General features: G+C 44.3%; 1 protein-coding gene across 1 annotated transcript; it reads right to left on the bottom strand.

Moving 5' to 3' along the window:
• Window positions 1–27,328: 27,328 nt before the first annotated feature.
• On the bottom strand, window positions 27,329–71,073 carry SNCA (synuclein alpha). The gene is made up of 5 exons (XM_081207482.1): window positions 70,909–71,073; window positions 54,372–54,413; window positions 52,959–53,104; window positions 29,975–30,064; window positions 27,329–27,968 (listed from the first exon to the last, which is right to left on the bottom strand). Exons 1-5 carry the CDS (start codon window positions 71,027–71,029, stop codon window positions 27,936–27,938), a joined length of 432 nt encoding a protein of 143 aa, XP_081063608.1. The 5' UTR covers window positions 71,030–71,073; the 3' UTR covers window positions 27,329–27,935.
• Window positions 71,074–72,089: the final 1,016 nt, after the last annotated feature.

Below are 72,089 nucleotides of genomic sequence, written 5' to 3'. Positions count from 1 at the left end.
GATAAAAAACAAATAAAATAAAACCTACATACAGCAAAAGTTTTTTGTGTTGTCTAGGCTCCTCTGATGTAAAGTAATGGGCCCTGCCTGCTAGCCTGCTCCCTAAAATATCACTGGTTTGCTCATTTCTCTATATAGGGTGATAGGGACACGGGTGGCGCTGTGGGTTAAACCACAGAGCCTAGGACTTGCTGATCAGAAGGCCGGCAGTTTGAATCCCCGCAATGGGGTGAGCTCCTGTTGCTCGGTCCCTGCTCCTGCCAACCTAGGAGTTCGAAAGCACATCAAAGTGAAAGTAGATAAATAGGTACTGCTCTGGCAGGAAGGTAAGCGGCATTTGCATGCACTGCTCTGGTTTGCCAGAAGCGGCTTAGTCATGCTGGCCACATGACCTGGAAGCTGTACTCTGGCTCCCTTGGCCAATAAAGCGAGATGAGCGCCACAACCCCAGAGTCGGTCACGACTGGACCTAATGATCAGGGATCCCTTTACCTTTACCTTTTTTATATAGGGTGATATATAGGGTGCCTACATTCTGCATGTGCAAATGGCTTTAGAAACCTATTCGGTCAATAAATTACCATATAGCATATATTCAATACAAAATTTCATCAAAATTAGCCTGAGTGTTTGATACGAACAGCAACAGTGAGCTGGAATAGTGATCAAAAGCAATACCAGGCACAGGATGAGACTTGCATCCAGGCTGAGCCCTGCCCTGCCCTCACCCTGAAGTTTGCCTATTGCCCATTCTGGTCTTGCCTCACCTCAGAGCAGGACACCCACACTTCACTATGCTTGTTATATAAAAAAAGAAAACTAGACATTTCACATGGAAGCATGCATTTTAATGTATTGTCTAGTTTGGCCTGGAGTGTATGCTCAACGGAGATCTACAGCTAATTTCTGCCACCACACTTGCTTGCAAACAGATGTGGTCCCCACATCCACACACATTATGCATCGTCTGCTGCAAGAGAATGTAGACAGGATGTGTATATATCAATTATATATAAAGAGGAATGATATATACTTTATTATGTTACTATTTCCGCTTTAAAGAGTAGTGCACAATGGGATCTATTCAAAAGCAAACAGGAGCTCTACCAGAAACAACAGCAGGTGCAAACAGGAGCTCTACCAGAAACAACAGCAGGAAACAACAGAGGCTCTCAAAGCAGCATTAAGCACTAAAAGTAAGAACAGATAAAGCAGCAAAAACAGAAAAAAGAGCAAATCCAACAGCACCTTGTTGTTGTTGTTGTTGTTTAGTCGTTTAGTCATGTCTGACTCTTTGTGACCCCATGAACCAGAGCACGCCAGGCACTTCTGTCTTCCACTGCCTCCCGCAGTTTGGTCAAACTCATGTTGGTAGCTTCGAGAACACTATCCAACCATCTTGTCCTCTGTCGTCCCCTTCTCCTTGTGCCCTCCATCTTTCCCAACATCAGGGTCTTTTCCAGAGAGTCTTCTCTTCTCATGAGGTGGCCCAAGTATTGGAGCCTCAGCTTCACGATCTTTCCTTCCAGTGAGCACTCACGGCTGATTTCCTTAAGAATGGATAGGTTTGATCTTCTTGCAGTCCATGGGACTCTCAAGAGTCTCCTCCAGCACCATAATTCAAAAGCATCAATTCTTCGGCGATCAGCCTTCTCCAACAGCACTTAAAACAACCAAATAGCAGAAAGTACCCATAAAAGAAAGAAAAAAAGCTGCAGAAGATCCATCAGACAAAGCCTGAGATAAAACAACTTATCCCACTTGCCTCAGATGAGAACAAAGTTAAATATAGTGTTTTGCAAAATAACAAAGGGGTCATCCAGTCACCTAAAAATCCTGGTGACATTGAACATGTTTTTCATCTACAACATTGCTGTTTGGGTAAAGAGCAGCCTCACAGTTGGTTGTGTCCTCATTTAGCTTTAATTCGCACACATGATATAACAACTGGCCTTTTTGCTAAAGCTTGCTTTTGTGTCCAGATCTCCTTAGCTTCTTCCCTTGTGAACTGCAACCTTGCAGTGCTAAAACTCCCAAGCCCCTCTCTGTTCTCCACCCAGGCAAACAAAAGTATTATCAAATTTCAATGATGCATCCCAGCTGGGCACAAACATTCCAGGGGGATGTGATGCCAGGCAGCTGAGGGGTGGGGAAAGAGGGTGAAGCTAGGAAGCTGGTGGGGCATGGGAAGAGTCTCAAGGGCCAGACAGAGAGGTCTGGAGGACTGCATTTATCACCTAGACTTGAGGTTCCCCCCCTCTGCTCTGAATGATGGCCCCGTTCCTAGAAGGTTGGCATTCACAAGGTCACAAGGAAAGAAGCAGAAAGGAGCCATCAGTGGCTTTATCTTCATATGATAGTACAGTGGCTCATAGGAGAGCTTCCTCATCCTTGTATCTTCTGGCCTTTCACTGATAAATACACTGATTTATGAACATGACATAATTATAGTTGACTGGTCCATCTTGTTCATGGCCATTGGTAGTTAGAAATATTCTTCCCCGCCACACCTGGTTTAGAAATCCAATGGGTGTAGAAATAGAGTCACTTGGTTTTTTCTTATCTGTTGGCACACCATTATGTTATGATTCATGAGCACGATTCTCAGGTTAGATTGAGTTTTAGCTCCGAGGCACATTTATGTTAAACAAATGCTTTCTGGTACCCTTGTGGAAAAGATGAACCCCATCAGTTGAAAGGGAAGCTGGTTCTTTTAAATGACTGATGCTTTCATCTCAGCTGACACAAGGCCAAATTAGAAGTGATGTTAAATATGGGTTTGCATTCAACAAGCAGTCCCCCCCCCAAAAAAATCTGCATCTGCTGCAGTTCTGAGGAAAATCTTTTCTTTGAAGCTGTTTTCTGTACTGAGGGGAAATCCTACACATTGAGAGGGATTTCCTCTCAAGGCAAACTGCACTTTCAAAGGAAGGTTTTTCATCAGAACCTCAAAACAAGGGAGGGGAGGGTTAAGCACCCCTTTACCCTGGCCTTTGACCCCTGAGATGTGTGCTTGGGGGGGGGTCAACCCTATGCCCGTGGTCGTAATCTGTTTAATCTGTTTTCTGTGAGACAACTAGATGACCCTATAATTAAATGATTTTAAGCTCCAGGTATCAGAGGCCTAACCATAGAGAAGTCTCTCTGGTGGTGTAAGCTGTGACAGTGCACCACCAAGAGTGTTGAGAATCGATGGAGTCATCTTAGGCACAACCTAAGAGCTGGAAAACAATTTTTCGGTTTTCTGAAAGCAGATTATGTGGTTCTTCATCAAGCATAGATTTACCAAGGTAAATGTTGTCTTGTCAAAAAAATAATAGATTTGAATTCTTCACACCCCAAAACGTATTTTTGACACCTCACAGAAGAAATCTAGAAAAAATAAAAATTCACCCCCTGAAGTGGCACACCCTGCAGATCCACTTTCCTTTGTTTTTCCCGTAATGGCCCATCACTCATGTGATCACCTCAGCACGGGAAGCTAGCCTGGCTTATGTTTTAACACTTACTCGATCCAGTGGTTAAAAGAAGCTCAGTAAACAGCCTACTTTCCCCCACCGCAAACTCATTAAACTATCTTTCGGGGGTTTTATCAAGCTCCCCTCACACCAGGAGGCTTGCAAGCATGTACAAGCTCACAAGCCCTCTTCAGGCTTTTGCAAGATCAGTGGTGGAGCAATGGTGCCTGGATGGAGGAGAATTTCAGTTTGCTTCTTCATTCAAACTCACTTTGTTCGTGCTTCCTGAAACAAAAAGTGAACCCAAACACACCTGTCTTTTAACACATCTCCAAATATTGATGCCAGTGTGGTGTAGTGGTTAAGAGTGGTAGACTTGTAATCTGGTGAACCGGGTTCACGTCCCCGCTCCTCCACATGCAGCTGCTGGGTGACCTTGGGCCAGTCACACTTCTCTGAAGTCTCTCAGCCCCACTCACATCACAGAGTGTTTGTTGTGGGGGAGGAAGGGAAAGGAGAATGTTAGCTGCTTTGAGACTCCTTCGGGTAGTGATAAAGCGGGATATCAAATCCAAACTACTACTACTACTACTACTACTACTACTACTACACTTCTTCTTCTTCTTCTTCTTCTTCTTCTTCTTCTTCTTCTTCTTCTTCTTCTTCTTCTTCTTCTTCTTCTTCTTCTTCTTTTCTGCTACCAAAAAGAGTGTGCCAAAAATGCATATGCTTGTGAAACTAACATACAAAACTACAGTGGTACTTCGGTTTTCGAATGTCTCCATTGACAAACATTTCAGAACCCGAACGCCAAAAAACCCGGAATTAAATGTTTCCCTTTTCAAATGTGCCTTGGAAGTTGAATGGCTTCCACTGCGTGTTTTTCAATTTTCTCAATTGCATTTGCAGCCAGTCCTTTGCACCTCAGTTTTCGAACGTTTTGGAAGTCGAACGGTCTTCTAGAATGGATTACATTCGAGAACCAAGGTACCACTGTACAGTGGAACCTTGGTTTTCGAACGTAATCTGTTCCGGAAGACCGTTCGACTTCTGAAACGTTTGAAAATTGAGGATCAACAGTCGGTTCGGCAAAATCCATTGACAAAATGGAAAAACATGTAGAAGAAGCAGTTTGACTTCTGAGGCGCATTTGAAAATGGAAGCAATTACTTCCGGGTTTTTGGCGTTCAGGTTCTGAATCGTTCAGCTTCCAAGATGTTTGAAAACTGAGGTTCCATTGTATATTATTTTAGGGGAAATTGCTAATAAAGATGCATACTTTAGACAAAACTGTATACAGTTTAGGGGAAATGCACACCAAAGCACTTACAAAATTCCATGCAAACTCCCCCCCCCTTTAATTAAATGTGAATTGAAGTGAAAATTAGGTGAACTGAAGTTTCAGTTGGTAAAATGAGATATGAAAAAAAGCAGAAATCCATGTATTTATCTATCTCTAGTATGGAGAGACTGGAAGCAGGACTGGTGTACATATCCCTGATCCTTTGTCTACAGATATTTGCCCTTATGTTCCCAGGCTGAATGTCTCTTGACAGTGTCAAAGTAACTCTGTCTCCTTAAGTCTGCCTTCACCCTCTAAACATGACCTCAGATGACTGGCTGAGTTGGTAACAGCAGTAGATAGGTGAGAAACAATGAAAGGAGAGAAAAGAGAGGCCATGTCCTTAAACAAGAATGAATGGTTCAGCGTGGACAAGGGAGCAATTGGACAGGGCTTATTGCAGAGATATAAAACAGAAGCCAAGGCTATTGATCTTTTTTTTAGGGGGAAGGCGGAAAATCTGTCCCACCATCTTAGGACTTCTCTGCCCCCTGTTGTTAAATAGCCTTCACACATGCAGTCAATTAGATCATGTAGCCAGGATGTCTACACCAATATTAGTCGCATTTGGAGGACAGATGGAGCTTTGCCGGAGACATTTGCTGTCACACATATCAAGCTACATTGGAACCACATTCCAAATTCCCCCGAGCTGGATTCTGTTAGTATTTACTCAGGCTGAAAGCCTCCTTTGGCATAACATTCTGTGCTGACATTTTGTCCTTCCTTTCCAAAGTGAGCTTAGGAAGACATGGGTCTGGAAACATGGGGCCAGATTCAATTAAACACTTGCGCTAGTGGGAACCAGCACAATGATTGCCCACACCTGCTAGTGCAACGGGGCTTTCTTTCCTCTCCTCTCCCCCCCACACCAAATTGACTCTGGGGGGTTGGGAGAACCCCTAGAACAGCATGTGGGGGATATGGTTCTGTCTCGCAAGGAGAAAGGTTTGCGCCAACAGAATGATCCCACTGGCTCCCGGTGGAGTACAGGGTCAGGTTTAAGGTGCTGGTTTTGACCTTTAAAGCCCTATGCAGCCTAGGACCCACGTACCTACAGGACCGGCTCTCCTGAGATATGCTCCACGGAGGACCTTAAGGTCCACAAATGACAACATTTTGGAGGTCCCAGGTCACAAGGTGGTTAGATTGGTCTCAACCAGGGCCAGGGCCTTTTCAGTACTGGCCCCGACTTGGTGGAACGCTCTGTCACAAGGGACTAGGGCCCCACGTTACTTGACATCTTTCCGCAGGGCCTGTTTAAATGGGGACATCCAGTTTTTGGCTGCTGTGGTCTCAGCACAGCACATAAAATCGTGTGAGATTGCAGAGCCCAAGAACGCACGAGATCATGACCTCATGCAAGAGCACAGAGCCCCAAAAGGCATGTATTTTGGCTCTGTGCTCCCATGCAGGTCAAGTAACTCGTGCAGAAGCATGGACAGGAAGATGCATGTCCCAGTTTGTTGGGACTTAATGTGTTGGAGGGTATGCATCACACAATGCTGAATTCCATCCATGATTCTGAAAAGGGTTATCAAAATAGTTGATCCAGGATGCACCCAGGTCCAGGGCCTTATGATTGCCTTTAGTCCTCTTCAGGCATTCAGGGCAACTACACATGGACCATAAATCCAAATGAAATAGATCCAGAGGGATAAAGACCTAGCTTCTCTCAGAACTATACATGTCTGTAAGGGTGCTGAGATATAAGAAAGAACAAGATGATATATGGACTTCTCCAGCTGGCGTGAAAAGTCTTTAAATTACACTATGGCTCTTGTGTACCTGAACACACTGTTGATTGATGATAAGGAAGAATCTGCTGGGTACCAAATATTTATGAAAAAGGGTTTGTTTAATAGCAGTATGTCAGGCAATTAATCCTGAGATCATTGAGATCAATTCACCTCTGGAGTTTTGTGGGCTTTGGTGCTACAGCTTTTATATTAAATTGTTCTTCTGCCAGATAAAAACAAGCGTTTGAAAACGGCTGAGATAATATTTTTTGGGGGGAAACTTGTAATAAAGTTTTCCACAATACAGCAACAGAAATACAAACATCAGACGCAATGCAGACATTCAGATATGTCAGTTAATTGATAAGAACAGGTGTTAATCCTGTGTGTATTTTTACAAAATAAAGATGGAACCAAACTTTCTTTGCCCACTGGAATCTTTCTTTCTACCTCTAATAAAATTATGAAAGATCTATCATCTCTATCTATCTATCTATCTATCTATCTATCTATCATCTATCTATCTATAATTTTTATTGGTTTTACATAATGTAACACATTTTAACTTTAACCATTTCAAACATTAAAATAAAATGTTCATTCAGACCTTCGGACCTCCTTCCCTCCCTCCATGGGTTCTGTATTTAAAATAAAGTATTCTGCATCTTTTACCCTTATCCATCTATTATATACCCATAGTTACCATAGTTGATTCCACAATACAAGTTTCATTATATCCTGCCAACGATTTTAACTGTTTACAGTGGTCTTTTCAATATATTGAAAATTTACTCCAGTCTTTTAGGAATACTTGATCTTCCTGGTTTCTGATCTTCCCCGTCAGGCTCGCCATCTCTGCATACTCCATCAGTTTAGTCTGCCATTCTTTTCTGGTCGGTACAAATTCCCTTTAATCTATGCCAAAATTTTATGCATCATAAATATGTCCCATGTATCAAACCATTTTGCTATAGATGAGGCTTTGATAGAATCCAACTTCTTGAGTCCCAAATCTGAGACGCATGTCTTCCTTCCTGTGCTCCCACACAAGTCAAGTGACCCTCGCGAGATCACAGACCCCCAAAGATGCATTTTTTCCCCAGGGTCACGCTTGCATGGCATCCCAAAAACTCACATTTTGGGGCACCACACGGGATCTTCGGCGTGAGATCTCAGTGCAAAATTGTGTGAGATCACGGCACCTGAAATGGCTGTTGTGTGTGTGAGAAAACAGGGTGTCCTGTTGTTGTTATTGTTGTTTTTCTGGGACACTTGTGGGGTACGAGATTCTCATTTTAAGACCAGAAGCATTTCGGCAGCTGGATACTAGGGGAAGATTCAAATCACTCTGAAAAGGGGAGATATAAATTCTCATGGTTGGTGTGACAGAGCTGAGCTGGGGAGCAGATGAGTACTATCAGTTCAGTAACATTCAGAGGGCGAGTTGTGTTGATCAATTCCATGCTATTGAATAATTTCTCCAGTCGAGTTCTCTCCCTCAGTTCTTTGACCATTTAGCTCTTGTAAGAAGCCAGTTCCAATGGGCAGGTGGTTGGATGCTGTAAGAACAGAGTCTTTGTTCTTTTAGTCCAATGTGGTATGTTAGTTTGACCATTGCAGCAAACTCCCACACTTTATCAATCCACTTTTTAACAGTTGTAGAAGTCAAATGCATCATTCCCACCACCTAGGTTTGAATCTGGAGATAATGGATGGATGGATGGATGGATTTATTATTATGGTCACAGACCAGTTCTGGCTCACTTACAATATCAGGAAAATCATAAAACATGATAGGGATACATTGGGAGATAATGGAGCACAGTTGCCCTTGGCTTTCAGGCTTATATTACCAGGTGCCTGGCAATAAAAGCAGCCATCTCGAACCAAACTTGCTGACAGCCATATCACCTTCCTGGTATGATATGACAGATTTGCACCGTAAGACTTCTCAGATGGAAAGGAAGATTTCTGAAAGATGTCCAGTCCCTTGTGGGACATTGGTGTCAGAACAAAACATCCACATTTAATAAATAAAGTAAAAAGTAACCATTCTCTGCAGTCAGAATAGAAATGTATGAATTTTCATTTGACTTTGCTCCGTCAAATCTGTATGTGGTGTCCATTTAATGGAATATAAATTGTGTGTCATTTTAACCATCTGTTCCAGTTCTTCCACAGAACATGAGAAACATTCCCAGCTCTTCATCCACTTTTTATATTCTTTCTGTAGAAATGATTTCTGAAAATCTAATAGCAGCATCTTTATAATTCGATGAAATTGAAACAGAATAAATGGGTGGTTGCTGCTATCTTTTTCTCTGGCTGTATAGAGCAACAGAAGAAAATCAACAAGCATAGTGCTTAAATTCTGTGCTATGAAAAACGGCATCAATGGATCTCTGCCAGTCATGCATATACTATCAGCAAAGAAACCATGCTAAGAAAAAAACAACGGAATTCACAGCTGGTCAAATTTATTGAGTTTAATGAGAGCCAGTGTGGTGTAGTGGTTAAGAGCGATAGACTCGTAATCTGGGGAACCTGGTTTGTGTCTCCGCTCCTCCACATGCAGCTGCTGGGTGACCTTGGGCCAGTCACACTTCTCTGAAGTCTCTCAGCCTCACTCACCTCACAGAGTGTGTGTTGTGGGGGAGGAAGGGAAAGGAGAATGTTAGCCACTTTGAGACTCCTTTGGGTAGTGATAAAGCGGGATATCAAATCCAAATCTTCTTCTCTCTGTATGCTTAGAAAGATCAAGTTTCAAGGAACATATTGCCTTATACCAGATCAGGCTCTGTCTCCTTCTAACAGAGATAAGCAACCTGTGGCCCTCCAAATGTTGATGAATTCCCATCATCTCCTGGTGGTCTTGTAGTAAGGTTAAGGCTTACTGGGAGATGATATATAATAAAATGAAAAGGATGTTTAAATTAATGTTTGTAAAAAATACCCAGAAGCCTTTATTTTGGGGATTATAGGGATAGAACTACCTAAACTGCATAGAAATTTATTTATGTACGTGGCTACGGCAGCAAAAATGTTACTCGCCCAAAAATCAAAAGAAGAAGAAGAAGTCCAAGCAAAGGAAGAATGGATACAAAAACTTGTGGAATATGCAGAAATGACGAAACTTACTGGAAGAATAAGAAATCAAGATAACAAACATTTTATAAAAGAATGGGAATGGTTTATTGAAGATTTACAGATAAATTGAAAACAGATAAAAACACTGGCAGGTTTATTGTAATACCCTGCAGCTATATAACAGTGTGTGTGTGTGTGTGTGTGTGTGTGTGTGTGATTAATAAATGAGCAAGTTAAGTTAATTTGGAAATGCAGAAGATATTAAAAATAAATTGAAGGAACCGCAGAAAGAGGGGGAAGGAAGTAAAGTTTTAAAATGTCAAAACGAATGTAAAATCAGTGAAATGTATATATCTGAAAAGTGTAAATAATTTATTTAAGAAAAAGATAAATTCCCATCATTCTTGGCCATTGACTATTCTGTTCTGGATGATGGACGTTGGTTTCCACCACCAACCAGCTTCCTTAGATGTCTGTGAGTGTTATGAGAGAGGGAGAAAACCCTTTCTCTCTCTGCTTTCTCCATTGTGATGGGTCTCTGAATTAAAAACAAAAATTACTTCTTGGTTTTTAGTTGCCTCCTCATCTGTGTATTGGTATGTATGCAAATAAAAATCTTTACTATTTCTATTTTCATTGTCCTTTTGTTACAATAACACATGTTTTTGGGGGTCATGCTATGTGACTGCTTAAACGTGACTTAGCTCCAGGTCCCCCTCCTGTCATAATCTGGCTGGGCCTCAAGGCAGCCGTCCACTAAAACTGAAGATCTCAGCCATCTCCTAGTTCAGGCCAGGCTATAGCCAACGCTCGCAAAAATGAAAAGCAATATCAGTTATGTTGATTCCCCAAGCAACCCGGTTCTCCACCAATGAATCTTTAATTACCTTTTATATTAAAAGCTAGGGTTTTTATTGGATCTCCCAACTCCTCTCCTTCTCAAACAATCAACAAACTCATTAACTGAATGGGCAAGACAACAATAAATGTAGCGGAAGAGCTACCGCCAGTAGAGAAATGGTATTATGAAACGGTGTTATTATTATTAGTTTGCAAAAGAGGCCATAAAGCAAACAGCCCTGTAGCAGGCACACCTACTAGTGACACAGATTTGGAAAGGATGAGAATATCTGTGTATTTCTTGCTGGAAACAGAGTATATGGTCAGTTGCTGCATCAGAAAAAATTACAAACTATTACATGCATTAAATCAGGCATAGGCAAACTTGGCCCTATGGGACTACAATCCCCATCATCCCTGACCACTGGTCCTGTTAGCTAGGGATGGTGGGAGTTGTAGTCCCCAAACATCTGGAGGGCCGAGTTTGCCTATGCCTGCATTAAATGATGGAGACGATATTGTTATAATATGGCATCCTTTTTTAAAATACTTCACTGATAACCCTGAAGAATGGCAACCACCGAAATCACAGATGTAATTCATAGAACCATAGAATTGTAGAGGTCAACTGGTCCAACCTCCTGCAATGCCCGGCTCACGCTGCATACCAAAACGGGTTTCAGTAGGTAACTGACCCTGTTATCCCATTAATAAACAGCATTCCTATGGAGACTGCCCCTTCCAATATGAACTGAACTGGACCCTGTGATCATCATATGAGGCCGTTCTTAATGTACCTCCTCCACAAGAGGTCCGGAAGGTGGGAATATGAGAAAGGGTCTTTTCTGTGGTGTGACCCTGTTTGTGGATTGCTCTCCCCAAGGAGGCTCGCTTGATACCTTCATTGCATATCTTTAGGCACCGAGCAGAAACATTCCTCTTCTTCTGGACCTTTAGCTAATTAAACAATTTATGGCCTTTTAAGCTGTATGTGTTTAAACTTTAGTCTACATTGCTTTAAAATTTTGTCTCTAGTAGACACGATTTGAGTTGCACAACTCAATTTGTTTGTTTTGTTGTTGCACATATTTCAACAGTCTCAGAGTTTGAATGTCAGTAGCACAGATGTTGTAAAGGTGTGGTGATCTGTCCTGGAACAACTCAATTGAAGAAGATAACAGTGGTTACCCAGACCTAGTTGTTGGTTGTGAAGGGGCCCCCATAACAGTTCAAGCTTCAAGGCCCTCCAAATGTAGGTCCACCATTGAGGAATGGAGTGGTTGGAATCCTGAATGACAGCGCCCAGCACTGCAACAATGCGTTGTGGTCCCATTTGTATTGAAAGCAGTCATTTCAGCAATAACAATTGCCAATGTTCCGAATAAACATTTCCTCCGCATGCAATGAGTTGCGGAAGGTTGCTCAGCGAATTCCGTCTACGGTGCTCAGGACCCTTGGTAATATCTGTTGCTGAGCACCTTCCAACTACCCACATAAATAAAAATGGTTATTACTGCAAGAATGTTTGTGATCAACATCACTGGCAAGGACTGCGGCCTGTGGACTGTGTGAATAATTCAGTCTCTGTGACTGTATAACAGCAGCAGCAACACGAAGACACCTCTTTGTTTTTCTTCTCATTGCCTTGAGGCTTGTTCTCCGGCCTGTTTAATATTCTAGATTTAGGTTTTAATAAACTACAGCAAAAATCCCCTGTTACGTTTCAGATCTCGTTTCCACTTCAGCATTTTTTAAAATGGCAGCTGCTGTTAGAATTCCTGCTCCATGATTGCAGTCATGGGGTTGTTGTCTTTCACATGATGGTATATGTTTTGACTCCACAGAGGGGGAAGTGATGGAGGCAGGATGTTTGTGTTACTGTGTTCTGTGTAGTGGGCCTATTGTCCTTTGTTCTTTCTCTTTGCTGTCTGATGCTAGAGAGAGAGGGAGCCATGCTGCAGTGCTCCGTGTGTGTTTATATGTAAATAAAGTAGATTAGCCAAAATGCTGAGTTGCTGAGGTATGTCACGCAAGCTGCAAAGACTCTGCGGATCCCTAAGTGTGCCGGTCTCTGTTGGCATCGGTTGCTGTGATGTTCGGGCTGAAGAAAGCTTTTGAAGCTCCTGAACGATCGACCAGGAGGGAGGGAACATGCCAGTCAGGCATGTGTCTCTGCCAGGGTCCTACTCGAGTGTAGGACAAGCTCCTGTCAGCTGCGAGGGTTGCTCAGAAATGTTTAGTTGCCCCCAGTGCTGGGTTCGCGTCACCAATTCATTGACCCTAGCATGAGAAGTATCTACATGATCTGGGCAACTCTTGTGATGGTCAGTTTCATCAGAATGTCAGGTCTCATGAGGTCTCGAGCATCGTTGGGAGAGCTACAGATCTAGAACTGGCTACATCCCTGCACCACCCAGGTTGCTGGTAAGAGGATGGGAGTGCAGATAATTTATAGGAAGGTGAATCTGAATACAGGTTTGTCCTATTTAAACAGGACACTTGGCCAGCCCAGGCCCAGCTCATCTCTATTCTGCTTGTGAGCGTTCCTTCAAAGATGCTAGCTTTTTTTAGCATCCCAATTTCAAATACTCACAGCATCCCTTCTAGACTTCTTCTCTGTGCCTGGGTTAACTAAGCTCCAGCTTTCTTGCAGGTTTCTTACTGGAGTTAGAAAAACACCCCTAAAATAGTTAACTAGCTTTAGCTGAAACATGGGTTATTTGTTCTAGACAGTTTACAATATTTTACACTGTTCCCATATCAGTTTTACTTATAAATGTAGTTTTGTTGCTTGTAATTGAAAATGAAAGGCATAGCTTATTAAAGGAACTGATTTCTTTTTTCATTTACTCAGTATGCAGGGGCAGAGGTCAACATTTACTGCATAGAAAAAAATCTTCCTTCTCTGATCTGGTTCTGGATATTTAGCTATCGTCAGGCACGACATTATCAGGATCAGGCACCACAGACACAAATATAATCTGGGGTCTAGATTCTAAACCCTTTCCCCTCATTTTGAAAATCTCATTAGGGTGAGTCCTCCCTCCCCTGGCCATTGGGAGAAGGTTAAAGCAGTATCATACCAATTTATAAACAGTTGTGGCTTCCCCCAAAGAATCCTGGGAGCCGTAGTTTGTTAAGGGTGCTAGGAGTGGTTCGGAGACCCCTATTCCCCTCAGAGAACTACAGTTCCCAGAGTGGTTGAACAGTCCACTTCTCTTCCCAGGGAACTCTGGGAATGGCAGCTCTGTGCAGGGAACAGGGGTCTATTAACACCCCTCAGCACTCTTAAAAAACTACAGCCCCACCTTTCAAGGTAAAAAATAAATACAGTCATACCTCATGTTACGGACGCTTCAGGTTATGTGTTTTTGGGTTGCGGACTGCGGAAAACCTGGAAGTACCGGAACAAGTTACTTCCGGGTTTTGCCGCTCATGCATGCGCAGAAGCGCCAAATCGTGCCAGCGCCTATGCAGACGCAGCGCTTCAGGATGTGAACGCTGCGGGTTGCGGACGTGCCTCCGTCATGGATTATGTCCGCAACCCGAGGTTCCACTGTAAACCCAAAGATGCCATGAATGTATATACCGGTACATTCCAAAGAATGTATATTCTTCTTCATTCGTCCTATTTATATGTCTTAATTCTTCTAAAGACATGACTGCTTCTTCCTTCTGCCTTGCATTCTACTAAAAAGAATGAATTCCTTTTGTTCTGCTTGCCATGACTCTTTTATTGTAACAGACAGACTTTTGGTCCTCACACAGCCTGATTCTCCCCTTTTCATAACTCCTGAGAGGTGTGCAGAGATTTCCTTTTAAGCATCTCTTTCCGGAATGCTGGCATTGTCAATGCAATGGTATCCTGTCATTTATTGTGAATTCCCTACCTCCAGAAATGTCTAGCAGTTGCTCAAGAATCATTTTCAGGCCATACTGAGATCTGGAAAATTTAGACTCATCATCAGGGGTGCTAATTGATGTCCATCTTGTTATCACAATAAAGAACGGTGCGACCGATTAGAAAAGATTAAAAAGAACACCCATATCAATAGTAATAACAACAATAGTAATAGTAGTAGTAGTAGTAATAGTAATAATAATAATAATAAATTTGTGACTCACCTTCCACACCTATGTCCCAAGGCGATTGATAGACATATCCTTAGAAACAGGTAAAACAATTTTAAAAACATAATAATAATAATTTATTGTTTATACATCGCCCATCTGGGCGCCTTCCAGCAGAATATTAAAATACAACGATTCATCAAACATTAAAAGCTTCCCTAAACAGAGCTGCCTTCAGATGTCTTCTAAAAGTCAGATAGTTGTTTATTTCTTTGATATCTGATGGGATGTGAGCACACGAACAAGTGAATATAGGTTTAAAAACAACACGATACAAATGCCTGAGGCAGAGACCTTTGCATCCAGCTGGAAAATAAAAATACTTGCACCATATATTTCAGTTTAATTTACTAAACTGAATTTAGGATGTGATAAGCCTGCTCAGTCTGAAAATGAACTGGGGGCTCATTAAATGTTCCAAGTGAATGTAACCGAACATCTTGCTATCCTCACACATTCAATTAATGTGTGTGTGTTATTATACTGAAATGAGAACTATGACACATGATAAGGCCAGTGTGAACCAAAGCAATCGGAGACTTAGGAAATTACTTGACTTATCATTTGTGAGCACACACATCACTGAGCATTTGGGCAGGCCTGGGGGGGGGGACACTGTCCTCCCCAGCTGCAGTCCAAAAGAAGATCATTCCTCTGAAGTCATTTTTTTTGCTTTGGGCTGAAGGGAATCTCCCTTTGGCAGCAGTGGATCTAAACACGGGGGGGGGGGGATGCTACAAATAAATCAGAAATTATATCGTTTTAACAAAAGAAAAAAATCCCTGCAGAAAATTGTGTTTTTTAAATTTCCTGCTCTCTGGCGCCATCTGGTGATGCATGTTTATGTATGCTACAACAGCTGCAAGGATGCTTCTTGCCCAGAGATGGAAAGACAAGATACCTACTAGGGTGGACTGGCAAATGAAATTATTGGACTATGCAGAGATGGCAAGGTTAACCAGGAAAATCAGAAATCAGGAGGATCAAAACTTCAACAAAGAATGGGACAAATATATATTGTACTTGAAAGACCACTGTAAACACTTGAACTCTTTGGTAGGCTTTAAATAACTCTTGCAATGACTTTGGATACAATGGAGGATGATAAATTAGATGGATTTATAATATGCAGTTTAAAAAGTTATTTAAAGAACCCACGGAGGGGAGGAGGGAATTCTTGAGATTTGGAAGAATCTTGGGTAAAGTTTAAAATTTGTAATAATATGATTTGTGTGAATGAATTTGTAAAATCAAATAAAAATTATTTCAAAAGAAGAAGATTTTAACCTTTGCTGGATCCTGGTCCCCAGGAATTACAAGCGACTTGGGCGTCATGCAGAGTAACCCATCAAACTCACAACACTATTATGGTTGTGTCTATCTCTCTGTGCGTTCTCTGTGTGTGCAGGGGTCTGGGTTGGCCTCGTAAAGCAATCTCGTCCGTCCTAATTATCTCATCTGCCCATGTCATAGGCGACATGAATAATGATTCTGTGGTCGCTAAAGGACCAGACTCTGCTACAATCCGTGGCAATTCAGCATGCTCTTTCAATTGGTAACTCATTTCTTGCATAACAAACAAGCAATGATTGGCTTGCCGTGCTGAATTCTGATCTATTGCTCTTTGCAATAGATGAAAATCAGTAGACGAAAATAGATCAAGATTGTGATCCTACCAGCCTCTGCTTTGGTGACTAGGGCATCATTTAACTGAATAGTGTTCTTGAAGCTACCAGCATGAATTTGACCAAACTGTGGGAGGCAGTGGAAGACAGGAGTGCCTGGCGTGCTCTGGTCCATGGGGTCACGAAGAGTTGGACACGACTAAATGACTAAACAACAACAACAATTCTCTGAGACCAGGAGGTCTTTGGGAAGAACCATAATTCAGGGTTAAAACATCTCAGGTTCCACCTCTGTCATCTCCAGACAGGGCTAAGACTCCTGTCTGAAACTCTGGAAATTTGCTGTCCATAATTGTAGACCATGGTTTCCCAAACTTGGGCCTCCAGCTGTTGTTGTACAATGCCCACCATCCCTAGCTAGCAAGACCAGGGGTCATGGATGATGGGAATTGTAGTCCAAAACAAGCTTGACACCCAAGTTTGGGAAACCCTGTTGTAGACAATACTGAGTTAGATGCAGGTCAGTTATCTTACATGGCGCAAAGCAGTTTTCCATATACAGTAATAAGGTTTGAAGCCCCTGTTATGGAAAGATGAGCTAGCTGAAAGACAACGGTTTTGAAATATCATTCATTCTCCAGCTGCATGTTTCCAAATAAAGCTCTGGCAGACTTCCAACAGGTACAGCTAGCAGTAAACATGCAAGCCAGGTGTCTGCTGCAAAGGATGCCCATCCTTCACAAAACGTGTGAACATGTTGTAATAATAATAATAATAATAATAATAATAATAATAATAATTTATTATTTATACCCCACCCATCTGGCTGGGCCTCCCCAGCACTCTGGGCGGCTTCCAAAAGAATATTAAAATACTATAATACATCAAACATTAAAAGCTTCCAGAAACAGGGCTGCCTTCAAATGTCTTCTAAAAGCCTGGTAGTTGTTGTTCTCTTTGACATCTGGTGGGAGGGTGTTCCACAGGGAAGGCGCCACTACCGAGAAGGCCCTCTGCCTGGTTCCCTGTAACTTGGCTTCTCGCAGTGAGGGAACTGCCAGAAGGCCCTTGGTGCTGGACCTCAGTGTCCGGGTAGAACGATGGGGGTGGAGACGCTCCTTCAGCGTCTGAGTTTGAGTTTGCTAGACTCCCCTAAATTCCTGGGTCCAGTAGAATTTAATTAAGGCTTGGGGTGCCAAAAGCTAGGCTAGTCTCCTGTGGGAGGTGAGCACTGTGTATTAGGCTGTGTGCTGGGCACTTCTGAATCCTCTGGAATCAGCATGTGTTAAAAGCCAATTTTGCTGTGTGAGACAGCAAAAGCACAAGACCCCCTTTCACTCTATAGATAAAGCCAAAGGTTAGAGACGTAGGGAGGGGAAGCAGTGTGAGCTAGAAGCTTAGAGAGTTAGGAGTGGTGTGACACAGAAGGAAAGTAGTGTGCTGGAGATACAATCAGAGAGCACCTTGGCTATCAAGACCCTTTTGGAGTGGAATGGTGGGAAACCATCCACTGAAGGCCAAGGTTGTATATACGTGTAAATAAACCATCCATCATAAGGACATCACAGTCTCTGCTGTCCCTCACTTCCAAAAGGCAACACGGACCCTGGGTAAGTCTGCCTGACACCTCTGGAATCTAGCAACACTCAGAGGCATAGAACAATATTTTCTTTGTGTGTTTGCGTGTGATTGTGGCGGTGCTCTTTTCTTTTGTGTGTTTCTCCCACAAGGTTTTCAGCAATATAATTGGATATAGCAAGCAAGGTGTTGTCATGGTTGACTTTGCAGGAAAGAGAAAGATGAAGGGTCGTTCAGGTCTATTTCATTATAATTATCCTAATGAAACGTGTTGCTCTTGTTTACTTTAAATAATTATTCTAATGAAACAAGTGGCTTTTTTCCCCTCCACGGACTGCCAACTTTTGATCTGGACCTTTTAACAGAAGTGTGAGCTGCAGCAATTAGCGGCGATCACATTTATTTCAATGCTCTTGGAAAGGCAGAGGAGAGGCCAGGTTATCGGCAACTATAGCGTTCGGTTGCCGCTGTGGGTTTGAGGGGCAAAACAGGTGGCATGATAGCTTTAATGGAGCCTATTTCTGCTTCTGAAATCATCTGCACATGTAAACATTTGAACATTACAAAGTATTTCAGCTAATGAAAAGTTCTGTATGACTCAGAGGTGGGAAACCTCAGGCCAGCGTGGGGGGTAAGGGCAGCCCTCCAAGCTCCTCAGGACCCTTCCCAGCTACAGCTCCTCCTCACTCACATCCTCTCTCCCTAGCTTACACCCTCCACCAGTCTTTCTTTGAACCTTCTTTGAGAGTTTTTGCCTGAATGCAACGTATGTATGTATGTATGTATGTATGTATGTATGTATGTTGCATTTATATCCCACATTTCTCTCCAAGGAGCTCAAGGTGGCCAACATGGTTCCCCCCTCCTCATTTAATCCTCACAACAACCCTATGACATAGGCTAGGCTAAGAGGCAGTGACTGGCCCAAGTTCACCCAGTGAGTTCCATGGCCAAATGGAGATTTTCACCCTGGTCTACCAGGTCCTAGTCCAACAGTCTAACCAATATGCCACACTGGCTGTGTTCTCGAAGCCTGACATTGCCTCCTGCTTGCCTAGATGGAGGATGTGGAGTATTTGAGTCTGTGCATAAATTTTGTTGTTGTTTTTTAGTCGTTTAGTCATGTCCGACTCTTCGTGACCCCATGGACCAGAGCACGTCAGGCACTCCTGTCTTCCACTGCCTCCTGCAGTTTGGTCAAACTCATGTTCGTAGCTTCAAGAGCACTGCCCAACCATCTCGTCCTCTGTCATCCCCTTCTCCTTGTGCCCTCCATCTTTCCCAACACCAGGGTCTTTTCCAGGGAGTCTTCTCTTCTCATGAGGTGGCCAAAGTATTGGAGCCTTAGCTTCAGGATCTGTCCTTCCAGTGAGCACTCAGGGCTGATCAGCCCTGTGTGCTCTCTGGAAATTAGTGAAAGTGTAGAAATTAGAAGTAGAAATTAGTCCACGGTAAAAAAGAGTAAATTTTACACCTGTTGCTTCACCCAATTTTATTTTATTTTTACTTGTGGCCCCTGAATGGCTTTCCTGAAGGGAATCTGACTGCTAGGCTGAAAAAGTCCCCCTGCCTCTTGTATGTCTCACAAACACACACTCTTCCATACCAACAGAAGTGTCCCAACATCAATTGCTACCTACCTGTTTTATATCCCATTCCTAGACACTAGAATGAATACTGCCTGCAGTGAGTTGTTAGGCTTGAGATTTTGGCTTTTGGGCTATGTCTTGACCTTTTATATTAAAAACTTAAGCATGTTTACTTGTGAATAAATCCTACCTGTTCCCGCTGAACTCGCTTTCAAGGAAGCGTGCTTAGATAAAAGGCTTAGGATAACAATTTAATTTCAGTCTTAAGACGGAGAGCAGCAATAAATTGCAGACGTACGGCACAATCCTGTGCATGTCTGCTTAGATGTCCCACTGAGGCTTCCTTCCAGCTAAATGGGTTTAGAATTGCAGGTGTTATGCAGTTTTCAGGATTGCAGAGGCAAAGAAACACCCCTAGTGGCTGCGCTTTCCCCCGTGCTAAAACCCAGCAGCCACCAGGATCTGTCTCCAATCTTACGTGAACCATACAGCCCCCTTGTTAAGCAGAGAACAGAAGCAAAGAGAAGCGTGACAGTTTTTATGTTCAGTGAAGGTGGGTATTTATTTTTGTGTCAAACTAACACCGTATCTCCTCCTCCTTCCCCCGTGGAATTCTATCAGAATGATAGGTCTCACGTCTAACCTACTTTCCTGTCTTTTTGGCTATTTCATCTGTTCATCCCACCTACTGCTTCCCCATCTGCTAGGCATTTTTAAATCACAGGAGCTTCCTTGAATTCTGCTAAATGTCAGGTGCGCAACACAAAGGGGCTATGCCCACTTTTAAGTTCATGTTATTTTCGTTTCTTAAAGGAAAGGTGTGCTTGAATAAGGACTCCATTCTGTTCTTTATGCTGGGATCGAACACAAAGCTCCGGATTAGACACTTTAAATCGTGCATGTGGCCCTGAATTATGGAATGTGGCACCTAGCGTGGAACTTTACAGCTTGGATGGAAGATCAGGAATCTCAGCCCTTGTTGAAACAATGGAGGCTGGTCCATTAAGCAGACAAATAGGTGGCGTATTATTATTATTCTTCTGGCAAGTGGGGCAATGCCTTGCCAAGCTCTCAGCCTATTCTCAGCCAACTCCCACCTGCCCACTTGGCTACTTACAGCCAGTCCAGGGGGTGACATTGGCTGTCAGCTTCCTCCTCCTCCATAGTCTCAGGGTTGCACCTTGCAGAACTTAGCAGGGAGGAGAAGGATGGATACAAAACAAGAATTAGTTGGCTCCACCTGTCACTGGCTCTGGTGCCACCTACTCCCTGGCGTCCGCTACACCAGCCCTAAAGGGCACCAGCCACCAGCCCTGGCTACAAATAATATTAGGGTTCCAGCACATGCACCCTTGCTGCATGATTACCAAGATAAAATATTCAGGTTGGATGATGACAGGTTGGATGATGGTTGGGTGCATCAGAATGGTGGGCGGAACCAGCTGGGGAACCCGCAAGGGGAAAAGGCCCAGGGATTGGTGGTGGGACAACAATGAGTGGTCAGAAGGAGGAGAGAGAGAAGATTGGGAAGAAGTAACAGGACTTAGTGACTTAGTGAGCTGGGAGAGTCAGTGGCAGAGAGAAGTCCAGAATCAGAAGCTAAAGCAGGAGAGTGGGATGGAGAAAGCTGAGATGAGTCAGGCTGGTGAAGAAGCCAGGGTGTCTCTCCCTCCTGCTGTGGCAAGCTCCTCTCCCCTCCCCTCTGATCTCCCAGAACCAGGAGAGGCATGAAGAGGGCGGAGGAGCAATTAGTGTCCCACAGGCGCAGTCTCAGATTGCTTGGGAGAAACCCTGAAGCGGAGGGGACTTAGGCAGCTGTGGGGAGGCAGGGATCTTCAGTTGCCACAACCGCTTCATGGGGGCAAGACCTGTGTGTTCTTTAGTCCCGACACTCCTGTGCAGATCCTGTTTTTTCCTAATACAGAATTAATTTCACTTACTAACAGCTGGTTCGCTCCTGTCAGGAGAAACTTCCTAATGGAAGTGGAACACAAGAGCTACCTCACATCAAGTCAGACTGAAAGTCCATCTAACACAATGCAGTGGTACCTCGGGTTACATATGCTTCAGGTTACAGACTCCGTTAACCCAGAAATAGTACCTCAGGTTAAGAACTTTGCTTCAGGATGAGAACAGAAATCGTGCTCCGGCGGCGCAGCAGCAGCAGGAGGCCCCATTAGCTAAAGTGGTGCTTCAGGTTAAGAACAGTTTCAGGTTAAGAACGGACCTCCGGAACGAATTAAGTATTTAACCCGAGGTACCACTGTGCTGTCAACTCTGTGCACATGTGTACACATGCATTGTCTGTCTGTGGAGGGCAGATGAGAACCAGGTAGCATTTTGTAATGCGCTTCATGTCTCCTTTTGTGTTTGACTCCAGGCTGAATAATCAGGCCTCCCTCCCCCACTTAAGAAAGGACTTCTTTGAATTCAGTCTGATAAGAGCCTCTCATGCCACAGAAATCATTATACCATCACACTTTCCATGCCTGGAATTAATGAGTTGATTGTAAAAGAGGATATTAATCTACATCCCTTGGTTGTGTTACTAAGGTTATCCAGGAAGACATAACAAGAATTATGAGCATTTGGCTGCTGGGGAGTTAATGGCAGACTTTACTCCATCAAGTGACGCATTCCTTCAGGTATAATCTGTCAGGGGCCATATGCCAGCTATAGATAGGGCTAGAGTCTAACGTGGCCAGAACAGCTTTTTTAACTCTTTCTGCGATTCCCCCTTCTCCCTCCCTCTCACTAGCACACCTCCTCTCTCTATTTTCCACTCCCTTTGCCCCTTCCTTGTCACCAGTATGAAATTAGGCCGCACTCTGCGTGCGACCCTAAGGCTACAGATTGCTCATCACTGCTGTATGGTATTGATTAAAATTATTTGGCGAGGTACGAGTGGGTGTATTCCCAGAAAATTCACAAAGTGTAGAGTACCGCTAATGCAGCGTTTACTTTTTCAGGTGGCTCTCAAGCTATACAGATTGCATCACTACGCAGACTGTCACTGATGGTTTGTGGGGTGGTCAGCAACTGGTCTAATGGCTAGGTGTGAAAGTCAACCCCAGGGGAACTCTGAGAATGAGGAAGCTCGGACCTAAGGGAGCCTGAGTTGATTTCAGTACATTTGGCTGGGGATGGGTGCTACTGTAAGAGCGGGGAAGAACAGCAATTGTGGTAGTAAAAGAAGAGCACAGTTTTCTGAGACCTTGTTCTTCCATGCATAGACACTGGAAGACAGAAAGGGTGGGAAAGGGATGCCAGAATGGACATCAATTGTGAGAGGCAGATTTCCTGCCTAATAATAATAATAATAATAATAATAATAATAATAATAATAATAAATTATTATTTGTACCCTGCCCATCTGGCTGGGCCTCCCCAGCCACTCTGGGCGGCTTCCACAGACACCAAAAATACACTAAAATGTCACACATTAAAAACTTCCCTGAACAGGGCTGCCTTAAGATGTCTTCTGAATGTCAGGTAGTTGTTTATCTCTTTGACATCTGAAGGGAGGGCGTTCCACAGGGCAGGCGCCACTACCGAGAAGGCCCTCTGTCTGGTTCCCTGTAACCTCACTTCTCACAATGAGGGAACCGCCAGAAGGCCCTCGGTGCTGGATCTCAGGCTGAACGATGGGGATGGAGACACTCCTTCAGGTATACAGGACCGAGGCCGTTTAGGGCTTTAAAGTTCAACACCAACACTTTGAATTGTGCTCGGAAACGTACTGGGAGCAAATGCAGATCTCTCAGGACAGGTGTTATGTGGTCCCGGCAGCCACTCCCAGTCACCAGTCTGGCTACCGCATTCTGGATTAATTGCAGTGGCAGGAGGACTGGAAGAAAGACATTGTTTACCACTCTCACAGCCTCTTCACATCCAGTAATCCACACCTCCAAACTGAAGTAGGTTTAGGGACCATACTTCAATTTAATGTGGATTGTGAACCTCTTGTAAGAACATAAGAAGAGGTAGCTGGATTATGTCAATGGCTCATTGAGTCCAGCATCCAGTTTTCAAAGTGGCCAGCCAGTAAGCCAGATTCAAGCAGAGCAAGCAGGACTGTGAACCCCTTGTGCCTTCTTTAACTCTCCTTTGTCCACATGGCGTTCTCCTTCAGTTCCTGCTGCCCCACACTTTCTGCTCCCTTAAACTTGGAGATTTCCTGTGCAGTCGATGTAGCTCTCCTGCTTGGATTCTCAAAGCATAGGGCGAAGTATAGGTGGGTTCCCACAAGGCAAGACACAGTGATAATAGCAAGAGCCTTTATTGAACTAGCAGAACTGGACAACAGGGGCAAAGCAACTGCTTATATATATTTCTGACGGCCTGGGCCACTCCCACTCCCAACATGATTGGCTGTCCAAAGTTCCAAGCTGCGAATCATAACTTAGAGTTTGAGGGCCAATGGCCGAGACACAAATCCTGAAATGTCCTGTGATTGGATATCATGTATTGGATCAGAACCCCAGGGCTCAGAATCCTTAGTCCAGACTCAAGCTCAGGTAAACACAGACCACTGAAGACATAATATAGGGAATCTCTGGATTTAGGCAGGAGAAAGTGTGAGCCAGCAGTAGCTGGAGGGAAAATGCCACATGGGACATAATCCACATTAAGTTGAGGTATGAAGGGGCCTTTAGAAAGAAGAGGCAAACTGAGACAAGGGGAATGTGGATTGCTTTTCTTGCTATGGGGGGGGGCAGAGTAGAAGCTGGAAATGAGCTCCATGCGCAACAATGGAGCAGTTGGTGTTCCTCTCATTCTTCATGGATGTGCCATGGGCCACCAGTTTTGGAACCCCAGATCTAGAGGGACAGTTATGGTACAGAAATCTTACCTCAGGGAAATGCCTGTGTTTCCTTTCTGCACAACACTTAAATCTCATGGTGTACCACATAGAAACCCTTCAGCTGTGAATATTAAATGACATCTCAGTCTATGAGAAGAAAAGCCTGATTTTAACACATGTAATTAGGAGTCACTAGAACACCAATTAAAGCTGTTGAAAGAGTGGGGGGGGGGGAATGCAACATGTAGGAAGAATAATTTATTATTAGCTCTTGCTGATTTGAGGAAAGTTTCCTGGCTTTCTGTTCTGTAGGAGCTGTTTATAACTTGGGATGAATCCCACTCCCATTCCATTGAAATATTTCACATCATTCGGGAGAGGGCTGGGGGGGGGGGAGAGAGAGAGAGAGAGAGAGAAAAGTGGGGGAGAAAGAGGGACGTGCAGCCAACCATTTAACCCCCATTTGTCTGCACTCGTGGTGCGATAAAATTCTCATTACCACTTGGTACGATAATAGCGGGAGGATACACCTGGCAATTGGTAAATAATCACTGTGTGCATGCAACCATTTCATAAACCAGTTGACGGAGCACGTATTCTCTGATCAATGATTCCAGTCATCAGTGTTGCAAGGCTGATCTATAAGTGGAATCAGAAAGGTGTGAGGGTAATCAGCAGGTAGACAGACAACAGAGCAAGTGAGGGCAGGCAGGCAGGCATAGTCAAGGAAGCTTTTAGCCCAAACATATGAGGGAAAAGACCCAAAGTCACTCTCTAGCATGGGGGAGGGGAACATCCTTGCCAGGAGATCTTTTCAGTCTGGAATGGGGACCTGAGGTGAGCAGAGCAAAAGGCATTATGGGGGTTCAAGGACACAGTCCAGGCAGGCAAAAACACAGAAGGAGGGTGTGATGCAGGGCCAATGAAGGCTGAGAAGAGAGGGTGTGGCTGGGGAGGGTATGTCCTGAGGGCCAGAGAGAGGCACGGAGGGCCACCACATTCAGGCCACAGGACTCAGATCCTGCTCCCAAACATGGTGTAGCACAAGGCAGGACTGGACATTACAGGTTCCAGCTCTGATAGCTCTGGACATATAAGGTACTGGGCCATATTGTCTGTCAAATGATTGGGATAATTTCACTACATGTTGACTGCAGACATGTGGTTAAAAGGAGGATTTGTGTCCCACTAGATTTCCAAGAGGTTGAATGCAAATTTTGGAAAAATTAGTGGTTGCTAAGTTCATGTCCAAGCAGAGAGAGAGAGAGAGAGAGAGAGAGAGAGAGAGAGAGAGAGAGAGAAACTGGGAACGAGCATTTCTGCTTCTTGCTTCCTGACTTAGACTCAGTTATTCTTCTCTAAGCAGCTTTCCTTATTGCACAGAGCCTCTGGTTGCTTTCAAAACAAAAGCACAGGGGCTCTGGTCAGCCCTTTGACTTGTTCATTTGATCGTTGGAGGATTCAGTTTTGCAAGGGTCAGCTTCAGCTCCGATACCTGAAGTCTGTATTTTGTCTTCTGTAGTTCCACAAGCAATAAAGCTCCCCTTTCCCCAAGTGTTTTGTCTACTTGTGTGTGGGGGGGGGGGAGGGCTGTGCAGGATCTAGAGGAATTTCATTGAAATGCAGCTTATTACTCGTTCACAGCATCTCTCTCTTTCTCGCATGGTTGCCATGGAAACCACGACAGCCTATGGGCAGCCACCTTTCCGGCCATCTGAGGGCAGGTTTTTCGGCAGGCGTGTGAACTGGGGGATACTCCCACAGTGTTATTGCAGCTCGCCTTGAACTGTGAGTGGTTTGGCTCATGTGAACCTAGACGAGAAGGAGGGAAATATAACTGGAAGAGACCAACACAACTGACTCACCTTTTTCAGATGAATTTATGCGCTTAATATTTTCCAAGGACAGTGGTTCAGAAGCATCATATGATGGCAACTTGACACAATGCGATAAATAATTAAGACATCGTCATGCACATCTATGAAAAATACATTAAGAGTGTGTGTGTGTGTGTGTGTGTGTGTGTGTGTGTGGTGATGCCTAAGGAGAAGTCTCCTGTTACCAAGTGTGAAAACCAAGATCCTACTTTATAGAGCAAAGTCCTCTTATTTTGAAGGCACCCTCCTGTAGTTGAAGTCCAAGTCCAGTTTAAAGCTAAACAAAACTAAGAAGGGAGAGCAGGAGGTGTCTGAAAATTGTTCATCCACGTTTAACAGCTGGACAGCAGACAAAGCATGCAGACAAGTCATCTGGTCATGGAAGGTGGCTTTTCCACATGCTGTAGAGGTAAGTGAGGGGCATCAACTGGGAAGGTAGCCCATGGAGGAAGAGCAAAACTGATCCTAAACCTCTGCTGCCTTGTGGGATATCTTTGGGAGAAGAAAAGGCTAAGGAATAAACTTTACACGAATCCACAGTGGAGACCCTAAGATGGTTGGATGGCACCTTCTATGCCTCCCTCCTGTAACCAAGCTGGTGTCAAAGGCATTGCTCTGTTTTCCTTTGGACCACTGTCATCTGGGCAGCCCAGGATCCCCATACAGGCTTGTGCCCAGGGAGGTAACTTCGGTGCTGCTGATGCAGCAGTTTGACTTCACCCCTGGAGGTACACTCCATTGCCTCTTGAGACAGACAGATGCCAACAATACTAAAGACACCTGAAATGGCCCCTGTTTCACTGCCCTTTTGCAGGCAGTGAAATGAGAGGGGTTTAGCAAAGTTTCCCTGCGGATGGCATGGTTGGGCAGTGGCACTCATTTGACCTCCCGAAAATTGAGTCGCTGTTTACTGAGCTGGAGAGGGGAAGAGGCAAGGCAGTGGGGCTCAGAGGCTTTGCTGATGTCGAGGTAAATCCTTAAGGGCCACAATTACACATTGGCAACCCTAGCCTCAGGATTAATTTCGTACACCCACCTTTGTCGCCAGGATCAGTTTGCTTGGAAGAGGAGGGACTGATAGGGATTCCAGCAATCTCCCCGAGTTTTGATTTCCCCCCCAAGGCAAGACAGGGTACAGTGTCCATCGCTGGTTCTTTTCAGGGAGCTGAAAACATGCATTTGCTGTCATTTAGTATATGACACAACCCCAACATGAGAATTTATTGTGAAAAAGGGGGAGCTAATTATTTAACACCAGTTTTGAACAGATAACATTTTATTTATTCCAGTCGGACACCGTTATTTACAAATACAAGTTAGTAAAACGTTTCACAAAACGAGTAAGATCCCACAGTAAATATTTATAGGTGCATAGTTCATGCTCAATTACTTTATATATATGTATATATGTATAGAAATATATTAACAACTTTCACAATAATGTTATCCTTTGACAGAAAAAGAAAGATCATAGGTAACAGTTAAAAAAACCTCGTGTCAGAAACAATACCAAATTACCGACAACCTGTCAACAAAACATGTACAGCATTAGAAATAAGGAGTAGACACTTAGGTGTTTTTTTATTTTATTTTAAAAAACTGCTTTCGGACTTTTTAGAACTTGAAGCCACAATATCCAGACAACAACAATGGCTCTGAGACCCAGACCTTCGTTTCAGAGGGAGGTTGGTCGCTGAAACGAAAACTGGACGCAGTTACAGATGCTCCGATCATTGCTGATGGAAGACTTCAAAAGACACTGTACAAACTATAAAAAGTAGTTCACGACTGGGCACATTGGAACTCAGCACTTGTACAGCACAGGATGTCTTTGCCAGCAGCTAACAGAAGGAAGAGAGTTGAATTCAAGCCTCGGGTTCGTAATCCTGGTATTCTTCCTGTTGGAAACAGCAACATCAACATTGAAGAAGGAAGAGGAGGAGGAGGAGGAGGAGGAGGAGGAGGAGGAGGAGGAGGAAGAAGAAGAAGAAGAAGAAGAAGAAGAAGAAGAAGAAGAAGAAGAAAGAAAGAAAGAAAGAAAGAAAGAAAGAAAGAAAAAGAAAGAAAGAAAGAAAACATCTCAATATATGATGTGCTAGTTCACACTAAAGTGGTACTTAAGTTTCAGGTGGATGCTCACTAGGGGTGTATGGGCTAGAATGTTTTCAGGTGTTTCCCTAAGCATCACATCTTCTTCCCTAAGCTGGGCAGAAGCTTCCTGGGCTCTAGGAAAGAGGCAGAAGCCCCTGTCCCATTATCGGCAGAATGTTGGAGCATATGCAATAGCAGCCTCTTCCCTTTGAAAGGAGAAGCATCATGTCATGTTCTTCTGCATCACTTTAATGCACAGAGTGGGAAAATCTTATGGGAACTACTTTGCATGATGGCAAATACACCGTCTTAATGGAGACAGTTCTTTAGAAAATTCTGTAACACAGTGACATTCACAGTCCATTAAAGGCTAGAATTTTGTATTTAAATTTAAGTAGGTATACATCCGTAGGAACTTGACTGAAGAACGCAAGCTATTAGAGGGGAAAGTGTTTTGCAGGGAGAACAAAAATCTACAATTCTAAAACAGCTTTTGAGAAATGGTGTGCCCGAGAAAGCAGGCTGTGTGTGTCTTTTCACACTGAATAATAATATGAATCATGTTTGTGTTTTCTTTGGTGCTGGTTTAGGATCTGAAATTAAAGCCCTTACACTGAATTTACTGGTATTATAAGATAAATCACAAAGAAGGTGGCTCCCCCAGGAGTACTGAGGGGGCATTGTTTTCTTTAAAAAGTTTTCATCATTAATACATGTTATTTTCCTTCTATCGTGGGGGTTTGCAGTTCGATAGCATAACTTTAGGTTACTCCAAACTAAGTATCTCTTTGTTCAGTGGGGTTTACACCTAGATAAATGTGCATGGAATTATGTATGTATGTATGTATGCATGTATGTATGCATGCATGTTTGTTTTTATTCCATGCTGGAGCAGTAAGTAGTGTGGTCTTGTGGAATGGTGCAGGGCAGTGGGGGCAGGGCCTGCCCACCCATGAGGTGCGATGAATCCACTGCCTCAGGTGGTGGAAACTGAAGAAGGAGCATGGCTGTGGTCACCCCACTGTAAGGGACTGGGCAGAGGAGGTGTAGACCACCTTCCCATCCTGACCCTTCTAGGGAGGAGGAAGACAGTATAGATTTACAACAGGGGTTTGAGGGAGGTCATAGCTCAGAGGCAGATGAGGGGGAAAGTCAGGAAATCATGGGAGAGGCAGAGCAAAACCCAGCTGACATGTTGTCATTAGAAAGCATTCTAGACCCTCCATCTCCCAGAACCTGGTGAGCCTTAAAAGTAGGCGAGAGCTCAGAGACAGAGGGCACCTAGCAGCACCCATAGAGGAGGTGATGAGAACAATGAATGAGGAAGTGGGAGAGATGGAGTGTGTGGAGATTCACTTGGGACAACGCCATTATCCAAGAGGCTGGGTTCTATAGCCTCTCTCTGAAATGACTGAAATAAAAAAGAACTTTAGTAAACTTTTCCTTGTCTTCATACTTTCCTGGGCAACCAGATGGGAGCCACTGACAGCATCCTAACACCCATCTACTCCACTATTGATGGAGAAGCCACACCGGTTTCCAGCGAGATCTCAAAAAAATTCATGAGATCGTGCGAGATTTCAGTGAGATCTGGCAAGATGTTGCCAAAACTGGTGCCACTGCCAGCACCGCTTTTCCATGGGTGGCAGCATGTGGGGTGCCCACAGGTTTCTTCTGTGAGTGCAGTACATGTTTATTGACAAACTAGTTTCTAAATTTCTCCCAACACTTCAAGCATAAATGACCAGGACGTCTATCACGAGGTGCCCATTAATAGTATACTCTGTGAGAACCCATCAAAGAAAGATTTTACCTCAGGAGGCATTTCGTAGGCCTCGTTTTCTGGGTCTGCTGGCATGTCTGTGTTATCCATTATTCCTTCCTGCGGGAGGCCTTCTTCATTCTGCAATTGTAAACAAGAGGAGGAAACAATAGCATGGCAGATTTCTTCTTAGTTTAATTTGAAATGCAACCCGTCACTTCCCACTTCCAATAAAGCTATTTGTTACTCGGTTTGGTTAATGGAGTATTGAACATAAAATGTTCCATTGGTGCCACAGAGAAAGTGGAAGACAGAAATTTCCCTTAAAAGGAGAACTGCTCCTCATTTTTTCCATTTTAAATTTTGGTAAACATTTCAAAGATATTTAATGAAACCCGGAAGGCTAGTGGCAATGTGGGTGCAGCTGTTGTTTCTCACAGGCTTCCATATAAATTATAAATCCATCATGAAAATTAACACAGTCCTTCTTACTCACAATGCTTGTAAAGGTATATTTGTGCCAGCAAAAGTAATTCTGTCCTCCCCCTCCCCAACAGCCGGAAGGCCCTCATCTTGGTAGTAGAGCTTTGCATGTAGAAGGTCCCAGATTCACTACAGCATCTCCAGGAAAAAGATTCCTTGTCTGAAGCCCTGGAAAGCTGCTGCCACTGAGCTAGGAAGACGCATAATTCTGCATTGCAGAGGGTTGGACTGATCCCCATAGCTCCTTCCAACTCTACAATTCTATAACTCAGTATAAGACAGCTTCCTAACAGATCTAATGGCTCTCCCTGCCCCAGCATGCACACTTAGTGCGTGTACCCCATGAACATGTATGTGCTTCATAAGTAGTTCTTTTACTGCAAATGTAGTCTGTTGGGGGTACATTGTTGTTTGCCTTGGCATAGATTGATTGATATTGGTGTACCTGTGTAGTGTGTAGATGTTCTTAACCATGGACTAGATCACTGTATGTTGCAACCCTATGATTCCCTGCTTAACAGCTTTAACAAGCTCCAGGCTTGCGAGATGCAGGAAGCCATAGATCATTCGAAAGCAGCAATTACTGGTAGGCCAAGACATATTTGACAGTCAAGATGGAGTAAACGGAGCTAACAGGGAAATCATGGGAAAGTGGCCTCTTCGTCCTGGGCTGAGATACCTAATGAGCTACTAGATGCAACATCCGTCACTGACATATAAAATAGGCAGCATGCAAGCAAGTCCTCAGTCATACTTGGTTGATTGACCTGTCTCACAATGTCTTCTGATGGCGACCTTAATTCTAATTTAGATCAAGAACTTTGGCAGCAACATCTGTTTCAGTTTTATCTTCTAAATTCTGCCAATTGGCTGGCTTGGTTTCTCCTACAAGTATTTGAAGCTGCTGCTCTTAAAACTGTTGCCTTAAGCCAATTAAAATGAGATGAGATTACTTTAAACCAGTGCTTTTTTCTGGGGGGACGCAGGGGCACGCATACCCCTAAACATTTTGTGAATCTAAGTTTGGACTCATTGAGGGGCAGCATTTCAATATGAGTAGGAAAATGAGAGTACCCCTAAACTTTTTTTTAAAAAAAGGAAAAAAGCACTTCTTTAAACTATCACCAGCAATGGTCCTACAAGGGGCACTGCAACTCAAACATTTCCAAGTAGCCCAGAGATGGGCAGAGGAGAGGCAAACAAACATCCTTTGAGTACTTTTGAAAGTACAGCATAAAAAATGCAACCACGTGTTCATGTAGGTGGGCAAAGCAATAGCTGCAAATAAAAGATCATGCATGTTATAATTCACTTTACTTTCTTATGCAATTAAGGACACGAACCAAAGGAATACATCACTACTTCACCTATGGAGAATTCAGTCAAACTGCTGCACTAGAAAGTTTTGGAATTATAATCATGTTACGGCTATATATAGCACAGTCCATAGCACATTTTCTGTGACAAGCGAGTTGAAAGTAAAGATTTGATAGAGCCTTCCTTCCTTCCTTCCTTCCTTCCTTCCTTCCTTCCTTCCTTCCTTCCATCTGCTGTTGCCCCTAGTTAAATAGATTTGAAATGTTTCCAAAGCAATACAAATCCTACCAAACCTGTTTATTGGCAAAGGTGTGTGTATAAGACATGACCACTATTTGAAAATGTCCATCCTTTGACTTTTTAATGATCACTGCATACCCTGTTCCTTAAAAAATAGCACCAGATGAATTAACTTTCATTTCCACACACTATCCACTTTAACATCTGCTTTATTGATTATTACTTTTTGGTTTTCCTTAAAAATATATATGTTGGGTTGGATGTAAAGTCAGTTAATTGCACTTTAAGTCTCACTGATTTCAAAGGCAACTACGTGCTACTAATTTAGTCTGTATTGAACCAATAATAATTAAACATTTGTGAATTCCTGATGTTTTCCCCACAAGCTGCACAATTCTATGCCTCTTTATTCAGAGGCAAGTCTCACAGAGGTTCCTGGGGAAGTAGACAAAGGGTTGTGGTGAAAAGCTACTTTTGTGCTAAGTCATGCTGCATCCATTTGAAACCCCTGGCAAAAATTATCCCAAAGGTGGGTAAATTTGAAGAATTTGGTCTCCAAGGTTACAGATACCAATAACTTAAAATAAGACACGAAACAGCCCCCCTTTTAAGATTTGGGAGTATTCAGTAATTTTACTCTCCATCAGAATGCATATTGACTTTGAGGTTTGTGCTGATCACGAGCTTAACGTTTTGTGTCAGCCTTCCCATTTCTTTTAAAAAGCAGACTTTCCTTTTGGCTTGCCGGGAATGAGATGCGCGTCAAGCAAAACCCACTTATAAATGGCTCTTGAGGTTCCACAAGAAAGAACATGTCTGCCTTCTAATGCCGTCTGTAGCAGGAAAGCAGAAGGCATCTGACTTTAGTAAAAATGGAAAGAACCATTTTCTAGCTGAGTTGTAGGCAGAAAACCATAAACTAGTGGGTCCGACTAGATTTTCTAAACATACGCCTCAGCTACCTGACAGGTGATTCTGGACTGGTCTGTACTGAGCAAAGCAAAATGACCAGGGTAGTAGCATTCTGAGGCAGTAAAATGTGTCACTTAAGAGAGGAGCTACTCACATTACTGAATGCTCCGTTACAGAAAAAGCTCCTGCAATTATAAAACTAGCAGAGATGCGAATAGGTTGGGCTTGAACCTCTGTTTTGCTGATTATTATTTTTTAAAAAAACTTGTAGCAGGCAGTTTGTTGCACATGGGGGAACATTCAAAAATGGAATCCCCCACATGCAGCCTGAAGTGGTACACTCCATGCTACCAGCTCTGCATTACAGTACCTGTAGACCAGACTTAAATTAGGTAGAAACGTGTGCATAAAAAATGAATATATTCATGAAAATAACTTGCAAAATTCATATTAGGAGAAATTGCTTGCAAAAGTGTGTACATTAGGCAAAACTGCAAACTAAAATGTGTTTATCATAATTCATATTGAAATGCTGATCATAATTCATATTGAAATGCTGAAGAATTTTCATGAGGTTTTTTTTAAAACAACAGCAGCAGCAGCAACAACCCCACAAATTGTGCTGAAATGTGGAGAACTGAATTTTAGGCTTGAAATATTGAGGAACTGAGATAATTGAAATGGACAGGTCTTCCCACCCCTACTTTCACACAGTTTAGTCTTCTGTTGTGTTCCTGTCTAGCAATACTGACCTTCATGACTGCTTGCTCCTTAAACGAGCAATTACCGAATTAACCCAGATCTTGACTTTTTGGATCCATGCGTAAGTGCACTCTCGAACCTGTTAGCTAAGCTCCTGACACTGTTTAAAGAATGAAACCCAATAGCTGCATCATCCTTTATTCTTCTGCAATTATTTATCAGTGCTAATAGAGCCTCCCCAAGAAATCTTCTCTGCTGCCCATTAACTTTAATGAGAAAAGCTGGGTGTTTTTCTGACCATCAATGCAAGCAAATACAGTACACCTGTTGTTGAACATGTTTATCTAGCAAACAATCATTTTAGCGCATTATATTATATTTTATTTTTAAAATGATATTTATTAAAGTTTCAAAAAAGGTTACAAAAAAAGAAAAAGAAAAAAAGAAAAGAAAAAATACAAAATACAGAAAAATAAAAACACTTAAAAACAAATCAATCTTTCCATGTCTTGTCTTTCATTTACTTGTTTCCCTGACCTCCTCACACCTCCCTTTTTTGTATTCCAGTTCAGTTAGTTAATTCAGCAAATCCTTTCCCTCTTTGTTTTTATCCTAATCCTTTAACTTAATATATTGTAACTTGGGATTCTCACCTGTTAACAAACCATTTTACATACATTTTTACATATATTTTAGATTATATTTTTTATATTGTATCATTTGAGCAGTGTTATGTTTCTTAAAGTATCCTTGACAAAAGGTAATAGTGAATTGGGATGATTATTTCCACTAAGAAGCTGTGCTGAACAGGCAGATAGATGCCTGTTCTCTCTTCAGTTAAGACCCCAGAATTAGCATAATTATTCCTGATAAGCTTACAGAAACCTACCTCTTTTAATCAGCAGAGTTTATAATAATTTCCTGTCTCCGGTTACTACTGTCTGGTATGCAATGAAATATTTAGCAGCTTTATTCGGTTACATGTTCAGCATTTTCTTAATGAGACCATCTTGTTAAACAAGACCAACAGAATTTTTGAATATGGACACATAATATTCTCAGTTGTGTTTCTCTTTCTTACGTTCAGATACCTGGGAGAGGGACCCTGATGCAGAGGACATCTTTATGAAAGTGAACCAGCTGGAGAGAGAGAGAGAGAGAGAGAGAGAGAGAGAGAGAGAGAGAGAATGGGGGTGAAGGGGAAGGGAGGAAACTAGAAAATCCGACTGCTCCTCCAAGGCCAGAGATTCATAGATTCATAGAATTGTAGAGTTGGTAGCAGTGGTGTAGCATGGGTTGCCAGTGCCCAGGGCCGTGAAAAAGCGTGGGTGGGAGGGAGGAAAATGGATGGAATATGCATGTGCATTCAACTGCCTAACAGTGTCTGTGTCACCCAGGAGATTGCAGCCACAGAGATAAGAAAAGAAGAGTTGTTCTGCTTTCTGGAGAGGTCACTTCCTGGTCAGAATCCTGTTCTCATGGTGGCCACCCAGATGCCTGCAGAAAACCCAAAAGACGGAACCGAGCACAACAGCCCTCCAGTGGTTTACAGCAACCGGCATTTGGATGTTAACATCAGACCATGGTTTAGTGTTATAGGGATGAGCCTGCGTGAGCCACAAAGAGACCAGAAGCTTTCACTTTCATTTTTTACTAACTGCAGTTCCTCATTTTGTCCAAATGTGCGATCTGTGTTAGTCTTAACTGGTACCCAGAGTCATTTAAAAATGCTGAGTTATTTTCTAAGCCAGTTAAGACTAACCACAGTTTGTTTGGGCGTAACAAGTGATTGCGGTTAGTTGAAGATGGAAGCGAAAGCTTCCAGTTTCCTCATCGTGGCCATGCTGAAGGAGGTGGAGGAAACATGAGTTCTGAGGCTTATGCATATTATGCTAACTAGATCATTGTTTACGTCTATATGCAGGCACAGTAATGACTTCAGTGTTTACAAATAAGCAAGTGAGTTGTATTTTCTAGCATGCAAGACTTACTCCATGTATAATCTCAGACAAATGCAATTTCCAGATGAAACATTAATAAATATGTACTAAGGGGTGGCTAGGACTGACAAACACTCATGCTCTCTGGGTGCGTTATTTGTCTTCTCAAAATGAGGTAAGAGAACTGTAATTGTGCTTACCTATGATTAATGGAGGGCAGTACAGAAAACGCTGTAACCTCAGCTAAATTAGGCTACGGCAGGGAGGATTGTATTCTTGATTACGTGCTTATTAATGTCACTAGAAACACCCACATTTTATGCTGCCTGGCATGATTAGCTATTCAGAACATGAGATGTGTATTGCACAGAAATTGATTTTTTTTAAAAAAAAATGTAGTAGTATTTAAATACTATTTACACCTTCTTGAACTGTTCACAGTCTCTGTTTTCTGGTACCTCTAGGGATAAAATCAGTGTTCCAATTTTATTCCCATCTTTGCCTTTGCAGATGCTGTCTTTAAATGTTATCTGAGTTGCTAGCCTAAGGCTATATTTCTTCAGGGATCAGTCCTGTCCTCTAGGATCTAGATGGGTTTGCTACCAGACTGCTGTGAATAAGGCTGGCGCTATGGGGCTCCAGACATAGAACATTCTATTCTAGGACCAGAGGAGATTGAGCACAGCAACCCCCTCCCAATCTTGCATGCATTTAACACAGGCAATTTCAACCATACGCAGTTGAAGACAGGCTGGTGAGGGGAAGGAGAGGTGGGAGGAAATTGGAAGCCCCAAGTAGACCTGGTGCAAAAAGGAGCTATTAATTTCTCAGTCTTCCTTCCAGGGCAGGTCCCTCTCAGGGTGCCTTTGGGTGGTGGCATGGCGGTTCTGGGACAATCTGGGTGCCACAATTTAAGAAGGACATTGACAAGCTGGAAAGTGTGCTGAGGAGGGCAAGAAAGATCATCAGGGGTCTGGAAACCAAGCCTTATGAGGAACGGTTGAAGAAGCTGGATATGTTTGGCCTGGAAAAGAGGATATGATAGCCAACTTCAGATATCTGAAGGGCTGTCACATGGAGGATGGAGCAAGCTTGTTTTCTCCTGCTCCAAAGGGTAGGACCCAAACCAATGGCTTCAAGCTACAAGAAAGGAGGTTCCGACTAAACACCAGGAAGAACTTTCAGACAGTAATAGCTGTTCAACGATGGAATGGACTCCCTCGGGAGGTGGTGGACTCTCCTTCCTTGGAGGTTTTTACGCATAGGTTGGGTGGCCATCTGACTTGGATGCTGTAGTTGAGATTCCTGCATTGCAGGGGTTTGGATTAGATGACCCTTGGGATCCCTTCCAACTCTATGATTTTAATCTTGGTTTTGGCATGGTTAATGAGGAGAGAGCTTAAGTCCTGGGTCGCTGTGCCAAACCTTGACTTAGCACAACAGCAAAGTGGCTTCAATCTGAGACACCACATAGTAAGCCATAGTTTGGCTTGCTGTGTTGTGTGAACAAGGACAGTGTATAATAAACAGAGGGGAGCCTTAAAAAATGAGCAGTGATGACAATGGGAAACTTAGTGCAGCAATTCTTGGGCGAAATGTCAGGCTCCTGACCACCACCCATGCCATTTCACCTCTTGTTGTTGTTGTTGTTTAGTCGTGTCCGACTCTTCGTGACCCCATGGACCATTGCACGCCATGAACTCCTATCTTCCACTTCCTCGAACAGTTTGGTCAAACTCATGCTGGAAGCTCACTGCCATTTCACCTAGCATGACCATTACAGAGAGAAGGGCAGTGGTAAGCACATAAGAATAGCCCTGCCGGATCAGGCCACTGGCCCAACTAGTCCTGCTTCCTGTGCCTCCAATGGCCAATCAGATGCCTGTGGGAAGCACACAAGAGCCCTCTGCCATCCTGCAGTTTCCAACAACTGGCATTCAGAAGTGTTATGTACTGAGTTGAATAGGATCCAAACTGCAGCAGTCTGATTGGTCCTAGAACAATAGGATCCGAATTGCAGCAGTCTGATTGGTCCTAGAACAATAGGATTCAGAATGCAGCAGTCTGATTGGTCCAAGAACAATGCAGCAGTATTATTGGTTGGCAGGAACCACCCAATCATGCTCCAGATATAAGTGAATCAACAACCTGATTGGCTTACAGTAGAATTCCAGAATTAACCAATCATGTGCAGCCCATTGTGTAAATAATGTATATAAAGCAGATACTTTGAGGGGACTTCCATTCATTCCTCTTCACCACTATGAGCTGAATAAAGAGCATGAAATCACTTTGCGACTCTGAGTATATTTCAAGAAGCATTGCTACCTCTGACCACGGAGGCTGAACAAGGCCATTGTGGCAAAAGATACATGAGGTAGGGGAGCCAACAAGCACTTTGAGCGTTATTCCCTGCTGAACTGTAACGTTATGCTGTATAAGGAGAGAATAACAGCCACAAACTGTGTTTGAAAATCTGCAGTACACCTAAGAAAAGGCTCTTGCTGTTGTTGAAGTGGTTGCTCTGCAGTTATTGACATTGTGCGTTTCTCTCTCAAGAGCTCCCTTAGGTACAGTGCATACACTAACGTCCGTCTACCAGGATGGTGTTTAACATTTCTTCCAGTTGAAAGAAAAGGCATCACTCGGTTGGAGAAAGTACCTGCAGTGATGATTAGAACATGAAAGCTTTTTGGATTCTCCCCAGCATTGGTAAACTACTAGGGTAAAGTATGAATACAGTGGTAACCTCGGGTTACAGATGCTTCAGGTTACAGATGTTTCAGGTTACAGACTCTGCTAACCCAGAAATAGTACCTTGGGTTAAGAACTTTGCTTCAGGATGAGAACAAAAATCGTGCTCCGGCAGCGCAGTGGCAGCGGGAGGCCCCATTAGCTAAAGTGGTACCTCAGGTTAAGAACGAACCTCCAGAACGAATTAAGTTCTTAATCCAAGGTACCACTGTATTCAAGAAGATGAGCATGCAGGCTAACAAGCATTTTGCTTAGCTGATTACCCTCCGGAAGCAGGCAAAACCTTGTTATTGGCTTTAAGGGTGCAGGTTACATCTGCTACTAACTTGAAGGATGCGCATGATTGGCTTCGCCAGTCTTCTTGCTCCAGAGCCACTGGGCTTTTTTTATGTTATCATAAAACCATTCCATTCCTCTTCTTGGCATAGAGAGACAGTGGGGTGTACTGGTTTGAGTGTTGAAATAGGACCTGGGAGACCAGGGTTCAAATCCCCACTTGGCCATGGGGCTCATTGGGTTACTCTGGGCTAGTCACTGCCGCTCAACCCAGCCTACTGAATATGGAGAGATAGAGAGCCATGTGCATCACCTTAAGCTTCTTGGAGGAAAGGAATATAATATACTTCCACACATAGTTAAATTATAGGTGTGGTGAGACAACCATAAACTTAAGATAGCTTTAAAAGGAAATAAGACAATTCATAGAATCATAGAACCCTTCCCAACTCTACCTAGTATACCTGAAGGAGTGTCTCCACCCCCATTGTTCTGCCTGGACGCTAAGGTCCAGCGCCAAGGGCCTTCTGGCGGTTCCCTCACTGTGAGAAGCAAAGCTACAGGGAACCAGGCAGAGGGCCTTCTCGGTACTGGCACCCACCCTTTGGAATGACCTCCTATCAGATGTCAAAGAGATAAACAACTACCTGACATTTAGAAGACATCTGAAGGGAACTTCAGGGAAGTTTTCAATGTGTGACATTTTAATGTATTTTTAATCTTTGTTGGAAGCTGCCAAGAGTGGCTGGGGAAACCCAGCCAGATGGGTGGGGTACAAATAATAAATTATTATTATTATTATTACAATATATTTTGTGAGGTGAAGTGACCAGGGCTATACACAGTACTCCAACTGTGGTTGCACAGTTTGTATAGCTGCATTATGATCTTGGAAGTTTTTATTTTCAATTCAAAGGAATTTGCCTTTTCCACAGCCACTACACACTACTGACCATCACACATTATTGCTCTTCGCACCCAACCATGATTTTTTTTTAAACACATGCTGTGGGCAGCAGCGAGAGCAAGAAGGCATTTTCCTGGGTTCACCACAATTATTTGATGGCATTACATAATCTGAAAGATGATCACTGGGTTCCATCAACTGAGGGTATATGACTGAAAACCAAATAGGAAGTTAGGCTACGCAGACCACAAGTACAGTAGGAGCAGCCTGAGGATAATAATCACAACTCTCCCTCCCACAAGTAACATTTGCGGTTGAGCTAATGAATACTGACAAGCTGTCTAGAATTATGTAGCAATACCAGCTTTTAAGAGCATGCTGGCGCTGATACAGGACTCCACTTGTGTGCGTTCTCTCACATTTGCATAGAGGGAAGAGAGATATAACTGAAGGAACGGGTGGCTTTACACATAATTCCGAAGCAATGCCAGTGACTGATTGTGCTTGGAACACAACATACAGAAACAGGCTTCCTTTTCTCTCTACTATTTGTTATGGACCGGTTGGACGCAGAGGAATGGTAGGAGGAACCAGCTGGGGAACCCCAAGGGAGGAAGGCTCAGAGCCTGGGATTGGTAGGACAACAATGAGTGGTCAGAGAGAGAAGACAGGGAGGAGAAGGTGTCAGAAGCTGAAGAGGTAACAAGGCTTAGAGATCAGGGAGCGTCTGTGGCAGAGAGAAGCCTGGAATCAGAATGAGAATCTGCAGCAGGAGAGTAGGGTGTGGGGAGGAGGTGGCAAGAGGCAGAGATGAGTCAGGCTGGTGAAGAGACATGGGTGTTTCCCACTCCTGCTGCGACCAGCTCCTCTCCTCCACTGGTCTCCCATAACCGGAAGAGGTATGACAGGCAAGAGGATGGAGCCTCAGATTACCTGGAAAGGAACCAGGGGAGGAGGAGACTTAGGGAGCTGTGGGAAGGCAGGTGTGCTGGGCCCAGGGGTATCCTGAACAATGTGGTCCAGATCCGGTTCCAAATCCAAGGGTTCTGTGAGGAGTCAGTCCAACAGGACCAAAGCAGGACACGAGGCAGGGAACAAGGCAAGGTCTGGCACAGGATCACAGGCAGGTTCTGGCAAACAGCAACATTGCTCCCGCAACCTGGGGCAGGGTCCAGCAGCCTTTTATCGGGGTAACGGCCGGTCTTGATCCCCCGGTGACTCACCTCCCTGTCTCGCCCGAAGGTGAGCACTCTTCCTGCGAGTACTCAGGTCTCTCCTTCTCTCAGACCTCAGTCTCTGCAGCTCGGGAGATGTTGGTGGGTTACTAGACCCAGGGGCCACCTCAGCCTCTCCTGACCCAACTGGTAGTGGAGCAGCTGTAAGTGATGGTCCAGCTGAAGGCAACAAGGTAATCCCCGCATCCGGAGCCAGGGCAGGCTCAGGCCCCTGACTCGGCCCAGCTGGTGCTTGTTGCAGGGGAACCTGTGCAGACTGGGGCTCTTCAGAATCAGGCCCCAGACTAGGTTCAGCTGCCGCCTGAGGCAAAGGATCCGGTGCAGACTGAGAGTCCTCTGGCTCCGAGTCCGAGCCCGAGTCCCAGGCCATCACAGCAGTGGTAAAAACTGGGTGTAATATCTGCTACTCCCTGTTCACTCACTGGCTCTGTTGGGCACAGCAGAAGGTGGACATGACAATGTATTGGAGCAGCAGCAACTACCAACAGCTGCCCCTATCAGTGAGGAGACTAGGTTCACTGAGGGAGGAGAACCAATCTTGCCCAAGTCCTCCCCCAGTCTCCCAAAACTGCCACCCTCTGGGAGGTGAATGCCAATCTCAAGCAAGATATTCACTGCCATCTTTCCTTCACAATTCTTTTATTGCTTATATGAGCACCTTCTCACTTTTCCAGTCAATTCCGAGCAAAAGGATCAGCGCAGGTCAGCTTGCTGGGTTTCAACCAAGTGGAATTTCCCCTTCCCAGGTACTACAAAGGCATCCAGCAGAGGACTCAAAGGTCAAGAGCTGTCACACAGGCTTCTTTGTGCTGTTGCAATTCTGCCTCTGGTGCATATGCATATTTCCTGAATAATAATGATCTCTCCCAAAGATCTCCATCTTTAAGTGATGGAATGTGTATTCTGAGTCAATACCTTGCTGTAGTGGGTCTTCAAACAAGATGGTGAGATGGTGTACAATATTCTGGAGGGTATTTTAACAAACAACAACAACAAAACAAAAACAAAAACAGCAGCTTGCATTTTTCTGAAAACCTTCTTGTCTTAGAAATGCTCTTTGGAGAAGCAATCATTGGCTTCACTGAACAGTTTGACATTAATCCATAGCCTGGTCTTCACTAACTTAATGACCTCTAGCTGTTTGGACTACATTCCCATCAGCCCCAGCTGATGTGGTTGTGCTCTGTGAACAGGATCTAGATTGAAACATACAGTTGTGATCATAGGGCCCTTTCTGCTTTCTGTTTTCCCAATGAAAGCTTCTTCCTTCCATGTGCTGTTGACCTCCAACACTGCTATTTCCTACAAACAGTTTTGTGGGGGAAGTCAACAGGGAAATGACACAGAGGCAAAGTGTTAAACACTCCATCTGTGCCCTAGTCCTGACCTACATTATCACACTTCTGGCATTGCTGTTAAGAGAGACAGAGAGATGAGAGGATCCCAGAACCAAGCTGGAGCTGATCCTACTGTTGGGCAAAGGAAGGAGGCCACATCAGGCAGCTGATTCTGGGTGTCACATAAGGGCAGCAGATGTTCAGCTGTGCATTGCAGGAAGTACAGTATCTGGTGGAGATCATAAGTGTAAAAGAGAAGTATAATAAATGTAGGTATGAGAAGGAGAGATTTTGGCTTCAGGTCTCCTGCTGCATAAAAGCAAGAGGAACAAGTACAAAGTTTCCCAAAACTATCATTACTAATCCAATTTATACCCTGCAATGAAAGGAAGCATCTGAATAATGGCTTGTGGGAAGCTAGATTTACTGCTTTTGATTGCCATACTCATCTCTTCCTACATGGGGGGGAAACAGAGTGAGGAATCGGGAAAACATTTGGCATTTAAGAGCAATTTCTGAAAGACAGAAGAATGGATTTAGGGAAGCAAAAGACAGGAGCATTTCATAACTGAGCCACACAACGGTTGGATCTCCTGTCTCTGTGATTACCTATTACCTACAATTCATTTGTGACATTTCCTCCCTCTTGATGGTGAAAAAGCAGCTGAGTCCTCAACAGGTACTTCATCAAGAGTGTGAAGTAGTATAACAGTGTTCTGATGATGCCGGCAGGATCTCTGGCTATAGTGTGCCTTGAACTGAAGCTCATCCTAAAAAAATATGGATCATATATACCCTTTGGATGTCTCAGGCTGGCTTATAAATGAAATTGGCTGCTGTTGCCTGCTGCTAATCAGTGCCATTGGCTGTGCCACAGAGTTCAAACATTAGAGGCAGGGACAAAACTCTTTTAGAATGTAAGAAGAGCCTTCTAGATCAGGCCTGTGGCCCACCTAGACCAGGATCCTGTTCTCACAGAGGCCAACCAAGAAAGAAAATGAAGATAGCGATTTAGTGGCATGAGAAACTTGTTGCAGATTTCAATATTGTGTTGTTCGAAGTGACTGGAAGCACTGACTCCTTTTGGAAGAAATCTTTGTCCATGCCCACATGGACAACTTTTTTACTGGCAGAACTCTTCAAAACAAAACATAAGCATCAAAGATACAACCAAGATATCCTTACAATTTCTTGTGCTGGGCAGCACAGGCTCAGCAGACCTATAAGCAAAGTTTCCTCTCTCTTTAAGAGCATCCATTTCCCTGGTGCTGTTTTCCTTGAGAGCTTCATTTACATCTTCTGTTCCTTGTGGCATTCAGACAAAGAACTAACTGCCACCACCCTTTCAAGATGGCAAATTTGCAACTCAGTACCTTGGTCACCTGATCTAAGGTGACAACAGTTTAGAGTAACAGAAAACAATTGAAAAAAAATCCTTCCAGTAGCACCTTAGAGCAGTGTTTCCCAACCACTGTTCCGCGGCACACTAGTGTGCCGCGAGATGTTGCCTGGTGTGCCGCGAGATGTTGCCTGGAGGGAGGCGGGCGAGTCGGGCGGTGAGAGGCGGGGCGGCGGCGGCGGCGAGGAGAGTATCTGAAGAAGTGTGCATGCACAGGAAAGCTCATACCAATAACTAACTTAGCTGGTCTCTAAGGTGCTACTGGAAGGATTTTTTTAAATTTTGTTTTGACTACAGCAGACCAACACAGCTACCTACCTGTAACCTAGAAAACAATCAGTAGGTAATCACTAACCCATTTAGGAGCTTAGAGCCCCTTGGAAAAACTACTGTGGAAAACCCCCAATATTAGCAATACACATTTAGCCATTTCCCATTTTAAACCTTCATTAATACACATATATCTCAGTTAAATCTATTATACTTAACAAATCTGGCTTAGAGAATGAGCTAGTTGACCACCTAGGATGCCCTATCAATTCTTAATGGCTGACCATTTGCTAATTTGTTGCTTTCTGGTGCAGCAAAGTGTGTACAATCCCAGAAGTGAAACCAGGCCTGAATGATAATCAAACCAGCTCCCTGCCACTGGATGAAATCCACCGCTGTGCCAACCCTGATCAGTTACCATGCAGCATCTGCTTAAAAACATGTAATATTTATTTTTATTTAGCACAGTCGTACCTCCTTGCGAGTTGAACGTTTTGGCTCCTGAACGCCACAAACCCGGAAGTGAGTGTTCCGGTTTGCAAACGTTCTTTCGAACCCGGATGTCTGACGCAACTTTTGCGGCTTCCGAATGTTTTGGAAGTCAAACGGACTTCCGGAACGGATTCCGTTCGACTTCCGAGTTACGACTGTATTTATTAGTTGCTTTTTCAAAAAAGAAACAAAAGCTACTCAAAGCTACTCACAGCAATAAATAAATATCACATACTTGAAAACCAGCATAAAAACAAAACAAGGGTAGGGGGCGGGAATCCAAAACGCATTCATATATTTTTTTAAGTTCCCTGGGAAGAAGGACTGTTAAGCTACTGTGGGATTTGCAGCCTCTCATCACCCTTAAGAAATAACAGCTCCGGGGATTCTTTGGGGGAAGCCCAAAGTGATATAACAGTGCTTTAAATGTATGGATCAGATGTGGCCTGTCCCTTCCACGTCACACAAGACGTGGCCCTTAGTCATGGGCTGCAGCTGTCCGGGCCTTACTCCTCAGTACTGGATCTGTTGTGCTCAACCCTTCCCTCCTCTCATTCTCTCAGCAGGCTTTTCAGAGAGAGAAGTGGTCTTTATAGCACGCAAAGCCCAATAATTACTTATCTGGGTTTGTCACTAAGTAGGAAGAGCGTATCAAGTTGTTTAGGTCTCTGTGCAACCTTGCTATTATCTCTTTCAGTGGGACGCCTGGATAAAAAAGAAGGCTGTGTTTGTGTGTGTGTGTGTGTGTCTTTGTGAAATTAACTTGTGTGGGGTTTAAGAAAAGTGAATTGCATTTCCTGCTTTACTTGACAACCTTTTTCTTAAAACCAGTTTTCTGATAGTGAACCAAATAAAAACCTAATAAATGCTTTGGTTCCATTTCCTCAGTGTTTCCACTGATCTGGCAGCAACACTTTCCCCTCCCAGAAACTGAAGGGCCAGCGCTTAGTTCATTGGCCAAGAAGCTATGCCTTAATATACCAGATATGAAATGAAGTCTTGATAATAAACTGTACAATGCAGCATTCAGAACTCTGGGCATTCCTCTGCAACAGGAACACAGCAACACGTCCTGAATGGACAAAAAGGGCATTTGAAATGAACCCTCCAGTGGCCTTTTGTTACTCTTTTGTTGTGTAATTTTGTAAGGGGGAAAATATTGGCTATTTGCGGCATTCAGCTGCGTAGGATGTAGGACTTCATTTATTCACTGATGTCTTGTTTCATTCTGGCGTTGTCTGGTAAATTAGTGGTTTAATAACCCAATGGCTGGGGAGACCTTATTTTTCAGAAAACATGGTGCTTTTTGAGAAAACAAGAAGAGCTTTGCTGGGTCAGGCCAATGGCTCATCTGGTCCAATCAACTGTTCTGACCCTGAGGAGGACCTGAAAGCAAGAGCGCTCTCCCTTCCTGAGGTTTCCAGCAACTTTTGGAACAGAAAGTGCTTCCTTATGCAGAGTCTATCTGGTTCACTTCATACCCTGAATGGAGATTGACCACCAAGGTCTTTCCCATAACATCTCCATGAGATCCTTTTAAATGCAGACACTAGAGATTAAAGTTAGGAGCTTACTTCATGAGGGTAAAGGTAAAGGGATAAAGGACCTCTGGATGGTTAAGTCCAGTCAAACACAACTATGGGGTTGCGGTGCTCATCTCCTCTTTCAGGCCAATCGAGCCGGCGTTTGTCCACAGATAGCTTTCCAGGTCATGTGGCCAGCAGGACTAAACTGCTTCTTGCACAACAGAACACTGTGATGAAAACCAGAGTGCACGGAAACGCCATTTACCTTCCCACCACAGCGGTACCTATTTATCTACTTGCACTGGCGTGCTTTCGAACTGCTAGGTTGGCAGGAGCTGGGACAGAGCAATGGGAGCTCACTCCATCACGGGATTCGAACTGCCAACCTTCTGACTGGCAAGCTGAGAAAGAGTGACAGGCCAAGATCATCCAGTGAGTTCCATAACCAAGTGAGGATTAGAACCCGAATCTCCTTGGTCACAGCCAGACACTCTAATTATTATACTACAACTATTCCTAGTGGGGTGTATTCCTCAGTTACACAGAAAGCTGCCTTATACCATTGTCAGACCACTGGACCACCTACCTCAGAATTGTCTAGCAAGGGTAGTCAATGCAGTGTCCTCCGGAGGTTGTACAACTCACATCACACCACATTTATATACCAAAACAACCCAAAACTTCCAAGCTGGTTATAGGATGGGTCAACACCTTCCATAACATCTGGGGCACCAGGTGCAGATCCTGTCTCTCTCTAGATTGTACTGCACTCCAATTCCTGTCATCCTGTCCATAGTGGCTGGGAAGGATGGGAACTGGAGTCAAACAACATCCAGAAGGACACAGGTTCCCCAAATCTGAACCACTCCAAATTCCTCTTGGATGTGTGAAAACACATATCTAGTTCTTTGAATCTTGGCCCTCATACTGTGCACTTTTTCAATTTATATGAAGACATTTTCATTCATCAACCAACCTTTGTGCCACAGAGAAACGCAAAAAATTCTCACGAGGAAGGAACATCTTTCCCATGCTAGAAAATTGGGGGCATAGCTTTTAAAATAAAATTAAAACCTCATCATTTGAACATGAAGTCTGTGTGAAATCATTGTGGAAAATATGGGAAAACACAGCACAGCACATTTCCACAGAAAGTGACCTTAGATTCCTATAAATCAGTGTCTTCTTTTCTCTGTAGAAACTAAAAAAGAGGAAGATTTGGTGATTCTTGATTTTTCTTTTCCCTTTTCTTGTTAACAGCATTGAATCAGCTCTGACTCAGGGTTAAATTACACATTACATTAAATGCATAGTGTGCAGGACCACATCAGGATCAAATCATATAGGGAAGGGGAGCTTTGATTCCAACAAAAATTACTCCACATGCAACACTTAGCCTTTGAAAAATGACCCCTTAAGTGTAACTTGACCCTCAGGAGTGACTATTAGAAAGACACACTTGGCCACTTATCTATGGTCCTCCAGATTTTGTTGGACTCCTCTTCCCATCAGCCACAGAGTGCATGATCAATGGCCAGGAATGATGAGAGGTGTAGTCCAACAATATATAAGTGGGGCACAAGTTCCCTGTCACTGCTCTAGCCATATATATTTAACATTACTAATAGTAAGTAGCTTATAGTTGGGCATGAATAATACTTTTTACATGAATTTTAAACACACTCACCAGTTCCTGAGCAACCTAGCTAATTGTACAATAAGATGCACATTTTAATGGCATTTTACGCCAAGATAAAAATACCTCCAAAATGACACATTATGAAAATTGACTTCCTGACTTTGCCTTGTTTTGGTAATCCCATTCTCCTGAGTCTACTTCATGGGCTTTGTTTCATGGTGAATGGCATTTCTATGATGGATCCAGCCCAGCCATTTAACAAAACAATAGCCAAGATCAAAGAAAAGAGGAAGGAAGAAAAGAGACAACCCAGAGATGAGAGACATTTTGAAAAGATATTTCCAAGACCTACACCTAAAGACATGTCTGCCACAGTGTTTAAGAAAATGGAAAGCCTAAGGCGACCCGAAACAGCTTAATACAATTCGCCTGTCCTTGTCTGAATTATGTTTGGAGTCTGAAGGAGTAGGGAGAGATGATAGCAAACAAGATATTCCAACGCAGCAACTGCTAATGGTCTGAACATGGAAAATTGGAAGTCAGCCATGGACAACACAGTTACGTCAACTATTCTTCTGTGCAGGAAATAAAACACTCTCCAAAGAGACTCCAGAATATCGTTGCCAGGCTACCCTTGCCATCTCCCAATGACTTTAAGCCTCAAAGAGCCCCGCTGAAATGAAATTACAAGCTTCAAACATGTGGACCCTGCAAGGTGTGTGTTGACAGGTGCTCTTGCAACACAAAGCACACAATTCCCCATGGAAGCAGACTGGGAAATGTCAAAGCGAGAACCTACAGAACATAGCTGTGGAAAACTTCTCAATCTTAATATACTAAATATCAAATTGCAAAAAAGACAATTGTTTTAGGGAGCATGTGCTGCATTTTTTTTTTTTAAATAAACACATAATGGTTTTCCCAAGAGGGTGCTATTCTTTTGACTCCCCTGCTGCCCTCTCCCCTGATCTGACTCTCGTGGCCTTTACTCCAGTGTAGGTCATCCTCCTCTTGTTTAGAGTTCTCTCTGCAGTTCACCATCAGTTCTCACTCGATCTCAGAGAGCAAGTCACGTGCCTGAAAAATTAAGCACACCCCCCATCTTCGCAGAGAACTCCAGCAACTCAGAAAGCTCGTCTCATAGCTTGTGTAGGAGGTGGAAAGAAAAAGTGCTAAATATGCATTCAATCCTGTGAATGCTCTTCACACAACATGCCCTAAAAATATATGCTAATTTACTGAATAACATGCTGAACACAGCTTAAGGAAAGGGTGTCTATCCAGGCCTTGGTTTATGTGCAGCCCAGCTCTTTAGGGTTACTGTACTCTGGTCACATCCACACCATACATACAAAACACATAGTTCCCCCCAAAGTATCCTGGGAGCTGTAGAGGGTGTGAAGGGGGGGAGGAAGCACCATCGCTTCCCCCAGCAACAAAGGGTAGTCCGATAAAGGACTCCGGGGGGCGTTGCCCTGTCCGAAGCCTATGGAGGTGTGGGCCTAAGGCACGCCCCCGAGCGGTGACCCTGAGGGAGCTCCTATTTGACGTGCCTCAGCAGGACTCCCCTTGACTGGTGGTTAACCCTTCACGCAATTGGGCTGGAGCCGGCTAGTCAATAGGACCAATGCCTAAGGCCAATACCACTCATTCCAGTAATCAATAAAGTTGTGGCCTAATTCGCCCATTTAACCTTATATTCAGTGTGTCGTGTCTTTATTTCTTCTGGGGGGAGGCAGGAACTCGCCACGCAATAATAATCCTTCTACTTCCATCTATTGAACGTCAGGACAAGTGTCTCACAGCTGAATCACCTTTCCAGGGACTGCCCTTTTAAAGCTGTTTGGAGTGGGGTGTGGGAGACGATCAAAATCTTCTCAAAGTCTGGAAATAATCCTTCTCTAACTCTGTAATAAATCCTTCTCGGGCTTTTTCAACTCCTTTCACCTCTTCCCCCTAAGGCAGACGTTCTGTGTATATATTAGAAGCTGATCTGATCTCTTTTAAAATTATGCCTTGAGAGCTCTGGACAATGGAAATACTGTCCATTGGGATCTAGCAGACGACCAAATAATTAAGCTATTGTGACATGTGAGTGCAAAAGCTGTTAGAGGCGGATGCATTTATCTTGCATTGTTGACTCACCTCATGAATTCATCCCGACGTGGGTTGAACAAGTATTTAATGGAAGATTGGTATAATCCTTAAATAAGTTGTGCTTTAAATGATAATGAATCAATGTTTCGAGGGGGAATCAGTTGCATTTAAGATTGATTTTATCAGTGATGGGACTAAAGCAACATACCTTCTCTACCTTTCCTGACTCCCCAGTTTGTACTTTTCTTGTCTACATATAGATGTTGGAGGTAATATACAGATATATTGTATCTAAGCACATAATTATCCAAACACCCCCGCAAGGCTGAGCAGTATTACAATTCTCATATTGCTGACGAGGGGGTGGGAGGAATAAGAGACAATAATGATTTGAAGCCATCTTGCCATTTCAGAACAGGAGCAAGCCCTGAGTGGGAACTTCCCAGACTACAGCTCTGTCTCTCAAACATTGTTTGTGTCTACAAAGTGCCCTCATGGCTACTGTATTAACCTAATTCTTTGCATTTTTTATTTTTTCTTCTGCTTGCACATTCCACACTTTATGTTAATATCTTGCTCGATGAAGATCTCTGGAGAACTCAGTAGTTTGCCATACTTTTATGACAGAACTTTGCAAAGGTTCTGCACCCTTTCCAGCAACAACATCCAGAAACAATCCACCCACCAACTTGTGGGATGCAGGTGTTAGATGTTGAAAAGAACTCTGATTTCCAAGTTGCCAATAGTTTGGAATGTTGCTGTTCAGTATCTTCATATTGTAAGGTAAACACAATTTTCAGCCCAATTTTCTTTATTAGCACGTCAACTTGTTTAAGGATTTGGCTTAAACCCAACAACCTTCAGAATGGCTCACAATAGCAGAATCTGAATACAATAAGTCACTGCCAAAAACAACAACAACAAAATAGCCAGGAGAAGATCAGATCAGAACAGCCAAAAACGTTATAATAGCACAATTAATTCAGCTGCCCCAAAACCTGCCTTAAAAGGGCTAATTTTGATCAATAGTCATGCAAACTTCTTTGCTGAATAAAAAAAATTCCTTCCAGTAGCACCTTAAAGACCAACTAAGTTAGTTCTTGGTATGAGCTTTCGTGTGCATGCACACTTCTTCAGATACTTTTTTTTTTTTTTTTTTGACTATGGCAGACCAACACGGCTACCTATCTATTCTTTGCTGAAGACATACTGGAAAGTCAGGGAGAAATCCACATTTTCTAAGTAGAGGGAATTTTTTAAAATATTCCCTTTTCCTTTTAATTGGGGGAGCCCACCCTACAGCGGAGAGCCCCAGTGAAGGTTGACCACAAGAGTGAGGCCAAAATGAGGGAGCAATTCACAAACACACACTGTTGTCTTCCTATTTCTTTGCTATACCAACGTGAGTATGTTTTCTGAGATAGAATGAATAAAAATGGCCTTCCTGATTCCAACATAATTTCAAGTATTACTTGTGTGAAAGATGCACAAGTAATAAAAAATACAGAGAGAGGCTTTCTTCTTAACCACGATCCACCAGGTTCCCTAGTGGTTTGTAGCTTGTTCATTGTAAATGTTGGAAAATGGCATTAGAAAAGAGCTTAAACCAAATGCACAGTAAAACACAGTTTCCTTTATCAATAATAATAATAATAAAGTGGAGAAGAACTGCCAAAAAAAAAGGCCACTACAATTTCTCTGGAGAGAAGTTACTTACAACAAGGCTTTTATACAAGACAAGAAACTGAAAATAGAGTTTAACATTCTCAGAGCAGCTTCACAATCCATCTCTCTTCCCAGTGAAGTCTGAGCCCTGTGGCTCTGTGAGAGGAACAGGGAGTCTCCTAACTACTTTCAGCACCCTTGACAACTAGGATTGTTTGGCAAAAGCCATGGTTGTTTACAGTGGTACAATCCTGCTTTAAATGCCTCGTGGGTCATCTTCAGGAAAAGAAAGCCACTTCCGCCCTACAGAGGAAGTGGGGTTGTGGGCTTTACGGCCCCACCATGCGTGTGGTGGCTGGAGCCCAGCCCTGTGCGATTGGGAGATTCCCGGCCATGTCACACCCTGGCCAGCCAATTGGCTGGCTCTGGGGGCGTGGCCTGCCCTATTTAAGGCAGGACGCGGCCAGCAGTAAACCCTACACAAATCCAGAGTAAAGACGCTAAGACCGTTGGAAAGCACCTTGTACGCCTCTCTCTGCCAAGCTGCTGTCAAAAGTATTGCTCTGCTTTCCTTTGAACCACATCAGCAAGGCTGAGAAAAGCGTCTTGTGGTCTGGGCAGTCCAGGACCTCCATACACACTGCCACGGCTTGCACCCCTGGGGTGGCCACTTTGGTGCTGTTAACTCAGCAAAAACAATGCGAGAGGCTGCCATCACGAGTTATCGGTCTTTGCAGCCACAGCAGGCTCTGCGATTCCCCAGCAGTTTGACTTTGGCCCCAGAGGCACACTCCATTGTCTCTCAAGACAGACAGATGCCAACAACAACAACCAATGTATAGTGCTTATGGGGTCTAAGACTGGGGACACTTTGTTTTAAATCCACACTCAGAAACGACACTCACCTCTGAGTGTGGGTTAGCCAGTCACTATATTGATCTCACAGAGACCAATGTGAAGATAAAACTAGGGCAGAGGGACAGAGAAGGCGTGTGTGTTGCCTTGATCTGCTTTAAGGGTGAGATATAAAAGCGTGAAATGTTAAACAAACATGTGGTTGGCTGTCATAGCGCTGCGCATTGTGCTGACTTAGAGTATATTGCGGGGTGAGGTAATGCTAAACACAGTTCTTTGAAGTGAGGGGCAGGGCAACACATAATAGAATGGCATCCCATCATATGTCCAGCAGTTACCTGGACGTAACAACAAAAACAGGTAGTAAAAAATGGGACGGGGTTTGCGCTTAAGTTGTAGATAATCTTAAAACAAGGCTGTGGACTCCAAATCCTATCAACCCCAGCCAGTGTTGTCAGTGGTCAAGTATGGGATCGGTAGCCCAATGACATCTGGAGGGCCACAGGTTCTCCCACTTCTGCATTTAAAAGGTGTAAAACAGCGGGTGGCGCTGTAGGGACGCAGGTGGCGCTGTGGGTAAAACCTCAGTGCCTAGGACTTGCCGATCGTATGGTCGGCGGTTCGAATCCCCGCGGCGGGGTGAGCTCCTGTCGTTCGGTCCCAGCTCCTGCCCACCTAGCAGTTCGAAAGCACCCCTAAGTGCAAGTAGATAAATAGGTACCGCTTTATAGTGGGAAGGTAAACGGCGTTTCCGTGCGCTGCGCTGGTGCTGGCTCGTCAGAGCAGCTTCGTCACGCTGGCCACGTGACCTGGAAGTGTCTCCGGACAGCGCTGGCCTCCGGCCTCTTAAGTGAGATGGGCGCACAACCCTAGAGTCGGACACGACTGGCCCGTACGGGCAGGGGTACCTTTACCTTTACCTTAAAAGTACCACAGAAAAATATCAGCATTAAATCCATCCCTCTCAACTTTATAGTAGATAAACTAACCTGTTTGGCCAACTGGTCCTTCTTGCCAAAGCCAGTGGCAGCGGCGATATTTCCGGCACCTTCCACTGTCTTTTGTGCCACGGCTGTGACACCAGTCACTACAGCTCCTCCCATGTTTGACACTCCCTCTTTAGTTTTCTCTGCCACTGTGGAAAAGGCAAAAGGTTTTGGTTTGGTGGTAAACCTGGCCTGCTCACAGCTCTCGACATCATGTGAAAGCAAGTTGGTTCTGCGTGAGTCTCCCTTCAGGAAGGTTTCTTCACAAGACTTCATGGCATGTGGGACTCTCCCCCAGCACCACACGCCACTAGTCCAGGCCTGCTAGCCTGAACACAACCTTTCCTTGGGTTGCAGAATCAGTGATGGAGCATGTAACTTTGCATGTGGAACCTCTAGGGACAGGAGAGCCCATCAATTTTGGGTTTCTCTTGGTTTCTCATTTTTCCAGGTTTACACTTCATCACTTTTCCAAACAGGTTTGGGATTTATGTTAGACTTAGCAGGTGCATGGGGGGCAGAAAAAGGAAGAAAATGTTCCTTTGCAATAGGAGAAATCCTTGCAATGAAGGAGCATTTCGCTTAGTGCTCCACTGAATACAACCATATTTCTTTTAAAGAATTGCTGGGGGAGGGGGAAATACATGATCAAATATGTTATGCATGTTATATTTTAGCCTTCTGTGGATGGCAAAGATTTGCAATCCTCCTATCATTGTCCCGGGACTTTGTGCTTTGCGGGGCAGGAGAAGGGAGAGCATACAAGATCAGCTACCAGCCCACTTAACATTTCCCCATGAATGGAGCTGGGCACTAAAGGGGGTGGGCAGGGAAGAATGCAGGATTTATTTTTTATGTCCACCTGAAAATTCACCAGCATTTTAGTGCAAATTTCTCCTAAGAAACGCATATGCAACTTTGCCTAATATACACAATTTTGCAAAGCAATTTTTCTCTACATTCTTTGCGTCTTATTTTCACTAAAATGTGCATTTTTAGATACGCTTTATCCTAGCATGTGCATTTTTAATATACATTACTGAGCATTGCAAAATGCAGAGAAGTGTGAATTGTTGTGTTTCAGTTCATGTATTGTTTTGGGAAGTGCCTGTTAGGCACTGGCCTTTAAATATGAACTGAATTGAATTTCTTCCTCATCCCAATAGGCCAGGGAGATTGTTCCAGGGGAAACGCAGCCATTGACAGAGACAAGGTTCTCTGCCTGTGCTGAAGTTATAGCTGCGGGCACATTTGTTCCCCAGCAAGACTGAGTTGTGTGCTTTCCAGCCTGCTTGATTTTATCCCACACCTACTTGCCTCCATGAATCAGAGCCTACTCAGAAATAAAGGTCTCTTGAAGGGATAGGTGGGAGGTTTAGCATGGATTTAGAAACAGAGATGCAGTGATGGGCTTACCTGTTGTAACCCCATGAACAACTCCGTCCCTGGTCTTCGAACCTGTTTTTTAAAATATATATTAAAAAGGAGAAGAATTAATAAGCAGTGGGGCTCAGTAAAACGGTTTTTAGTAAACACACAGGCAAAGAGTCACAATATTTCATATGCACCCCACTTCCCCAAGGAATAGCAAGCTCGGAGGGCAACTTTTTTTACAGAGCCAGTTTTCTTGTGAAAACTTGTAATAGTTTTCTGTATTTGTTGAGCCAAAGATAATAGAATCATAGAGTTGGAAGGGACTGTGAGGGTCATTTAGTCCAACCCCCTGCGAAGCAGGAATCTTTTTGCCTAATGTGGGGCTCGGACCCACAACCCTGAAATTTAAGAGTCTCATACTCTACTGACTGAGCTAGGTGGATGCATGGTGGTTTGTATCCACATTTACTTGGGAGCAAGTCCTATTTGACTCAATGAGACAGTCTTCTAAGTCGAAATGTATTGGACTGCATTGCCGCTCCCCCCAAAGCCCAACAGCAACCCCCCCACAATCCACCCACACAGACTGCTTCTTCTGTTTGCATGTAAACAAAGCAAGTCCCTCAAAACCAATTTCAACAAAACTGGAAAACTGTTTTCTTTGGTTCTCACTCAGACCAGAAGGGTGCGGCCTGCACTCCACGCTGACATTAACAAACCAATGAACAACAACCATAGTACAGGTGGCCAATCACTAAACAGGAAGACATATGTGCTCTGCCCTGCCCCAAATGGTGAGAAGTTCCAGATCACGCCATCCTTTGGAGGAAAGAGAGTACTTCACACACACCTTGCATCAGCTTCCCCCCTTACTGTTTGCTTTGGAGATCACCCTCTCAAAGCTCTGATGGCCAACACTCAAGAGAAATCGCTATACAGTCATACCTCAGGTTACAGCCGCTTCAGGTTGCATTTTTTCAGGTTGCAGACTGCCCAAACCCGGAAGTACCGGAATAGGTTACTTCCAGGTTTCGGCGGTCACGCATGCGCAGAAGCGCTAAATCACGCTTTGTGCATGTGCAGAAACGCCGTATCGCAACCCGCGCATATGCAGATGTGCAGATGCGGGTTGCGAACGCTGCGGGTTGCGAATGTGCATCCCGCATGGATCACGTTTGCAACCCATCCGTCCACTGTATATGTATCAAGCATTCAGCTCCCATTGAGAAAACACCAACCACTCACAACTGAGCCATTAAACAAGCAATCTTCCTAGAAAAAGAATGGCTGATGGCCAGATATAACAGTTTCATGCAACTGTAATGATAATATAAAGTTAGGGTGCTTTCAGATGCGGGGGGGCTTAAGATTGCAAATAGGTCTTTCAGATGTCAGAAAGAGGTTGGCAACAGGATCGTGGTTGTTGTTTTTAACTGACTTGATTTGCAACAGAAAGGGTAATTGGGTTAAATTGGGGAAGGAGGGAATGGAAGCTGGCATTTTGATGCCAACAACATCATGCGCATGCTGTGAAAAACCTGTATGCATGAGCTCCACTGCCCCCACAACACCTGTCTGGAAGCATCCTTAGAACTTAGTTTCATATTCAGGATGCTATCAATACCTGAAGTCTGCTTATAGTGCTATAAAGTAGGGCTGTTTGCAGTTCTGTGATCTGGAAAAGACTGGGAGAGTGTGGGCTAGCAAGAGAGAAGGGAACATGGTGTTTCATGCCCTGAGCTATCATTTTGCACAAAGAGGATAACTTCCGTTTTGCAGATTCAAGATTGACTCTACCTTGGCAGGTGGGAGGGGAAGGCCTATACAACACCATTAACATACAAAGCTGCCTTATACCAGATCTGACCATTCAGCCCATTCAGCCCAGTCTAGTCTACTCTGATTGGCAGCAGCTCTCCAAATCTCAAACTGATATCTTTCTTATCATCTGTCTGATTGTTTCAACCAGAGATGCCAGGGATTGAAACTGGGATTTTCTGTATGTGAAACACACCTGTCACCTGCTAGCCTGGATAGTTCAGTTGGTTAGAGTGTTGTGTTGTTAATGCCACCTTTGCAGGTTTGATCCCCCCAAGGAACAGCAGCATATTCCTGGACTGTAGGGGGTTGAATGAGGTGATCCTCAGGGTCGTTTCCACCTCTACAATTCTATGATTCTGTGGTCCTTCCTTCTCTGTCTAATATATGTAGTGACTGCAGGGTAGAGCCATATGTTTAGCACTTTCTGCAGACACCATGGTGCCAAGAATGAAAACATCAAAATGATTCTAGTATCTACAAAATGTAGGGAAAAAGCAAAATGTGAATCAGCTATGAGAGATGCAGTTACTGTTCCAGGTACGAAATCCTGGCAGAGCAATCTTTTGCAATCCATAAGACTGGCAGAGGTATGCCATGTATCATTTCTATACCTTTCAAGTGAGAACATAGTAGTGTATGGGTAAAAGAATCTGACAAATCGTTTTCTAAAAGGCAGCCATATAATATTTTACTACAGCTGGGCTGAAGGGGCAGACATTGGCTATGTTTGCACATCATGGCAGGCCATAAACGATGGCTTGCTGTGGACAAGCAAATCACAACCACTTCGTTACCCCCGCTTCACACTGCGAGAAAACAATCCATAATTCCTGGTTTATGATTAGGGATGTTATGGAAATTCCAATAAAAGTGAGTAAGGAAGTGGTAATTGCTGCAGGTGGTGTGTTCATCTGTGTTCAGGAATGGATATCAGTCAAGCGAATGCGATCAGTATTCAATCATATTGTTGTTGGTTTTAAATCTGCAAATGTTATGTAGTTAATGACTTGTTTAGATGTGTCCTTTACAATGAAATGAATGTAAGTCATGTAACTTAAAGAGAAATAGTGAACAGCAAGATGAACAATGTAGCATTTGGTACAGTGATCAGGATGCTGCACTGAACAGGGACCCGAGGGTTCAAATCACTGGCTGATGTTTTTGACCTTTGCGTACCTCGCAGGGTTGTCCTGAGTATGAAGCACAGAAGAGAACAGTGTCTGTCACCTTGTTCTCCTTGGAGGAAAGGTGGTCTAGAAACATCATAAATAAACAAAATATTTTTGCTGCCTACAAAGTCAAAGTGACGGGGAACTTCTTGAGTCAGTGGGCCAAGGTGGGCTTACCTGGGTGAAGTGGTCTAGAGTGGCCAGTTCTGCATCACAAAGAAGAAAAGAAAGAGGACACAGGCCAGCACATCATGTGCATATGCTAAATTTATATAGATGCACATTTAGCAGCGATTGCTGTTATTTAAACTGGATCGCAGCACCTCTCACACTGACACCATCTGCTATTCAGGTGCTAGCTGCTGATTGGCAGCTTCCAGGCTCCTGCTCTTCCTTCTCAAGGTTCTAAATCTTTAACCCAGATTTGGACCAGACTGCCTTTCAAACAAAGGTCTCCTTCAAATGGAGGACTGCTTTCTGATAACCCTTCCAAACAGGGGATTGTTTGGGGCACACGGCTATCCTAGTGGTGGCTCTGCTCTCTAGACAGCAGTCTGCAGCTGGGCCTAGTCTGCCTTTCAATTTCCCACTGTAATAAGAATTTTAAGGTCTTAGATATATATTAAATGTTCATAAACGTACCAACCAAGCATGTACATAGATCAGCACAGGAAGACCGACCTGAAACCATTTATTATTCCCAGACTGACCAAATGTTTTCTGTGCAAGGTCAAAGGAAAATGGAAAAGCCTCCCCATTGTCTTTTCCTTCACAAATCCTGTCTTAAGGGTATGTCTGTCTGTGTCTATATGGGGTGAGCCTGTGACCTGGCTCAGGAACTAAGTATTTATCATTACAAAAGACTGGCCAGGCTTCCCAGGGCATCCAGTCAAGTGAGCATTAACAGGTAACCTGTCAGACGAGATAAACAACACACTCAGATTTCTGCTGTAGACCGTCCTTTCTGTGATGTAGGTATGATGTATCTGGGGGTGGTGGTCTTGAGCTACACCCCTTCTGTGATGTAGGCATGATGTATGGAGGGGTGGTCTTGAGCTCCAGGGCAGGGCAATTTAAAATGTCTATATAAGGGCGGACACACCTTTGTTCTGGGTTCCTCCTCCTTTCCTGCGTGTGAGGGGAGCACCCTATTGCAACAAATCAATAAAGATCAGGCTTACTAGCTGCTTTGCTTCTCAATATTCTCTGGTTGGCCTCTGTTATTTTCTCCTACCAATAGGGAACCTACGTAAGGACTCTATATGGGCTCTTGGATACCCCATAAGGGGAAAAGGGCACATTTTGTTTACAATATGTGCCAGAGAAAATCTAGGTAAGGAGGTTTGCAGGGAATTGAATGATTGCCTAGACCCAGCCATCTGGTGCTAGTCCAAGTTCTGGGCCTGGAAAAAGAAAACAAGGGGAGGGCAGGTGGGTAACAGCGCTAGGACCTGGCAAAACACTGGGACTCCAACATCTGCCCCAGGGTGATGATCCCAGCCGCATCCAAAGAATAGGAGAACTCATTCTTTCTTTCCCACACACTCCCACTGATTTGCCTGACATATTTTCCTCTCTCTTACAAGTTGAAGAAGAAATAAAAGGATTCCTTTGCCCTTTGCTCTGATGGTTGGCCATTTCCCCAATTTGCAAGCAGGGGGTCGATCTCCTACAGACAGTCTGGCATCTTTACTAAGCAGGCTACCTTACGGTTCCATAGCAAGCATGAGGTCATCTCACGTGACAAAGGCAGAGCAGCCGTGCCTTTATTAAATAATCTGGTTTTTGATTTCCATATTTCCCTCCTGGTTACTAAGGGATATTTGTTCAGAGATGGTCATAGAATTGTAAGATGATCCTAGGTATACTGTTACAGATTGAGGAGGGGGGACTGCCTTAAACCCTAGAAATTAATAAATGGTAGGATTTTGATTATTTGGGGGTACTGAGGGGAAGATTGGAGGCCAGTGGAAAAGTATAGGCTAAGTCAAGGCCTCACCTGGGATGAAGGCATTAATATCACAAAATGTGCTGATGGCCCATATAGGAGGAATCTTGGGATCTATAGGAGAGTCTTTAGAGCAAGATGTGCTGGGGAAGAGAACAAAGGGGGAGATGGATCTTGGCAGGCTGGCTTGCACTCCAGTGCTGCACTGCTGTGGGGAGCAAGCCTCTCTTGAAGGGGTAAATATGTGAATAAAACCTCATTCTTAAAGCTACAACAGTATTTGCTGTGTCTTCAATTCTCCAAACCCTGGGTGAGAGCCGGGAACTCCCTGGCATCTTGCCAGCGCTTGGCAGAGAGTGGGAGTGGCACCCAACTTCTGTAACAATACAGTACAGAAGGTCTCATGGTTTCAGGCTGAGAGACCAGCAGGACCAGCTGGCAAGCCTGTGTGGGACACAGGTCATGAACCCCTGATGTTGCTGGACTACAGATCCCATCCTCCCTGACCATTGACTATGCTAGTGTGGGACGATAGAGTAGGTAGAGTACAAAAACATCAGGAGGGTACCACATTGGATACCCTAGTTGGAGATGCTGTTATTTTCTTTTGTGCAGTTTCACACAGTCACCTTGGAGTGTGACTCCCCACAGTTGTGCTGCTCCTATAGAAACATAGGTTGTAGAGTTGGATAGGACCCAAAGGGTCATCTCGTTCTTCACCCGCAATGCAGGACCCACAACTGTTGTGAGGTTTCAAAACACATGCATATGAAGAAAGCACAAATCTGGAACACCCACTACAAAAGCTCAGCACAAATAAAATAAAATCACCTTCAAAAATAGGTGCTAAGGCCCAATATACATATCAGGGATTGAAAACAAGGCCCTTAAGATGGGCACCTGCAAAGGTGGAGACTACAAAGTCTACTCAGATCAACATCAACACGTTCCTCCCTCAGAAACAAGAACCCCCACAAAGTCGCTGTGTGAATCATTCCTGATTTGATTCTGAAACTTTTTGTATAATGACATGACCATGTGTACATCATCACGCTCTACTTCTGCAATCATATACTTGTCTATTCATATTTAAGCCCCACTGTAGTCGATAGGACTTAATCCCAGGTAAGTGCAAATATAGAATTGCAACCTTTGTCACTACTAATCCCTCCCATCTTTCTATTAAATGGCTTGCAATGAATTGGAATAATTAAAATTATAATTAGTGGGGAAACATCAATTACCAAAAAGTGACTATTAATGAATGTTAAGAAAATTAATCAAATAAATAAAAACGAGACCCTGCTGGGTACTTTGAAGTCAGTTGGATGATTAACATGTTTAAAAATTATGCCATGTGGTTAAATGATCTGCTCTACACTCTGCTGCACTGATTCCAACAAAATTTCCAAGCTTATCTAAATGAAAGAGCCAACAAAATGATAAGTGCTATAGCAATGGTACCCAGGAAGGGAAAAAACACAGAAAGTTTGCTTCTCTTTTCTAAAAACATTGTATGCAATAAAGAGTAGACCGATTGAAATTAATGAACATGACTAAGGTCCATTAATTTCAAAACATCTAGACTGAGTAGCAGTACCACCATAGTTACTGAGTCTCTGGCCATATTCACACCAAACATTTAAAGCACTATAATACCACTTCAAACAGTCATGGCTTCCGCCAAATAATTCTGGGAGCTGTAGTTTGATAAAGGTGTTGAGAGTTGCTAGGAGGTCCCCTATTCCTCTCACAGAGCTACAATTCCGAAAGTTTCTTGTAAAAAGGGAATGCCATTTGTTAAAACCTTCTTGTATTTGTACAAATTGCTAGCATTGTCATTCTCCAGGGTTCAACTGCCCTCTCAGAGACTCTTAAGTGAAGTTACATCTCTGAAGGAGGAATGGGTGCAACCTTGTCTTTTGCACATATATCCATGTAAATCAGGGGTGGGGAACTCCAGGCCTGGAGGTGAAATGTAGCTTGACCCTTGTAACTATTCCCAGGCTGCCCCTTTCACTGGTCCTGCTCCACACCTTGAGTGTTTTTTGGCTGGAACATGTCCTTGAATTCTGATCATGCTTCTTCCTTGTCTGGATGGAGGGTAGAGAGGTGTGAGTGTGTGTCCAAAAACTAGCTCACTGTACAAAGGTAAAATCTGTATTTGCATACCCTCCAACACCCTGAAGGCAAAAATTGGGATGCCACCTTCCTGGAAGCCATCTTCCTTTTTTCCCCCCCTGAGAGAGAGAGATAACCTTGGCATTTTGGGCGCCATGATCTTGCATGATTTCGTGTTGCGATTGCCCCATGAAAACAGTGCATTATTCAGGCACTGTGCCCTAAAACACGCATTTTGGGGCACCACACAAGTTCGCGACCCCAAAAAAGCACTTTTTGGGGTGGAGGGGGAATTGTGACACGAAATCAAGTGAGGTAATGATGCCCCCAATGCCTGCTGCCTTCTTGTGAGAAAAAAAGGGGTTGATATGGTTTTTCGAAGACACCAGGGTGTGTGTGTGCACGCTTGTGGTTCTGCTAATTTTTGCCTCTGGCCCTGCCTACCAATAGTATGCGGCCCTCAGAAGATTGGCTGGAAAAGAATGTGGCCCTCAGGCCAAATAAATGTTCCCCAATCCCAATGTAAATGAATGTACATGAACACCAAGGCGTTGTTTTACATGCTACAGCTGCTGAGGTAGGTTGAAATGGCTAAGGAGTCTATGGAAACTTAGCTTTTCAAGTAGATTATTTGGGCCTGTTACCCTCTTGGCTTTTAAACTAGTGGAGGGCAGGCTATTGCAAAGCAAAGCAATGGCTTGGCTGGCCCTGCCATTAGGCAGAGAGAAGCAGCTGCCTTAGACAGCAGTTACAGGTGGCAAGGAGTGACAGTGAAGTGTTGGAGGACAGAGCTGCATGCTGCATAACCTGCTCTACCATCACCTAAACTCACCTTCTCTGGTGTGGTGGAAGATGCTGGCCCATCAACAGTGGATGATCCAGCTGCCCATCTAACCAGCTTCTATTACACATTGGTAAGGATGGGGGGCTGAGATGCGGGTAGCGCTGTGGGTTAAACCACAGAGCCTAGGACTTGCGGTCAGCGGTTTGAATCCCTGCGACGGGGCGACCTCCCATTGCTCGGTCCCTGCTCCTGCCAACCTAGCAGTTTGAAAGCACGTCAAAGTGCAAGTAGATAAATAGGTACCGCTCCGGCAGGAAGGTAAATGGCATTTCCGTGCACAGCTCTGGTTCACCAGAAGCGGCTTAGTCATGCTGGCCACATGACCCAGAAGCTGTACGCCGGCTCCCTCGGCCAATAAAGCGAGATGAGCGCTGCAACCCCAGAGTCGGCCACGACTGGACCTAACGGTTAGGGGTCCCTTTACCCTTTACCTTTATGGATGGGGGGCAGCTATGATGGAGGGGGTTAGGCTTGTGCAACGATTCTCAGGACAAGAATTGGAGAGTCACCAGAGGCTCATTCCTATTTTAACTTGTGATATGCTGGAAGATACGAGTGAGAACTTTGTAGGAGGAGGAGAACAAGCTCCTGTTTAGAGGGTCTGGGACAGCTGCGAAATAAATTAACAAGTGTTTTATTTGCTGGGGTGGGGAGAGCTACACTCAAATTCTATTGGTTTGATTTGCTATCATCTATTTAAATCAATAATCTCTTGAGTAAAAAGCTGGAATGCTGCTTATTCAAAAAAAGAAAACAGATTTTACCTAGACAAAAAAAGGACAATATACTATTGTAATAATCTGTGGGAGAAACACCCATGTAGCTTATTTTGTTTTTACAGTGAAAGCATGCATTGCTCTTTAACTGGCGACTGGAGGGACGCTCCAGGATGGCCCTGAACCACAAACTCCTACTTGGTAGTAGGGAAGACCAAGCACTTCCCCTCAAGGCAAATCAATTATGAAGCTCTCCAGTTCTTTTCAGCCGCTTGCACACCAGATGGCGAGGGGAGGTTGGGGGAGATGGCATAATAAAACTCAGAGAAAATGCATGTTCTCAACCAAATCTTCTGTGGAAAAGCTGCTTCACGCTAGCTATGAATCATGCAATCACACATAGGTTTTGTTTTTTGGGGGGGAATCAACAGGCCCTGCACTGATCACATCCCAATCTAGATCGTTCCTAAACTGTATTATCAAGGAGGAATCTGATATGCATCCAGTTCTGCCGTGCTCTTGCATCCCAAGAGAGCACGATCCAGAAAATGAAGGAAGCCAGGGTGCAGCAATGCAGAGAGTGGCCGGGTTGCTTCTGAGTGCCTTCTGCTGTGTTCTGTTGACCAGTGTCAATGAGCTCTAAGCAAGAGATGTGGTCTAGGAGGAGAAATGGTTGAATGGGATCAAGCTTCCCTATACCTAGAGGTAGGGGGCAGGTGCTGCCAATTCTCCATCTTTCCTTTTCATATACAGTGGTACCTGAAGGTTACGGACGCTTCAGGTTACAGACTCCACTAACCCAGAAATAGTACCTTGGGTTAAGAACTTTGCTTCAGGATGAGAACAGAAATCGTGTGTAGGCGGTGTAGCGGCAGCGGGAGGCCCCATTAACTAAAGTGTTACCTCAGGTTAAGAACAGTTTCAGATTAAGAACGGACCTCCATAATGAATTAAGTTCTTAACCTGAGGTACCACTGTATAGTTATGGTCTGAAGACGAATACTAAGCAAGTCTGGGTCTGGCCAGGGCCTGGATGTGTGACTGCCTGAGAGAAGCATATGTTCACCACCATATGTACTTTCTTCATGAAGGAAGAAATTTTAGGAAAGGCAAGATACACAATTTAAAATGAGTACTCCTGGGGGAGGGGGCAGAGAATGAAGAACAGGAACAGAACCTAGCTACTGAGTTGTTTTTGGAGGCCAACACCATTTGTGATGATTTAGAAGTGAACTGGACTGGTAGTTGAATCTGTTAGCAAAGTCAATTCAGTAATGCAGATGGAGAAATAAGCAGATGTTTTGTCTTTCTTCCTTCAGACCTTATACATAGCAAGGAGACATTTGACCAAACATATAGGAAGAAAACTTCCTCAGAACTACACAGCCAATCAGAGCATGTGCTACTTAATCAAACATCATGGAACTCTGACAGGTTGCTAAGCAACATCTCTTCCCTCCCCAGCATGGTTAGTTGACTTCCTGATTAAAGAATTAACCCATTGCAAACTGAACGATCCCTGCTCTTGCTTTTCCAGCAGTATCATCACCCCAGTAGTGGTGAACAGAATTCTCTGTTGTCTTCTGCATTCAAAAAAACGGGCTCTACCACTGAATGATGGTCCCTCTTAAATCAATATCTCCAACCTGGGCACTGAACTGCAATACTTTACTTGGAGGATTTTGCTGACTCTTACTTTTCACAGTACTCAGAATTTAATGCTTAGAAGGCAAGGCTTAGGTCTGTCTCTTTCGACTTTATGAATCACCCACATGTTCAAACTAGGGCATTGAAACAAGTGTGGTGCTGCCACTATCGATGAGTAAGAACACCAGGTCGCTCAGGTGCAGGAGAGGGGGAAATTGGGGAGCCTCTTCCTAAGTTGTCACCTTTCCCCCCTTTTTAAAGATAAAGGGACCCCTGACCATTAGGTCCAGTCGTGGCCGACTCTAGGGTTGCGGTGCTCATCTTGCTTTATTGGCCAAGGGAGCCGGTGAACAGCTTCCAGGTCATGTGGCCAGGATGACTAAGCCGCTTCTGGTGAACCAGAGCAGCGCACGGAAACGCCATTTACCTTCCCGATGGAATGGTACCTATTTATCTACTTGCACTTTGTGCTTTCGAACTGCTAGGTTGGCAGGAGCAGGGACCAAGCAATGGGAGCTCACCCCGTCGCGGGGATTCGAACCGCTGACCTTCTGATTGGCAAGTCCTAGGCTCTGTGGTTTAACCCACAGCGCCACCCACGTCCCTTCCCCCTTCTTAGTCCTCATTTTCTCCCTGCAGGTTCCCCACTTGTAAGATATGGGATGCTCAGGGAGGCCAGGCAGTGTAGAAGGTTTGCTGTTCTGTATTTTAGTATTAGCAAAAAAACCCCAATATTTCCTAAATATTTTTTTAAAAAGTAGGAAGCGCTTTATCTAGCACCAGTGAAACCAAATTCACACGGAGTACTACATAATGGTCTCGAAAAAACGGTGGAAGGGATCTGGATAAGCATACAGTAGTGAGTTCATGAGTCATTATCTGCTAAGTGTCCATGACAATGAATGCAGACACCTTCTCCAGAGGAGCATGTGTGTAATAGTCATGCCTGCAGGGGTGAAAAATGGCTGGTGCTCAGTAGCAACAGCTGCCAGTTTCATGGCTGTGAAACACAGCCATTTCACAGAAAAAGGAACCGTTTCCAGGCTCCTGCTGTTGCTTGGCTGCTTTAGTCACCTGCAGTGTTGCTCCACGAAAGCCACCAATTCTGAAAAGGTTGTATGAAGCAACTAATAATAATGTTTGGGCATATACTTGAGGGCACTTCCAGACTTCTCACTGTTTTTAGGTGGGATTCAATCACATACCAGCAAATCCAAGTTGCCCAATAGTGCTGATAATGCCAAGGTTGCAGGTTCAATCCCTGTAAGGGACAGCTGCATTACAGGAGATTGGACCCTATGATTTTCCAAAAGATTCGACTTTTTGCAGCATGGAAAGTGATGGAGAAACACTCTGGACAGTGTGCAATAACACACACTATTATGGAATGTCACCCAACCTTCTCACAAACAAATCAGGATGTATGCTCATTGAACAGGTCACCCAGAAGTGCCTTAAGCTGTGCCTCTAAATTTAGGTAAAGGTACCCCAGTCATGACCAGTCATGCCAGTCGTGACCGACTCTAGGGTTGTGCGCTCATCTCACTCAAGAGGCCGGGAGCCGGCGCCGTCCGAAGACACTTCTGGGTCACGTGGCCAGCGTGACGTAGCTGAACTGGTGAGCCAGCACCATTGCCGCACATGGAAACGCCGTTTACCTTCCCGCTATAAAGCGGTACCTATTTATCTACTTGCACTTAGGGGTGCTTTCGAACTGCTAGGATGGCAGGAGCTGGGACCGAACGACGGGAGCTCACCCCGCCACGGGGATTCGAACCGCCGACCTTACGATCAGCAAGTCCTAGGCACTGAGGTTTTACCCACAGCGCCACCCACTTCCCTTCGCCTCTAAATTTAGTTTAACGTTAATTCTGTCCTCCAAAGGAACCCTAGGAATTGCTGCTATTTGAAGCAAGCTGGGTGTCTCTATCAGGCAAAAAATGACCTCAGTCGCTCAGATTCGGGAAGAGGTAGACGCCACCGTGGGAGCAGGGCCGGGGCGGGAGAGTGCTAGAGTCCTGTCTAGTCAAATTGTGTGGGATCAATTCCAATCTGTTACCTCTGAGGATGTGGACAGGCTGCTTGGACGAGTGAAACCAACCACCTGTCTCCTTGATCCTTGCCCATCCTGGCTAATAAAAGCAAGCCGGGAAGGGCTGGGCGATGGGCTCTGCGGGGTGGTGAATGCTTCCCTCCGTGAGGGAGCCTTCCCAGACCCGCTGAAAGAGGCGGTTATTAAACCGCTTCTTAAAAAACCATCTTTAGATGCGGCCACGATGGCCAACTATGGCCCAGTCTCAAATCTTCCATTCTTGGGCAAGGTGATTGAGCGAGTGGTTGCTGAACAACTCCAGGCACGCCTGGAAGAAGCGGACCATTTGGATCCCTTCAGGCCTCATCACGGGACTGAAACTGCCTTGGTCGCACTGGTTGATGGTCTCCGGCGGGCTAGGGACAAAGGTGAGAGCTGTTTCTTAGTTCTGCTGGATCTCTCAGTGGCGTTTGATACCATCGACCATAACATCCTTCTGGACCGTCTTGAGGGGCTGGGAGCTGGGGGCACTGTCATACAGTGGTTCCGCTCCTTCCTCCTGGGCCGTGTTCAGAGTGTGGTGGTGGGGGATGAGTGTTCAGACCCCTGGGCTCTCACTTGTGGGGTGCCTCAGGGTTCTGTCCTCTCCCCCATGCTTTTCAACATCTACATGCAGCCGCTGGGAGAGATCATCAGGGGGTTTGGGCTGGGTGTTCATCAGTATGCAGATGATACCCAGCTCTACCTCTCTTTCAAATCAGAACCAGTGAAGGCGGTGACAGTCCTGTGTGAGTGTCTGGAGGCGGTTGGAGGATGGATGGCGGCAAACAGATTGAGATTGAATCCTGACAAGACAGAAGTACTGTTTCTGGGGGACAGGAGGCGGGCAGGTGTGGGGGATTCCCTGGTCCTGAATGGGGTAACCGTGCCCCTGAAGGACCAGGTGCGCAGCCTGGGAGTCATTTTGGACTCACAGCTGTCCATGGAGGCACAGGTTAAATCCGTGTCCAGGGCAGCTGTGTACCAGCTCCATCTGGTACGTAGGCTGAGACCCTATCTGCCCGCGGACTGCCTCGCCAGAGTGGTGCATGCTCTGGTTATCTCCCGCTTGGACTACTGCAATGCGCTCTACGTGGGGCTACCTTTGAAGGTGACCCGGAAACTACAACTAATCCAGAATGCAGCAGCCAGACTGGTGACTGGGAACGGCCGCCGAGACCATATAACACCGGTCTTGAAAGACCTACATTGGCTCCCAGTACGTTTCCGAGCACAATTCAAAATGTTGGTGCTGACCTTTAAAGCCCTAAACGGCCTCGGTCCAGTATACCTGAAGGAGCGTCTCCACCTCCATCGTTCTACCCGGACACTGAGGTCCAGCACCGAGGGCCTTCTGGCGGTTCCCTCACTGCGAGAAGCCAAGTTACAGGGAACCAGGCAGAGGGCCTTCTCGGTAGTGGCGCCCTCCCTGTGGAACACCCTCCCACCAGATGTCAAAGAGAACAACAACTACCAGACTTTTAGAAGACATCTGAAGGCAGCCCTGTTTAGGGAAGCTTTTAATGTTTGATGTATCATAGTATTTTAATATTCTTTTGGAAGCCGCCCAGAGTGGCTGGGGAAACCCAGCCAGATGGGCGGGGTATAAATAATAATAATAATAATAATAATAATAATAAATTTTATTTATATCCCGCCCTCCCCAGCCGAAGCCGGGCTCAGGGCGGCTAACAACAATAAAACAGTACAAAAGTACAACATAAACAACATTCTAAAATCATTCATTATAAAAATTAATTAATTCAAGCCACTGGCAACCATTGGGCCAGAGCTCCGCAAAGATTGCCGAGGGAGGGAGTCAGGCTGTGCCCTGGCCAAAGGCCTGGTGGAACAGCTCTGTCTTGCAGGCCCTGCGGAAAGATGTCAAGTCCTGCAGGGCCCTTGTCTCTTGTGACAGAGCGTTCCACCAGGTTGAAGCCGCAGCCGAAAAAGCCCTGGCTCTAGTTGAGGCCAGCCTAACCTCTCTGTGGCCTGGGACCTTCAAGATGTTTTTATTTGAAGACCGTAGGTTTCTCTGTGGGGCATACCAGGAGAGGCGGTCCCGTAGGTACGAGGGTCCTAGGCCGTATAGGGCTTTAAAGGTTAAAACCAGCACCTTAAACCTGATCCTGTACTCCACCGGGAGCCAGTGCAGCTGGTATAGCACCGGGTGAATGTGATCTCGCAGCGAGGACCCCGTAAGGAGTCTCGCTGCAGCATTCTGCACCCGCTGGAGTTTCTGGGTCAGTCTCAAGGGCAGCCCCACGTAGAGCGAGTTACAATAATCCAGTCTGGAGGTGACCGTCGCGTGGATCACAGTGGCTAGGTCAGGGCGAGAGAGGTAAGGAGCCAACTGCTTAGCTTGGCGGAGATGGAAAAATGCCGCCTTTGTTATAGCTGCAATCTGCGCCTCCATGGAAAGGGAGGTGTCGAAGATTACACCCAAACTCTTAACGGACGGTGCTGGCACTAATTGCACCCCCGCAAGAGATGGGAGTTGCTCCCCCAATCCCATATCGCCCCGTCCCAGCCAGAGGACCTCTGTCTTCGAAGGATTTAGCTTCAACCGGCTCCCAATATATTATTATTATTATTATTATTATTATTATTATTATTATTATTATTATTATTATTATTACTCAGCCGAGCTAAATTCCCAGGATTCTTTGGGAGAAGCTATGATGGTGTGAATCCAATAACTGTGTAGTGTAAACACGCCCTTGGTTTGTTTGCATCTGCAGAAGAACACAACAACTCTCATTCTTGCTGAATATACTTATATCTTCAGTGCCCAACGCTCAACTTTCTTTCAAACTTGCAGTAGCTTTACCTCAGGGATGGGGGCCAGTGTCCTCCAGATGCTGTTTGCACTCAAACTCCCATCCCTGTTTTACACAAATGTTCACAGCTTATGCCTGGATAGGTCTTCCCCTCCTATCTCCCTCCATTCCCATCGGTCTTTGAGACAGTGCAGACATTCCTAACATCCATGAGTTCTCCTTTCTGGAGAACCTTGGTCATCTTGTTAGATGACTTGCCAAGTGGCAAGGAGAATCTTACCACACACATCAAGTGTAGAAGCCTACTTTGGCATTAAGCAGTACATAAATAAAATAAAAGAACAATAATAATGTTAATAATAATATTTAGTGTATTTTTGGTTTCTATGGAAGCCGCCCAGAGTGGCTGGGGAAACCCAGCCAGATGGGCGGGGTATAAATAAATTATTATTATTATTATTATTATTATTATTATTATTATTATTATTATTATTATTATTTATTAATGAACAGCAGCAGCAGCAATGTAAACTTATATTTGTTGTTGTCCTCAAAACTTGCATACAGCTTTATATTTCAACAGGAATATCTAAACCAGGGGTGGGAGCAATGGGCCCTCCAGATGTTGCTGAACTACAACTCCCATCAGCCCCTGCAAGTATGGCCAACGGGCAGAGATTATGGGAGTTGCAGTTCAGAAACATCTGGAGGGCCAGATTTTCCCCACCCCTGCTCTAAGCAGGTGCGTGCACCCACACACACACGATCACATACAACCCCACTTTTTATCTTGTATTCTTCAGATGTCAAGGAGATAAAGATAAAGATACAACTTTTAGAAGACATTTGATCATGTTTCTATATGTGTTGGATTTTGAATTATGGTGCTGGAGGAGACTCTTGATAGTCCCATGGACTGCAAGAACAACAAACCTCTCCATTCTGAAGGAAATCAGCCCTGAGTGCTCACTGGAAGGACAGATCCTGAAGCTGAGGCTCCAATACTTTGGCCACCTCATGAGATGAGAAGACTCCCTGGAAAAGACCCTGATGTTGGGAAAGATGGAGGGCACAAGGAGAAGGGGACGACAGAGGATGAGATGGTTGGATAGTGTTCTCGAAGCTACCAGCATGAGTTTGACCAAACTGCGGGAGGCAGTGGAAGACAGGAGTGCCTGGCGTGCTCTGGTCCACGGGGTCACGAAGAGTCGGACACGACTAAACGACTAAACAACAGCAACATATGTGTTGGAAGCCACCCAGAGTGTCTGGGGCAACCTGGCCAGATGGGAGGGGTATACTACCACTACTATTACTACTACTACTAATAGTGGTAATAATAATGTATGGCAATATGTATAATAAAATGGTTGTAGGCACCCAGTTTCTAAACATCACAATGTAAACCAGTGAAAGAAGAAAAAAAACGACTGGCTCCGTTTAGATCTTGTTGCCCACCTACCTACATAGAGAACTCCTTCTTTCGTTTTCCCTGCTGCTTCCGCCATGCCCTGCTTGGTCTTCTCTGCTGCCGCCACAACTCCTTCCTTGGCTCTGTTAAATCCTTTCATGAATACATCCATGGCTAAAGAATGTCAATATCCAGCCCTGGAAAGAAAGACAAAGAAAACAAATTAAATGAAGGCAGAGAGAGAGAGAGAGAGAGAGAGAGAGAGAGAGAGAGAGAGAGAGAGAGAGAGAGAGTTAGTTCAGCATTTGATGCCTACCTGTTCAAACAGTACAATATGAATTCATGGAGACAAAGATATGGAGCTAATCAAGGCACAATAAGGGAAAGAGGATCATGGCCGTTGAACCCAATACAGGAAGGGTTGAAGCTCAGTGGTAAATTTGCCTGCTCAGGGATGGGCCTATCACCATGGAACGCCTTCCCATGAAAAGTGTGTTTGGCTTATCTGTTAACTGATTTTAATGTTGTTGTTGTTTTTAAAAAGACCTGTCTGAGTACATCCACTTTTAGTCAAATGATGTTGCTGGTCTTCATTTTTTTAGACTGTCATTTTAATGTTGCTGCTAAATATTGCTGGTTTGGAGTGAAATGTATAGTTGTGTGTTGTTGTCACAATGAGTCATGCTTTATCTTTAAAACGGTGCAATGATCTGATTTGAGAATCACCTTCAGGCGGTGGTGGCTGGGCGAGAGGCAGACAGGCTGACAGTAAATGGAGCCAAAACAAATCACAGGCGGAATCAACTGATTCTGGTTCTGACTTTGTGCTGGCCATCAGGTGGTGGCTTTTCCCACCTGCCTTGCCCTACCCTCCAGTCCTAGGAACCTTCAGAAAGAAGATGCTGCCACGAGCATCGTGTGGATGTGTCTTTTAATGAACTGAATAGAGTGGAAGATGATGAGTCAAGGAGGTGGGGAGATCCTGTGTATGAATTCAGCAGTACTTAGTTTATTATTTAATTGCTATCTTGTTAATGTTGTTAGAATGGTTTTATCGATTATGAATTCTGTAACACTTTGTAAATCCTATATTATATTATTATTATTATTATTTTATTACTATTATTATTAATTAAATTTATACGCCACCACCATCCCATCTGTAGATCCTTGGGCAGTTCATGGCATACAAATACAAGATAAAAGACCCAAAATACATGATAAGAAAATAA

Source organism: Podarcis bocagei, assembly GCF_964188305.1.
Source record: "Podarcis bocagei genome assembly, chromosome: 9".
Taxonomy (NCBI): domain Eukaryota; kingdom Metazoa; phylum Chordata; class Lepidosauria; order Squamata; family Lacertidae; genus Podarcis; species Podarcis bocagei.
The sequence above is the reverse complement of the archived record's forward strand: the minus strand, read 5'-3'. Positions and strand labels throughout refer to the sequence as shown.

What these genes read in the sequence shown, in the direction of transcription:
- SNCA (XM_081207482.1), bottom strand. Translation starts at nt 71,029, where the DNA reads ATGGATGTATTCATGAAAGGATTTAACAGAGCCAAGGAAGGAGTTGTG. An exon ending in AGGACCAGTTGGCCAAACAG is followed by an intron (nt 30,065 to 52,958) that starts GTTAGTTTATCT and finishes TTACAATTGCAG; the next exon opens with AATGAAGAAGGCCTCCCGCA. An exon ending in CCTACGAAATGCCTCCTGAG is followed by an intron (nt 27,969 to 29,974) that starts GTAAAATCTTTC and finishes TGTTTCCAACAG; the next exon opens with GAAGAATACCAGGATTACGA.